At 45.8% G+C, this 72,089-nt stretch overlaps 1 protein-coding gene and 1 long non-coding RNA gene across 2 annotated transcripts; both read right to left on the reverse strand.

Annotated features, from left to right (window-relative positions):
• Positions 1–16,640: 16,640 nt before the first annotated feature.
• Positions 16,641–19,020, reverse strand: LOC134956878 (uncharacterized). The gene is made up of 9 exons (XR_010186253.1): positions 18,886–19,020; positions 18,619–18,809; positions 18,369–18,530; positions 18,102–18,292; positions 17,852–18,013; positions 17,585–17,775; positions 17,335–17,496; positions 17,068–17,258; positions 16,641–16,979 (listed from the first exon to the last, which is right to left on the reverse strand). It is a non-coding gene; the product is annotated as an uncharacterized LOC134956878 (long non-coding RNA).
• Positions 19,021–19,149: 129 nt separating this feature from the next.
• On the reverse strand, positions 19,150–21,929 carry LOC134958776 (E3 SUMO-protein ligase KIAA1586-like). The gene is made up of 2 exons (XM_063941509.1): positions 19,707–21,929; positions 19,150–19,323 (listed from the first exon to the last, which is right to left on the reverse strand). Exon 1 carries the CDS (start codon positions 21,927–21,929, stop codon positions 19,707–19,709), a length of 2,223 nt encoding a protein of 740 aa, XP_063797579.1. The 3' UTR covers positions 19,150–19,323.
• Positions 21,930–72,089: the final 50,160 nt, after the last annotated feature.

Raw genomic sequence — 72,089 nt, forward strand, 5'->3', positions numbered from 1 at the left:
TGTTTAGGCTGCGAAACCTTCAGCCGGAGCTCAATCTATATGGGTAATACGCAAACCCCCCGGGCTGCGCTTAAACCTTCGCAGTCCTTTTGTCTGCGGATACTACTTGCTCCTTTTACCTTGTATAATGTTAACGCGGGCAAGCCAGTCCCACGCCACCAAGTTTCCACTCACCTGATGTGGTCTCCGACGGGATCCAGATTTCTGGGTTCACAAAATAATACCTTTATTTCCACACTCACTCCTACTCACTCATATACACACTGATCTTTCTGTACAGAAATTCCTTTCATACAGGCAGTAGTTCAATCCCTGGGTTTTTTTGCAGTAGAAGAAGGTTCTCTTTTAACTAAGCTTTTTGGAAACTGAACAAACCTGTGCTATTATCAGGTGGCTATACTATACCGCCCCCACTAAAACAATGTTATCGTGTGATTTGAGTCTCGGTGGGCGTATCCGTACGCTCCGTTGCGTAAACACGCCACGTGCGTATGCCTTTGTGTTGCGTACGTAATCTCGCACGTTGCCCGAGACACGTATGCACAAGTCCAGATATGCCCACAGCAACGCAACTAACACGCTTCTATAAATGTAAACGATGTTCAACTGTAATCGCTTACCGTACACCACACAGTATTTGCTATGCTGTGTGCGTGTCCTTTACAATTATTCCCTTAAAAATTATCCTTTATAATCTCAACTAAATAGCACCAGATTTCCTCAGCACGTGTCTAATAATCGATTCTAATGGCAACAAGAGAGTGAGTCGCAACAATGTAGGTGTGTGCGTGCGTGTGTGTGTGCGTACGCAAAACAGAAATAAACAGTTTTAAAAGATAATAGCGTTTTGTTCTTACCTTCCGGTTTCGGATTCCACCCCAGCACTCCTACAGCGTAGCGTAACAGACGCTTATCTAGTCAGCACCACTGTATCCCTCACCACCAATACGGATACGAAGGGATACTGCGTTCCCGCCCTTTGCTGACAGATAAAGTCTGTGTTCGCTAGTGCGGATATGTGGAGGACGGACGAGGCCCCAATTGATAAAGCTGATTGTATACCTTAGAACACAAGCTATTTTACTAATATCGTGAAGCCGTAATGGCCGCTGTCCCTCGTGCACGTGCTACGCTCTTCGTACGCTATTTGCGTACAAAGACCTCGCACGTGGTACGCAAGTTACGTACACACGCTGCGCTGTGAGTATGGAATACACACAGCGAGCGTACACACAGATAATAACCTTTTAAACCTTACACAGAGTATGCTTATACTGTAAATCTTGGTGTTGAGATACTGCAATGATATAACACTGTTTAACCTTGGTCTGTAAGCTAGCTGTTTGAGCGATTAAGATGCTCAGCAACCCTTAATAACAAATGGTGAGACACACTCCTTGCTAAGGTTCCAACACCTTTACTAACAATATTTAACTAAGCAAAAGGGAAAAAAAACAGTTAACAGTTCATACACTACAGGCTAACATTAAAATCTAACACAATAACTAAACAGAAATATACACAATAGCGAACGATCGCAAACACAAATACATCGACTAAGAATGAATGGCTAACATTAAAACGGGTAACAAAGTGGCCACAGAGAAACATACCATACGGGGAACACTCGCTAGCGCAACCGGATCCAGTCCTCCAATTATCAGAGATAAATGTTGAAGAGAGAGAGTACTGGCCGGTCTGGGGACTGTGACCCTTATATACACAACATACAGTGTACTACAAAGGGCCCTACAATCTTATTGTTCATTGGACACAGGAATGTCCCTCCGCATTATAACAAAAGGTCATAGGTTAGTTTGAACAGGTGGGCTGTGACTATATCAAACTGCTCAGGTGGGAGGGAATCTCAGAATTCCCGCCGCATGGATAATGAACCGCAAATATAGTAAATGTCCAGAAACTACTAATAGACATAACTATACGCAGGAGCGATTCATCTTTACCTAACCAGCACCGGATTGTTCCTAATAAAATGTTCTTTAGTTAGGTACCAAACACCACTGCTCAAACCCTGTCTGACCCTTCGTATCATGCAAAGAGGAATTTCTCTGTCCAGCGACCAGTTACATTAAACAAACTTACAGTTATTATTAAGGGGAACGTTATCTATAAAACATACTATTTGGTTTTATTACTTAACGATTGAGTCGCCCGCTAGACGCACACAAACTCTACCGTAAATGCACATACCACGCGCTCGAGCGCATGGCCGAGGAGGCGCCATCACGCAGCTGCGAGTATCCGCACGCACGGGAGAGAATGTGCACGTGCAGCGGGCAAGCGCATGAGGTGAATATATGGCAACGTGTAGCATGATATTTTTCCGACTTTGACAGTTGAGTGGACAGTGAGCGTGGCTGTGCCCTGTGGCACCACGTGGCACCATTGTACCGACAGCCGGACTGCTGAGAACGGAACTTGGAGGCTACATAACTTTTTTGTTCTCATTTCATCTCATGACACTCCACCCAAAGCTACTCTTCTGGTTATCCTATTAACTAGGACAACAATGAAGGTGACTCCATAACATTTCTTCCATTGTTTTTCCATGTTACAGAAACATTGCATGTGTGTTACAGGTGACCATCCTAATCCTCTCTCCTTCAATTCACAGTAATGTCATTGTTAGTGATACATTATTTGGATCAAGCATCAAAAGGAAACTTAGGTATAAGAGTCTGGCCGGCATATAACTTTTCTCTTACGTCCTAGAGGATGCTGTGGTCCACATTAGTACCATGGGTATAGACGTGTCCACTCGGAGCCATTGGCACTTTAAGAGTTTGAGAGTGTGGGCTGGCTCCTCCCTCTATGCCCCTCCTACCAGACTCAGTTTAGAAAATGTGCCCGGAGGAGACGGTCACAGCTAGGGGAGCTCCTAGAGCTTCTTTAGTTTTATTTTTTTATAAGAGTTAGTATAGGCACAGGGAGGCTGCTGGCAACAGCCTTCCTGCTTCATGGGACTTAGGAGGGGAGTAGTGTCCACCCTGCGGGGTTTGAGCCACTATCTCCGCTGACAGGACACTGAGCTTCTGAGGGTGATGATCGTTATCCGCCCCAGGCGACCACTCACTCCCGCAGCACTGCCGCCACCCCCTTACAGAGCCAGAAGATCCCGGTGGCGAGTGAGTCACCGGCCCCCCTGGCAAGCGGGGAGCCAGTGTGAAGATGGCGGCAACAGGGTGGGAGCGCAGTATTAACTGTGCTCTGGAGGCTCGGCAGTACATAGTGCGGCACTGTGAGGGGCGCCCTGAGCCAGCGCCTATACCCTGCACTGGCACCAAGGCTGTCATGGACCTCGGTAACGCTGCCAGCACAATTCCTCAGGCCAGTATAAAGAAGTTAAGAGCAAGAAGCAGTGCCATGTTCAGGGGGCGGAGCTTCTCCTCAGAGCGGACCCAGCAGCATTCAGCACCATTTTCCTGCCTGCAGATACTATACAGTGATGCTAACAGGGAGAGCTGTCCCTCCAAGCAACTCCAGCTATCCTGTGCAGTACCAGGGGGTTGTAGAAGGAGGGGGCTGTGTAAATACTGTGTAGTCTATTAAGGTACACAGTAAGCGCCAGGTAGTTGCATTATATCTACCTTGGGAAGCGCTGTGTGTGGGTTGGCTCCAATCTCTGTGTTTCTCTGTGGCATTCTTGTGGGGAAACTGTGTCTGAAATTTTCCTGTGTGTGTGTGGGTGTTGTTGTCTCACATAGCCATGTCTAAGGACTATGGGGGTAATTCCAAGTTGATCGCAGCAGGAATTTTGTTAGCAGTTGGGCAAAACCATGTGCACTGCAGGGGAGGCAGATATAACATGTGCAGAGAGAGTTAGATTTGGGTGTGGTTTGTTCAATCTGCAATCTAATTTGCAGTGTAAAAATAAAGCAGCCAGTATTTACCCTGCACAGAAATAAAATAACCCACCCAAATCTAACTCTTTCTGCACATGTTATATCTGCCTTCCCTGCAGTGCACATGGTTTTGTCCAACTGCTAAAAAATTTCCTGCTGCGATCAACTTGGAATTACCCACTTTGTGTCTTATGCTGCAGAGGATATTTCCTCTCAGGAGGAATCCATTCCATGTACACAGAAATGTAATGTATCGTCTCAGATCCCTATTGCTGAGCTTGAGTGGTTGACCTCTATTAAGGGAATGATCTCTCAGATCTCTACTAGGGTAGCTCATACTGAGACTGAAACTCAGGTTTTAAAGAAGTCTATGGCAGTTTGGTCAGGTTCTGTTTCTATTCCTTCAAAATCACCTAGCATATACCCACAGAAACATGCACTTGCCCAGATTATGCAAAATGACACGGATACTGACTCTGACACGGCAGATGGTGATGGGGATGTACTGAGGGGGGCGGCATCCCTTGCAAAGGGGGTGCAGCTCATGATTGAGGCTATTAGAGATGTGTTAAATATTACTGACACAACACCTGAGCAGGTTGAGGAGGCTTACTTCACAGATAATAAGAAAGCCTCACTAACCTTCCCTGCGTCTAAAGAATGAAACACTTTATTTGAAATATCCTGGGAAAACCCGGAGAAAAAAATTCCAGATTCCTAAAAGGATTCTGGTTGCCTTACCCTACCCTGAGGAAAATAGGAAAAAATGGGAAAACCCACCCATAGTTGACGCATCTGTTTCTACACTGTCGCAAAAGGTGGTTTTACCTTTCCCTGGGTCTACCGCGTTAAAATAACCGGCTGATCGTAAGATTAACACTACGCTCAAATCCACATACACTGCTTCAGGGGTGGCGCTGAGGCCTACTAATGCCTGCGCATGGATCTCAAAAGCTATAGTAAAGTGGTCAGGCACGTTACTTGAGGATTTGGATTCAATGGATAGAAGTGACATTGAATTATTTTTACGTAACATACAGAATTCTGCGGGGTTCATGGTGGAATCCATGAAGGACCTGGGTACGCTGACTGCAAGAATATCTTCCATGTCTGTATCAGCTCTCAGGGGACTCTGGCTACACCAATGGTCTGCAGATGCGGAATCCAGGAGAAGTGTGGAGAACCTACCATACACTGGTCAGGCTCTATTTGGGGAAGCGTTGGATGCGTGGATTTCCACGGCTACCGCGGGTAAGTCACCTTTTCTTCCCTCAGCTACGCCTTCTACGAAGAAACCCTTTTCTTCACCTGCATCACAGTCCTTTCGGACCGCTAAGTCAAAAAAAAAAGTCCAAGCCTCCTACCACCTTCTTTAGAGGTGGGCGGGCAAAATCCAAAAAGCCTGCACCCGCAGGCTCTCAGGACCAGAAACCTGTCTCTGGTTCCTCCAGCATGACGATGGACCACACAGCCTGGAGGACGGGCTGGTGGGGGCGAGACTCAGGCATTTCAGCAACGTCTGGGTGTCATCCAGCCTGGATCCCTGGGTACAGTATATTGTGTCCCAGGGGTACAGACTGGAGTTTCAAGAAACCCCACCTCACCAATTCTTCATTTCAGGCTTACCGACTTTAATGTTAGACAGAACTGTCCTACAGGAAGCTATCCAAAAATTGGAAAAGGCAGAGGTCATTGTTACAGTTCCACCTCATATGAACAGCGAGGGTTACTATTCAAACCTATTTGTGGTACTGAAACTGGATGGTTCGGTCAGACCAATTTTGAACTTGAAATTGCTAAACCCTTATCTAAGGGAGTTCAAATTCAAAATGGAGTCTCTGAGAGCGGTGATCTCAGGTCTGGAGGAGGGGGAGTTTCTGGTATCCCTGGATATCAAGGATGCGTATCTCCACATTCCGATTTGGCTTCCGCACCAGGCTTATCTCAGATTTGCACTGTTAGACAGTCACTATCAGTTTCAGGCACTGCCATTCAGTCTCTCAACGGCACCGAGGGTGTTCACCAAGTTGATGGCAGAGATGATGGTTTTACTCCACAGGCAGGGATTGAACATAATTCCATACCTGAACGATCTGCTGATAAAGGCGTCGTCCAGGGACAAGCTATTGCTGTCCATTGCTCTCACGACTCATCTGCTCAGGGTCCATGGTTGGATCCTGAACCTTCCAAAGTCACATTTGGAGCCGACATGGAGATTGTCTTTCCTGGGCATGATCCTCGATACGGAAGTGCAGAGGGTGTTTCTACTGGAGGAGAAAGTGTTGGTGATACAATCAATGGTCCGGGATGTCCTGAAGCCAGCTCGGGTTTCCGTTCATCAGTGCATTCGCCTTCTGGGGAAGATAGTTGCCTCCTACGAGGCTCTACAGTATGGAAGATTTCATGCTCGATCCTTCCAATTGGATCTCCTAGACAAGTGGTCGGTTTCTCATCTACATATGCACCTTAGGATACGTCTGTCGCCGAAAGCAAGGAGTTCACTCCTCTGGTGGCTACAAATGCCTCACCTTCTGGAGGGCTGCAGGTTCGGGATTCAGGACTGGATCCTTCTTACCATGGATGCAAGTCTCCGAGGCTGGGGCGCAGTCACTCAAGGGGAAACCTTCCAAGGAAGGTGGTCAAGTCTGGAATCCAGTCTTCCAATAAACATTCTGGAACTAAGAGCCGTATACAATGGTCTTCTCCAAGCGACTCACCTTCTGCGAGATCGACTCATTCAAGTGCAGTCGGACAATGTAAGGTGGCCTACATAAACCGACAAGGCGGAACAAAGAGCAGAGCTGCAAAGTCAGAGGTGACAAGAATCATCCTCTGGTCGAGAAAGCACGCGTTAGCACTGTCAGCAATTTTCATTCCGGGTGTGGACAACTGGGAGGCGGACTTCCTCAGCAGACACGATCTCTATCCAGGAGAGTGGGGCCTCCATCCAGAGGTGTTCACGGAGGTGACAAATCTTTGGGGAGTTCCTCAAATAGACATGATGGCCTCCCGCCTCAACAAAAAACTTTGGAGGTATTGCTCAAGGTCAAGAGACGAACAAGCAGTGGCGGTGGATGCCCTGGTAACTGCGTGGGTGTTCCAGTCAGTGTACATGTTTCCTCCACTTCCACTAATTCCAAGGGTTCTAAAGCTCATAAGGAGAACAAGAGTTCAGGCAATCCTCGTTGCTCCAGACTGGCCAAGAAGGGCTTGGTACGTGGATCTTCTGCATCTACTGCTGGAAGAGCCAAGGCCTCTTCCTCTTCTGGAGGACCTGCTGCAGCAGGGGTTGTTCACTTATCAAGACTTACCGCGGCTACGTTTGACGGCATGGAGGTTGAACGCCAGATCTTAGCTCAGGGGGGCATTCAGAACAAGGTTATTCCTACCCTGATACAGGCTAGGAAGGGAGTAACATCTAAACATTACCATTGCATTTGGAAAAAATATGTATCTTGGTGTGAGTCCAAGAAGTTTCCTACAGTGGAGTTTCAACTGGGACGGTTTCTCCTCTTCCTGCAAGCAGGTGTGGATATGGGCCTGAGGTTGGGATCCGTAAAGGTCCAGATTTCGGCCCGATCCATTTTCTTCCAGAAGCAATTGGCTTCCCACCCTGAGGTTCACACTTTCCTGAAAAGGGTTCTGCACATCCAGCCTCCCTTTGTGCCGCCTACGGCCTTTGGGATCTTAACTAGAGATGAGCTAATTCGGATTTAACGCCAGAATTAACACCAGTTCGGTTTTATCCGGATTTTTTCTATTGGCTATCCAAAACACGTGACACCCGTGAGCCAATAAGATGCCGTTTTGAGAACCGAGTAAATACGAGTAAAACCGAACCCGCTCATCTCTAATCTTAACGTGGTGCTACAGTTCCTCCAATCCGATTGGTTCGAACCTCTACCGGAGGTTGAGGTCAAGTTTGTCACTTGGAAGGCTGTCACTTTGTTGGCCTTAGCTTCTGCTAGACATGTGTCGGAGTTGGGGGCTTTGTCTTGTAAGAGCCCCTACTTGATCTTCCATGAAGACAGAGCTGAGCTCCGGACACGTCAGCAGTTCCTTCCGAAGGTTATGTCGGCGTTTCATATTAACCAACCTATTGTGGTGCCAGTTGCTACCGACTCCTCAATTTCATCTAAGTCCTTGGATGTTGTAAGGGCTCTGAAAATTTATGTGAAAAGGACTGCTCATCACAGAAAATCGGACTCTCTGTCCTGTATGATCCCAAGAAACTTGGGTGTCCTGCTTCTAAGCAGACTATCTCTCGCTGGATCAGGTTCACTATCCAGCATGCGTATTCTACAGCAGGATTGCCATGTCCTACATCTCTTAAGGCCCACTCTACTTGTAAGGAGGGTTCTTCCTGGGTGGCTGCCCGGGGTGTCTCGGCTTTACAGCTTTGCCGAGCGGCTACTTGGTCTGGGTCGAACACGTTTGCAAAGTTCTACAAGTTCGATACTTTGGCCTCTGAGGACCTGAAGTTTGGTCAATCAGTTCTGCAGGAGCCTCCGCACTCTCCCTCCCGTTCTGGGAGCTTCGGTACATCCCCATGGTACTAATGTGGACCCCAGCATCCTTTAGGACGTAAGAGAAAATAGGATTTTAATTACCTACCGGTAAATCCCTTTCTCGTAGTCCATAGAGGATGCTGGGCGCCCGCCCAGTGCTTCGTGATCCTGCATTGGTTACTTAGTTCAGTACTGCTTAGTTCTTAGTTAAGTACTGTTTTGTTACTTGGTTAAGTAATCTTGTTCAGCCGTTGCGAGTTTTCAAGCTGGCTAGCTATCTGTGTAAAATCCTTCTCTCGAAGTTGTCCGTCTCCTCGGGCATAGTTTATATACTGAGTCTTGTAGGAGGGACATAGAGGGAGGAGCCAGCCCACACTCTCAAACTCTTAAAGTGCCAGTGGCTCCTAGTGGACCTGTCTATACCCATGGTACTAATGTGGACCCCAGCATCCTCTACGGACTACGAGAAAAGGAATTACCGGTAGGTAATTAAAATCCTATTATTGCATGATGACCTTGTGCCTGCGCTGTACTGTATGTAGACGGAGCATTTGGGTTTGCTAATGACTTACATAGACTCCATAAGAGGGCATGCCGACATAGCATAGTGTTGAATGTTAACATGTGTGATCTTAAACTCCATTTATAAATGTTCTGTTGCGAGACTTCCAATATGCTCAGAATATTGCTACTGTGACAGATGATTTAGTATATACTAGCTGGAGTAGCCGGAGTTGCCCCGGATTTTAAGAATGTCTGTTTACAAAAATAAATGTCAATATTAAACACACAGTATAAATAACATTGTAGATAGCTGAATACCCGTGCTTTGGTACAGGAAGAGGATGGTAAATTAGAATGATAATTTGTTAATTTATGTTTATTGGAGATCTAGTATATAGGCATATCTTGCTTCCCTGATGCACTTTGTGTAGTGGCCGCACCCCTTTTTGGTCCCCCAATGCAGAGCCGGCCATAGGCATAGGCAAACTAGGCAATTGCCTAGGGCATTTGATATGCCTAGGGGCATCATCAGCTTCTGCTGATTAAAATGATATGCGACATGCCTATATTCTGTATGTAGCATTTCATATGCAGATACAGCCACAGTCTCACACAGTATATTGGCATGCTGCATATCAGTTTAATCAGCAGAAGCTGCTTGTGCATCCTAGCCACATAGCAATGCAAATAAGATGCATTTTCATAAAAAAAAGTGCCCAACGTTAGCATTGATGCAAGATTTGTGAGGACACATCTGTATCCAAGCAGAGGCAGAGGTCACAGTGTTAGTGGAAGTGTGAGTGCTGTGTGCATGTGAGAGGGTTGGTTGTGCAGTAGTGTTCAGAATATGTGTAAGGAGCATTATGTGTGTCATTTAAAAATGCATTAATAATGTGCAACATATGTGTAAAGGGCCACTATGTGTGTCATTAAGTGTATAAGGGCATTAATAATGTGCAGGATATGTGTAACAGGGTACTAAAGTATGTGTGTCAATATGTGTATAGGGGCACTAATAATGTGCAGCAAATGTGTAGGGGGCACTATGTGTGTCATTATGTGTATAAGGGCATTAATAATGGCCCTCATTCCGAGTTGATCGGTCGCAAGGCGAATTTAGCAGAGTTACACACGCTAAGCCGCCGCCTACTGGGAGTGAATCTTAGCTTCTTAAAATTGCGACCGATGTATTCGCAATATTGCGATTACTAACTACTTAGCAGTTTCTGAGTAGCTCCAGACTTACTCTGCCTGTGCGATCATTTCAGTGCTTGTCATTCCTGGTTGACGTCACAAACACACCCAGCGTTCGCCCAGGCACTCCCACCGTTTCTCCGGCCACTCCTGCGTTTTTTCCGGAAACGGTAGCGTTTTCAGCCACACGCCCCTGAAACGCCGTGTTTCCGCCCAGTAACACCCATTTCCTGTCAATCACATTACGATCGCCGGAGCGAAGAAAAAGCCGTGAGTAAAAATACTTTCTTCATAGTAAAGTTACTTGGCGCAGTCGCAGTGTGAACTTTGCGCATGCGTACTAAGCGGATTTTCACTGCGATGCGATGAAAAAGAACAAGCGAACAACTCGGAATGAGGGCCCATGTGCGGCATATGTGTAAGGGACATTATGTGTAAAAGGGCATTAATAAAGGTTGTCATAATGTGTATGGTGCATTATGTTTATAAGGACATTAATGTGTCTCATATGTGTAAGGGGCATTACTGTGTGGAATTGTGTATAAATGCATTACTAATGTGTGGCATTATGTGTATAAGGTGCTCTACTATGTGGCGTTGCAAATAGAAAGGGCACTACTGTGTCGTCTAATGTGAATAAAGAGCAATAAGGTGTGGTGTAATGTGAATAAGGAGCAATTCAGTGTGATGTAATATGAATAAGGGGCTCTACTGTGAGGAGTAACGTTTATAAGGTAAAGTGATACTACTGTGGGATGTAATATGAATTATGGACACTATCGCAAGATAAAATGTGAATAAAGTTGCAGTACTGTGTGGCGTAATTGGAATTGGGGTTACTATTGTGTGGCCATGTCCCTTCCCAGCAAGAAGATGCCCCTTTTTGGGCTGTGCGTCAAATGTGCGAACTGTTCCTATTTAAAATATAGGGGGTACAAGGACTGCTATGGGTGAGGGGTAATGGTGCTGGGAAAGATGTGCAAGGTCAGAGGCAGAACCAGCGGTGGTGCTAGGGGGCACCAGCCAAAATCTTGCCTAGGGCATCATATTGGTTAGGGCCGGCTCTGCCCCAATGGACCCTGCTCTTCCCACTATACAACTCTCAGTCTGTGGCTTCCTGCTGCCTCCATCCCCCTCCTCACATCATGTCACTGGCCCTGTCACATGCAGCCCTGTCATCACTGAGATATCATGCATGTCCTAATATAGTGTGTGCTGCTGGCCCACCCTTAGGGGTGCTAGTGGTGTGTTACCCTCACAGTGTTTGTTCCCAGAGTGTAAGTCATATGTGTAGCAAGTTTGGTGTAAATTGCGCCAGGAATTCCAGAGCTATGCTGACTGCTGATAACCTCTGTGCTGCTGCCTCAGCCCTAGGGGTGCTAGGGGTGTCTTTCCCCCACAGTGTTTGTTCCCAGCTTGCAAGTCATATGTGAACCAAGTTTGTTGTAAATTGGTCCAGGCATTCGGGAGTTATGTGGTCTCCTGACATACTCTGTGCTGCTGTCCCACCCCTTGGGGTGTCTAACCCTCACAGAGTTTGTTTGCAGATTGTAAGTCAGATGTGTACCAAGTTTGGTGTAAATTGCTCCAGGCCTTCCACAGTTATGCTGTCTGCTGACATACTCTGTGCTGCTGTCCCACCCCTAGGGGTGCTAGGGGTGTCTGACCCCCACAGTGTTTGTTTCCACAGTGAAAGTCATATGTGTACCTAGTTTGTTGTAAATTGCTGCAGGCATTCCAGAGTTATGCTGTCTGCTGAAATACTCAGTGCTGCTGCCTCACCCCTAGGGATGTCTTCCTCCCACAGTGTTTGTTCCCAGATTGTAAGGCATATGTGTACCAAGTTTTGAGTACATTGCTCCAGCAATTCAGGAGTTATGCTGTCTCCTGATATACTCTGTGCTGCTGTCTGCCCCCTAGGGGTGTTAGGGATTTCTAATTGTTTTAGTTGCCTCCGCCGTGTTTTAATACGCTCGTATGTAAAATTTCACGATCGTCGCTTGTAAACTGTGGATTTGTGTAGAAAGACAGAATGACGGATTTTCGCTTTTATATAGTAGATACACTTAGAGCAGTGATCTCCAACCCATAGCTCGCGAGCTACCGGTAGCTCGCCGTAGTATTTTCGGTAGCTCACAGAGCGCACAGGCTTGGGCAGTCACCGGCACTCCTCCTCCCTTCATTTTTAATATGGTGCTGGCCGTCAGCCAATCAGAGCTCGTGGACCGGCAGTGGCGGCACCTGATTGGCTGCCGGGCCGCGAGTTTTGATTGGCTCACTTACCAGCACCATATTTTAAATGCCCGCCACCGGAGACTCTGTCACCCTCACAGAAGCCGCTCTCCGGACTTCACAGGAGAGGCGCGCACTGCGATCTCCTCCCCTTCCGTCCCTCATACAGGAGGAGCAGCATCGGCGGCAGTATAAGAAGCCACCAAGGGTTAGCACTGTATCGGACACTGCGGGGGAGGGGGGGCATTATTTGTGTATCTGGCACTGCTGGGGCATTATTTGAATATTTAGCACTGCTGAGGGGCATTATTTGTGTATCTGGCACTGCTGATGGACATTATTTCTGTATCTGGCACTACGCAGGGGGGCATTACTTGTAGTTGTGAGGCCACACACACTTTTGTGAGGCCACACCCACTTACGCAGGAATGCACGCGCATTGGGGGGAAGGGGTAGCTCCTTCAGAGATTTTATTTTCCGAAAGTAGCTCACACCCCAATTAAGGTTGGAGACCACTGACTTAGAGTTACTTTGATATGTGACTGTCATACTTGGCAACATTTTATAACAAGTTCCAGGGATGCTTGGTAGCTGAGCCCAGTGCATGGTGGAATGTCATGTGCGGATCTGTCTAGGAGGTCCTTGGTGCACTTCAACTCCCATCGTGTCATGTTTACTGGACTTCATTATTATGTGATGATTTATTTTTAATTCATGTTAATTACTCATGTTCCATACATTTTAATTTATACCACTTAATGTGCACATAACACAGTGTTTATGTGCTCATTAGGGCCTAATTCAGACCTGATCACTTGCTAGCGTTTTTTGCAGCGCTGCCATCAGGCCAGAACTGCACATGCGTATGCACCGCAATGTGCAGACACGTCGCACAGGTACAAAGCGGTTTGTTGTTCTGCAATGGGTTTGTGCAAAGAATCCATTCGCATGGGCGATCGCAAGGAGATTGACAGGAAGAAGGCATTTGTGGGTGTCAACTGACCGTTTTCTGGGAGTGGCTGGAAAAACGCAGGCATTCCCAAGCGTCTGCAGGGCGGATGTCTGGCGTGAATTCCTGTCCCGGACAGGCTGAAGTGATCGCAGCGGCTAAGTAAGTCCTGGGCTACTCAGAAACTGCACAAAATCTTTTTGTACCGCTCGGCTGCACATGCGATCGCACACTTGCACAGCTAAAATACACTCCCCGGTGGGCGGCGACTATGTGAACGCAGGACTGCAAAAAACAGCTAGTGAGCATTCAGGTCTGAATGGGCCCCATAGATCCTCCAGAAACCCCATGGGGCTGTTTTACTGGTCCATGTCAGGTTTGGCCATCCATGTGTGAGGTCAAATTGATCAATAATCCTGGGCCAGTGGCGGATCTAGACTTAACTTTTAGGGGGGGGGCGGTTTAAGAATGATGACTCCTCCCCTTAATCATAGCCCCTCCCACTTAGTAATGCCCTTCCCGTTCGCTTCTAAAATTTCCTATTGTTGCCATTACTAATAAAATGTTGCCAGTTAGTGGAGAGAACCCTGCGCACTGGTGATACAGACTGGCAAATCACCATTCCTTCCATCAGGGGTGGTAGAGGATAAGACAGTATGGCAATTTAAACATGCATGGCATAGACATAAGGATCTCCTGACAAAGAAATAAGGATCAAATAAGGTTAGAGATAAAAATAATGTAAAAAAAAAAGGGGCAGACTAGATGGGCCAAGTGGTTCTTATCTGCCGACAAATTCTATGTTTCTATAGCACACAGAATGAGCCGAAATTCACATTATAGCACACTGAATGAGCCGAAATTCACATTATAGCACACTGTATGAGCCGAAATTCACATTATAGCACACTGTATGAGCTGAAATTCACATTGTAGCACACTGAATGAGCTGAAATTCACATTGTAGCACACTGAATGAGCCAAAATTCACATTATAGCACACTGTATGAGCTGAAATTCACATTGTAGCACACTGAATGAGCCGAAATTCACATTATAGCACACCGAATGAGCCGAAATTCACATTAGAGCACACTGAATGAGCTGAAGTTCACATTGTAGCACACTGAATGAGCTGAAATTCACATTGTAGCACACTGAATGAGCCAAAATTCACATTATAGCACACTGAATGAGCCGAAATTCACATTATAGCACACTGTATGAGCCGAAATTCACATTATAGCACGCAGAATGAGCCGAAATTCACATTATAGCACACTGTATGAGCCAAAATTCACATTACAGCACGCAGAATGAGCCGAAATTCACATTACAGTACACTGAATGAGCCGAAATTCACATTACAGCATGCAGAATGAGCCGAAATTCACATTACAGTACACTGAATGAGCTAAAATAATGCAGGCACTGGGGGCAAGGGGAATCCTACCCCCTTATTAACTTACACTGGGGCAGCGAGGAAAAAAAACACAGGGGGGAGGGAGGGAGACGTGGCACACACACACTTTAGCTAGGAGGGGGGACATATCATACACTTTAGTTAGGAGAAGAGGGGGGAGAAATGGCACACAGACACTTTAGTTAGGAGGGGAGACATGGCACACACACTTTAGCTAGGAGAAGGGGGGGTGGAAGATATGACACACACACATACACACACACACACACACTTTAGCTTGGAGGGTAGGAGACATGGCATACATTGACACCTACTCGTATTTTGGAGTCCGACTCCGCAGCAGCATGAGGAGTCGGGATGGAGGCCGGGTCCCGCCGCGGTGTTGGGAACAGGGTGGAGAGCGGTACAGCGCGGCGGGGGAAGGGGAGAGAGAGCGTCCTGACGCGCGTACAGGGAGGAGGGGGCGTGGTCAGAACAGAGGCCGGCGGGGACAGGCTACAGTGATTGTGTACACTGCTGCCTCTGCCGTCCCTTCTCTGTCTCCTCAGAGAACGGACGGCAGAGGCAGCAGTGTAGACAATCACTGTAGCCTGTCCCCGGCGGCCTCTGCTCTGACCACGCCCCCTCCTCCCTGTACCCGCGTCAGGACGCTCTCTCTCTCCCCTTCCCCGCCGCGCTGCACCGCTCTCCACCCCGTTCCCAACACCGCGGCGTGACCCGGTCTCCATCCCGGTCATGCCCCCCGCTAAATCTGCCACTGTCCTGGGCCGAAGCTCCAGAGGCGGGATGGGGCTGCGTGTGGCCAGCTGTACAGTGGAGACATCGGATAACAGCCCATGTCCTCTCATGCTTTACAGTGGCTAGTTGCAAAATTGGTGGTGGTGGTAGTTGTTTGGTAGGCTAAAGCACTGGGGCTCGTTACAAATACTGGAGTCTATTTACTAAGCCTTGGAGAGAGATATAGTTGACGGAGATAAGTACCAGCCAATCAGCTGCTAACTGTCATATTATAGGCTGGGTTTGAAAAATGACAGGAGCTGATTGGCTGGTACTTTATCTCCATCCAATTTATCTCTCTCCAAGGCATAGTACATAGACCCCATTGTATGCAGTGGATGTGGGGGTGATGAAATGGTTAAAAAATAAGATTTTACTCACCGGTAAATCTATTTCTCGTAGTCCGTAGTGGATGCTGGGACTCCGTAAGGACCATGGGGAATAGCGGCTCCGCAGGAGACTGGGCACAACTAAAGAAAGCTTTAGGACTACCTGGTGTGCACTGGCTCCTCCCCCTATGACCCTCCTCCAAGCCTCAGTTAGGATACTGTGCCCGGAAGAGCTGACACAATAAGGAAGGATTTTGAATCCCGGGTAAGACTCATACCAGCCACACCAATCACACCGTATAACTCGTGATACTATACCCAGTTAACAGTATGAATAATAACTGAGCCTCTCAATAGATGGCTCAACAATAACCCTTTAGTTAAACAATAACTATATACAAGTATTGCAGACAATCCGCACTTGGGATGGGCGCCCAGCATCCACTACGGACTACGAGAAATAGATTTACCGGTGAGTAAAATCTTATTTTCTCTGACGTCCTAAGTGGATGCTGGGACTCCGTAAGCAGTGCTTAAAGTGGTCCTAGAGAGGTGGTGGAACTCACCCCCCCTTGTCCTATCCTTGGTTGCCACACCCCCGACCCCTCCCACCTGGCAGATACCACACACCCCCAACTCCTCCCACCTGTCAGATGCCACACACCCCTGCCCCTCCCCTTCAAGTATATCCATTGTTTTTGCATTTGATGTTGGACTTTAAATTATAAAGCCATACAGTATATGTTAATCAGCTGTTCTTTTATTTTTTAATTTTACAAATCACAAGATTTTTTTATCCTTAAAAGATATAATATAGAAAATCATTGTAATTTCACAAAATTTGTATTTACAAACACACCCATTGCAGCGTTACTAGAACATTTTTCTCATCAGTACATTTGATCCTGTGCTAAACAGGATCTTATGAACTTTTAATAGGTCACATTCTGGTGTTAGTGTATTTTTAATGTAATGATATAAAATAAAGGTTTAATGCAAATCACAATTAGTCTAATTACCAGGTGACAGAGTCCTCTTATGGTGGTCGTTGCCATTGCCAGTTGACAAAATCTTTTGATGGTGGTCGTTGCCATTGCCAGGTGATGGAGTCTTAATACAGTGGTCGTCTTTGGAAAGTTCACCCCGCAGAGGAAGTAGGGGATGAGTGGTCAGGCTGTTATGTTGGCACTGTGGATGGAGCTGAACATGAAGAGAATACTGTGTTTTATTTAAACTTTTAAGGCTTGGTGGGGGAAGTTACACACAGAACACCACTAGTGATACTTACCACATTGAGTCTGTGATTCCCTGGTGACGAAGTCTTTTGATGGTGGTCATTGCCATTCCCAGGTGACTGAATCCTAACAAGGTGGTGGTCTTTGGAAGGTTCATCCCGCAGAGGAAGTAGGAGATGAGGGGTCAATTTGTTAAGTCTGGATTTTCCACAATTCTACGTAAGGAGTTTCAAAACCTTATGAGCTGAAAATGGAGAATATGGTATTTTAGAAAAACTTTTAAAGGAAGTTACACACAGAACACCACTAGTGATACTTACCACATTGAGTCTTTGATTCCCTGGAGACGAAGTCTTTTGATGGTGGTCGTTGCCATTGCCAGGTGACGGAGTCTTAATACAGTGGTCGTCTTTGGAAAGTTCACCCCACAGAGGAAGTAGGAGATGAGTGGTCAGGCTGTTATGTTGGCACTGTGGATGGAGCTGAACATGAAGAGAATAGTGTGTTTTATATAAACTTTTAAAGCTCGGTGGGGGAAGTTACACACAGAACACCACTAGTGATACTTACCACATTGAGTCTGTGATTCCCTGGTGACGAAGTCTTTTGATGGTGGTCATTGCCATTCCCAGGTGACTGAATCCTAACAAGGTGGTGGTCTTTGGAAGGTTCATCCCGCAGAGGAAGTAGGAGATGAGGGGTCAATTTGTTAAGTCTGGATTTTCCACAATTCTACGTAAGGAGTTTCAAAACCTTATGAGCTGAAAATGGAGAATATGGTATTTTAGAAAAACTTTTAAAGGAAGTTACGCACAGAACACCACTAGTGATACTTACCACATTGAGTCTTTGATTCCCTGGAGACGAAGTCTTTTGATGGTGGTCGTTGCCATTGCCAGGTGACGGAGTCTTAATACAGTGGTCGTCTTTGGAAAGTTCACCCCACAGAGGAAGTAGGAGATGAGTGGTCAGGCTGTTATGTTGGCACTGTGGATGGAGCTGAACATGAAGAGAATAGTGTGTTTTATATAAACTTTTAAAGCTTGGTGGGGGAAGTTACACACAGAACACCACTAGTGATACTTACCACATTGAGTCTGTGATTCCCTGGTGACGAAGTCTTTTGATGGTGGTCATTGCCATTCCCAGGTGACTGAATCCTAACAAGGTGGTGGTCTTTGGAAGGTTCATCCCGCAGAGGAAGTAGGAGATGAGGGGTCAATTTGTTAAGTCTGGATTTTCCACAATTCTACGTAAGGAGTTTCAAAACCTTATGAGCTGAAAATGGAGAATATGGTATTTTAGAAAAACTTTTAAAGGAAGTTACGCACAGAACACCACTAGTGATACTTACCACATTGAGTCTTTGATTCCCTGGAGACGAAGTCTTTTGATGGTGGTCGTTGCCATTGCCAGGTGACGGAGTCTTAATACAGTGGTCGTCTTTGGAAAGTTCACCCCGCAGAGGAAGTAGGAGATGAGTGGTCAGGCTGTTATGTTGGCACTGTGGATGGAGCTGAACATGAAGAGAATAGTGTGTTTTATATAAACTTTTAAAGCTTGGTGGGGGAAGTTACACACAGAACACCACTAGTGATACTTACCACATTGAGTCTGTGATTCCCTGGTGACGAAGTCTTTTGATGGTGGTCATTGCCATTCCCAGGTGACTGAATCCTAACAAGGTGGTGGTCTTTGGAAGGTTCATCCCGCAGAGGAAGTAGGAGATGAGGGGTCAATTTGTTAAGTCTGGATTTTCCACAATTCTACGTAAGGAGTTTCAAAACCTTATGAGCTGAAAATGGAGAATATGGTATTTTAGAAAAACTTTTAAAGGAAGTTACGCACAGAACACCACTAGTGATACTTACCACATTGAGTCTTTGATTCCCTGGAGACGAAGTCTTTTGATGGTGGTCGTTGCCATTGCCAGGTGACGGAGTCTTAATACAGTGGTCGTCTTTGGAAAGTTCACCCCACAGAGAAAGTAGGAGATGAGTGGTCAGGCTGTTATGTTGGCACTGTGGATGGAGCTGAACATGAAGAGAATAGTGTGTTTTATATAAACTTTTAAAGCTTGGTGGGGGAAGTTACACACAGAACACCACTAGTGATACTTACCACATTGAGTCTGTGATTCCCTGGTGACGAAGTCTTTTGATGGTGGTCATTGCCATTCCCAGGTGACTGAGTCCTAACAAGGTGGTGGTCTTTGGAAGGTTCATCCCGCAGAGGAAGTAGGAGATGAGGTGTCAATTCGGGTTGCAGGGATTTGCCTGCCCCAGTGCTTTTATAACATTGTCCTGTTCCTAAAGGAGAGTAAACATTAGGGAGGATTGTACATGTCATACAATTACATATTATTTGAAAATTAATAAAACCATGGCATCAGATCTACCCACAGAACCCTAAAATATTAATCTGATTCCCCTCATTAAATGCCCCTTAAATATGTATGGTATAAGAAAGGTGCCTTAGCCTCTTCTCTTAAACTGAGCAACCTGAAGACCAAGCCATTCTATATGAAGATACTGTATGGCAGCTATTGGTCCAGTCATTACACTGCCTAACCCTAATGGAAACAACCGCATTCAGGGGACCCTATAGCATGTAAAAGATGCACTTTAGTGAGTGAGATCAATGTATATAATGAATAGGACAAAGCAAGAATTAGCAATAATGTTTGACTCACCTATAACAAACGCCACAAGTGCTGGAAACTGGAGCTATCCTCTTTTCTCCGTCGTGTTAGGCAGACATCTTGAAGAGCACTTCGTCTGCCTTTTGCTAACCAAGATTTCACATAAGGCACTGGATTCCATAAGTGAAGTGGAGGACCACATATGCTAATCATCATAAGTTCTGCTAGGTGAGGAATGGAAAGAGAACTCCTTATCTTGGTAGCTATTATGTTCATCACACTGAAACCTCTTTCACATTCTGCATTGCTAACTGGCACCGTTTGTATGCAGTGGAGAAGTGGCAACAAATCTGATGGTACACTTTTGCCTCCGTTGTGTTTGAAGTCTCGGAAAGCCATCTTTGTTTTTCCAAAATTAATTTGGAAACGGTCACATAAGGTTTTCAACTCTTTTTCACCAAACTCCATTGGCAAGACATCAGGCCAGAAGTCTTTGTAAATAACTTTAACAACTTCGTAAAACTTTTTGTCTTCTGATGACAGACAGCGATTTTCAATATTAGATTTTAGGCTAGCATAAAACTGTCCACGTCTGATGGTTTTTACTTTCGAATTTTTAATAAGTTCTACTCCTTTGAAATGTCCTGTCGAGATAGATTCAGAAGCCTCATTTGAGAACATTCCTGTTACATTGTCAATGCGTGACTCAAAAACATGAACCTGCCTCACTAATAGCCTTTGAGCTTTTACTAAGTGAATATTTCGGTCTTGTAAAGCTAATGAAAGGTCACGAAGTTCTGACAGAGCATCACACATTAAGGCTAAATTCATAAGGAACTCCTCACTTTGCAATTGCCTACTCAATGAGTAAAACTTTGTGCTTTCTTTACCTTTGCATTGCACCTGTTCTTGAAAATGCTTGAACAACACAGGATATGAACGCCATATAGCATATACTGTTCTGAAACTTGAGGCAACCCATCTGGTATCAAGTACACGACCTATACTTAAAACAATGTCATGGAGTTCTGCTGAACACTTCTGTAACTCTCTCAAATTCTTTGGACAACGGCTGTATAGTGTATACAGACTATCTACAAAAGACTGAAAGTGAAATATCTCTGTGAGATCCTTCACTGTATCTGAAACAGCTAGCTCTAGGCGGTGGTTTAGGCAGTGCCAACTGATGAGGTTTGGAAACTCCTTACGTAGAATTGTGGCAACTCCAGACTTAGAACCAAGCATTACTGCTGCTCCGTCACTTCCAAAACCAATTAGAATTTCTGACAAAAGACTTTTTGATAAGCCATGTTTGCTCAGAGTGGCTAGTATGGAATCATAAATGCCCTGGGCTGTTGTACTTTCAAGCTCAACTAAATCAAGAAAAAAAGTTGTGGGTTGGCAATCTTCAGAACTTTCACCTGCCATTGCCACCATAATTGCTCGCACATATAAGATCAGTGTGGTTTTTTTAGAGACACTTGTGCTTTCATCAACTTGAATGCTGACTTTTGGTTTTAAGGTTACTATATTCTGAATGAGTCGCTTTCTCATTTCTGATGAAATATGAGTAACTATATCTGTGCATACAACGTTGCTCTGCAATATTTTTCCTAGATCACATCCATTGGCTTCCTGTAGGTCAATTAACTGTGGATGATCTGTGAATGGACGGTTATTTTTAGCAACATGGTAAGCAGTTCTGAAAACTCTTACAGTTGTTTGAATATGTTCGTTGTATTGTTGGGCAACTAACTGTGGTAAAACATTATTGTTTTTTTCCTGTAACATCTTAACTGCTGCCTCATGTGCTTTTGAATAACGGTGGTCATGAATTTTTTTACGCAGCGATAATTGCTGCTTTGATTTTGTGTCACCATACGGACCTACATTGCTTGTTGCCCATTCTACGGATAATGTTTTACTACATCCACGTAATGTTTCAGCCCCAGATCCTAGTGTCTGAACTCTAGCACAAATATCACACCCAATTTTTCCTTTGGATATTTTTAGCCAGGCATATTTATCTTTAAACTGGGATGCCTGTTCATCTGTCCAGCAGTCGGGTATGGAACTCTCATTTTCATCTCGTACTCTTTTCTTACGCTGTTCACAATCTGCATTTATCTGTTCAACACTTGGGTCTATGGTACTCCCACTCGCATCCTCTGAAGCACCACGATGGGACTCGTCACTGTCACTAATTTCAACACTTTCTATTTCGATGACTTCCTTATTTTTTGGCTTGAAATAACTTAGCAAATTTCTTTTCATTATGTATCTGTGAATTAGCTTGCGATTACTTATTATTCCAAAGACTGTCTTTATTGTACACAGGTCCTAGCCTGGGACAAAAATATATAGTTTTATTACCACTTTGTATATTACAATTACTTTAAAAAAAAACAAAAAAAAAAAAAACATTTCTTCAGGAGTGTGACTTACTGTGCTTCCATCCATAAACGGCAAGCAAATGGGCAGCGAGTTCCACTGTATGGAGATGCAAAGATCGGCAGGTGTGATGTCCTTTCTGTACACGGGTCCTATGAAAAAGAATAGACATTTTTACTACCACCTTGTACACTAATTGCACATTTAAAAAAAACAAAAAACAAAAAGGATCTTTAGGAGAGTGATTTACCGTGCTTCAGTCTGTGAACGGCAGGCAAATGGGTAGCGAGTTCCACTCTACGGTGACGCAAAGATCTGCTTCCATCCAACGGCAGGCAAATGGGCAGCGAGTTCCACTGTATGGAGATGCAAAGATCGGCAGGTGTGATGTCCTTTCTGTACACGGGTCCTATGAAAAAGAATAGACATTTTTACTACCACCTTGTACACTAATTGCACATTTAAAAAAAACAAAAAACAAAAAGGATCTTTAGGAGAGTGATTTACCGTGCTTCAGTCTGTGAACGGCAGGCAAATGGGTAGCGAGTTCCACTCTACGGTGACGCAAAGATCTGCTTCCATCCAACGGCAGGCAAATGGGCAGCGAGTTCCACTGTATGGAGATGCAAAGATCGGCAGGTGTGATGTCCTTTCTGTACACGGGTCCTATGAAAAAGAATAGACATTTTTACTACCACCTTGTACACTAATTGCACATTTAAAAAAAACAAAAAACAAAAAGGATCTTTAGGAGAGTGATTTACCGTGCTTCAGTCTGTGAACGGCAGGCAAATGGGTAGCGAGTTCCACTCTACGGTGACGCAAAGATCTGCTTCCATCCAACGGCAGGCAAATGGGCAGCGAGTTCCACTGTATGGAGATGCAAAGATCGGCAGGTGTGATGTCCTTTCTGTACACGGGTCCTATGAAAAAGAATAGACATTTTTACTACCACCTTGTACACTAATTACACATTTAAAAAAAAACAAAAAAAGGATCTTTAGGAGTGACTTACCGTGCTTAAGTCTGAACGGCAGGCAAATGGGTAGCGAGTTCCACTCTACGGTGACGCAAAGATCTGCTTCCATCCAACGGCAGGCAAATGGGCAGTCAGTTCCACTGTATGGAGAAGCAGAGATCACCTGGTGTGATGTTTTTTATGGAAAAACTTACCTTTGTTATCTCTTTCTTCGAGGTCCATAAATATACAGTTTTATTACCACTTTGTACACTATAATTACAGATTTTAAAAAAATATCGAAGAGTGACATAAATCAAGAGTAAACAATTTGCTCATAGAAAAAACTAAGCCATAAGCACAAGAAAATATAGAGAAAATTGCATTTGCAATTCAGTGATAGTTAAATATAAAAAGCAGATATAAAATGAAAAAATAGAAAGTGGTCAATAATGCAAATTTGCTAAAGCAAATCTGCATTTTTTAATACATTGCAAAAATGCGTGCACCTAAAAACTGCAAGCTATTAGAATACATGTTTTGTGACACTGGCTGAGTACACATGACTTTTCTTCAATACACGACATAGAAGTGTATGAGAAAGTGGGTAAATTATACTGAACCCCTAAGAAGAAGCAATTGAGATACTGTTGCAGGACCATATGGTAGTATGTTAGTGGCCATAAAGAAAGTACTGGAGGTTATTAAAATGGTATTAAAAATGGTATTAAAAATATATTTTTTAATGTTGGAAAATGACAACTAGAAAGTTTTTTATCAAGCAAATTAATAACCTTTTCAGCAATTTGCAGTACAGAAAAATGTTACTAAAGTGATTTTTCAGTGATTGCAGATTAATTCCATATCCCTTACACCAGGCATGCCCAAACTGCGGCTCTCCAGCTGTTGTGAAACTACATATCCCAGCATGCCCTGACACAGTTTTGCTGTCAGAGAATACTAAAGCTGTGTCAGGGCATGCTGGGATGTGTAGTTTCTTAACAGCTGGAGGGCCGCAGTTTGGACATGCCTGCCTTACACTATCCACGCTAGTATAAAATTCACCCCACATGCGCCTTAAACAAGACAAATGGAGGTGAGACAAGAGCTCTCTCTACCAGCAGGCAGCCTAAGCTTACACACACACACACACACACACACACACACACACACACACACACACACACACACACACACGGGTAAATTTACTAAGATGGAAGTTCTATTTAAGATGTGATGTTGCTCATAGCAACCAATCCGATTCTACTTCTCATTTATCTAGCACCTTCTAGAAGATAATATCTGAAATCTGATTGGTTGCTATGGGCAACATGCCATCTTAAATAGAACTCCCATCTTAGTAAATTTACCACATGCTCTGTTCCTGTGACCTCTCTACCAGCAGACAGCCCAATGCTTCTTTCACTCAGTGCCAGAAAGCCCCATTTATCAAACAATATTTATTTTTATTATTATCTTTTATTTACATGGCACAACAGGGGATCTGCAGCGCCCATTACAGGGTACATAAATGAGTAAAACAAGAAAAAAGCACTTTCAGTTTGAGACAATATAGGAAAACTACAAGGTATATACAGAAAACCAGATGTTTGGTGCACTCAAAGGCAGTACTGAGTAAAAGATACTGTAGTGTATGGAAGAGAAGGAAAGGCACATGAGGGGAGAAGGCCCTGTTCTTATGAGCTTACAATCTAAAAAATATTTGCAGCTAAGCCCCCCAAAACACCCATTTTTGGGGATTAGCCGTAAATTTTAAGTATCCTCCGTATGTCAGACAGAGGAATTGCAGCAGGTATATCAGATCCCTGCTGCAATCTAATTTCCTGCCGGCATCCGCATCCCCCATAGGTTTCTATTGGAGATACGATGCTGCCAGATGTATAGATAACAGGAATGAGAAGCATTCCTGTTATTGATCTCTGCTGCTACTACAATCTTCAGACTGTGGTAGTCCATTGTAGCTTATGGCCTACACTTAGGGCATGTAGTTCCAGCAGGATTCCCCGATTACCACACATGCAGTAACCCCAGCAGCACACTCAGCACATTGCTGGCTCCCTTCGGAGCCCCTGTATCTGTGGGGGTCAATCAGAGTTGATCGCTAGCTGCTTTGGTTCGCTGCGCAGCGATCAGGCAAAAAAACGGCACTTTTGCGCATGCGGCGCAATGCACACGCGCATCTTACTATTACAACGAACTATGTAGTTTCACACAAGGTCTAGCGAAGCATTTCAGTCGCACTGCTGACCGCAGAGTGATTGACAGGAAGAGGGCGTTTCTGGGTGTCAACTGACCGTTTTCAGGGAGTGTTCGTAAAAACACAGGGCGTGTTTGTGACATCAAAACAGGAACTGAACAGTCTGAAGTGATTGCAAGCGCCGAGTAGGTCTGAAGCTACTCTGAACCTGCACAAAAATATTTTGTATCCGCTCTGTGATCCTTTCATTCGCACTTCTGCTAAGCTAAAATACACTCCCATAGGGCGGCGGCATAGCGTTTGCACAGCTGCTAAAAACTGCTAGCGAGTGAACAACTCAGAATGACCCCCTGTATGCATTGGATGATACATTTGACCGATGTGATAGCATTCCACAGTGCGATCCTGGGTGCTATTGTCACACCCAGATTGCATTGAAAATGCAAACAGTGGTAAATGGGCCCCCCTTGAGCCATTTAACATTTATGTCCCCGTGAGCTCTCGAAGGTGGTCATTCCGAGTTGATCGCTCGTTGACGTTTTTCGCAGCGCATCGATTAGGTAAAAAAATCGGCATTTATGCGCATGGTACGCAGCGCGCATGCGCTAAGTACTTTCACACAAAAGTTTGTATTTTTACCCAAGCTCGAGCGATGTTTTTCAGTCGCTCAAGTGTATGATTGACAGGAAGTGGGTGTTTCTGGGCAGCAACACGGCGTTTTCAGGGAGTGTGCTGAAAAACGCAGGCTTGCCAGGGAAAAACGCAGGAGCGGCTGGAGAAACGGGGGAGTGTCTGGCCGAACGCAGGGCGTGTTTGTGACGTCAAACCAGGAACTAAACTGACTGCAGTGATCGCAAGGAAGGAGTAGGTCTGGAACGTTCACATTCACTAACTGGATACAGAGTGTACTGTCTGTCCACAATTCCCCTTATATACAAGTGGACACAGAGGCAGTGCAGCTGTTACAAGGAGTTCACTTATAAGGGGACAGCCTGAGGCAACAGAAGGGGGGGGGGGGTACACTGGTAGCAGAGCAATGTAATAATATAATACTCATAGGGGACAGAGTAGACTGAGGCAGCATAAGGTGGAGGGGAGATACACTGGAAGCAGAGCAGGGTAATTTAGTATAATAATATGCAGTGGAGGTGGGAAGGGGAACGTTATAATAAATTATTATAGCACATTCCTATTTTTTTTATATTTGGACTCCATGATATAGCTGAAATAGCTAGGAAGGAGAAAGTTACTCAGTTTTAACTTTTACCAGTCTCTCTCCCAGTCAGTCTCCCTTCTATCAGCATCCGCATGGGCACTATGTCAGAGCGGTGGCTTTTCTCCCGCCTCACATCAGAAGACAAGGACACGTGAGGAGGAGGTGATGTGACGACATCACTCTTTCCCGCCGCCAGAAATGGGCGGGTTAATCTTTAGCACTGCCCACCCCCCTCTCACTACGTCCAGTGACACAGCACAGCCATAGCAGTAGAGAAGAAGCCAGTCTCAGCCTGACAGCCTGCACAAAGATAAACACTCTAAAACACTATATACAGCTAAGCTGCTGTGTCAGCCTGACACAGTGAGCTGAGTAGTCACAGTCACTCTGTCAGGGCTGCAGTGCTCACCATCACGAATGCGATTCACTGACCTGAGCCTCATTACCCAGGCGGCCGCCCCCCGTCTTACTGGCTGCCGAAGTGCCCGACTCTGCCCCCCTCCGTATTACTCCGCCCCCCATCCGCATTACTGGCTGCCGAAGTGCACGACTCTGCACCCCTCCGTATTACTCCGCCCCCCATCCGCATTACTGGCTGCTGAAGTGCACGACTCTGCCCCCCTCCGTATTACTCCGCCCCCCATCCGCATTACTGGCTGCCGAAGTGACCGACTCCGCCCCCATCTCTCTGTGCTTATGACCGAGACTCAGACTATACATCTGCGATCTGCTTATGGCTGCAGTGCTATCAGCGCCTCCAGCAACACAGTAAGCAGCGAGAGAAGGGGGCGGAGTCGAGCACGTTGTCAGCCAGTAAGACGGTGACAGGGGGCGGGTGCTAGACGCCGGGTCAGTGAATCGCTTCCGTGACTACGGTGACTTCAATGCTGTTCATTGCTCACTCTGTGTGGGCTGGGGGCGCGGCAGAACATTGACTCATTGACTGTACATGTACAGACAGACAATAGTGCTGTGCTGTAGATATCCTAACTAACAACTTGAAAAAAGTGGGCGGGACGGCGGCGGAACTGCGTTCCGCCTCCAATTGCAAGTGCCGGAACGCAGTTCCGCCCCGTTCCGGCCCACTTTAACCCCTGTCCGTAAGGACCATGGGGATTATACCAAAGCTCCCAAACGGGCGGGAGAGTGCGGATGACTCTGCAGCACCGAATGGGCAAACTCTAGGTCCTCCTCAGCCAGGGTGTCAAACTTGTAGAATTTAGCAAATGTGTTTGACCCCGACCAAGTAGCTGCTCGGCAAAGTTGTAGAGCCGAGACCCCTCGGGCAGCCGCCCAAGAAGAGCCCACCTTCCTCGTGGAATGGGCTTTCACTGATTTAGGATGCGACAGTCCAGCCGCAGAATGTGCAAGCTGAATCGTACTACAGATCCAGCGAGCAATAGTCTGCTGTGAAGCAGGAGCACCCAGCTTGTTGGGTGCATACAGGATGAACAACGAGTCAGTTTTCCTGACACTAGCTGTCCTGGAAACATAATTTCTCAGGGCCCTGACTACGTCCAACAACTTGGAAGCCTCTAAAGAGCCGCAGGCACCACGATAGGTTGGTTCAAATGAAAAGCTGATACCACCTTAGGGAGAAACTGGGGACGAGTCCTCAATTCTGCCCTATCCATATGGAGAATCAGATAAGGGCTTTTACATGACAAAGCCGCCAATTTTGACACACGCCTGGCCGAAGCCAAGGCCAACAGCATGACCACTTTCCACGTGAGATATTTTAATTCCACGGTTTTAAGTGGCTCAAATCAATGTGACTTTAGGAAATCCAACACCACGTTGATATCCCAAGGTGCCACTGGAGGCACAAAAGGAGGCTGAATATGCAGCACTCCCTTAACAAAAGTCTGAACTTCAGGTAGTGAAGCCAGTTCTCTCTGGAAGAAAATCGATAGAGCCGAAATCTGGACCTTAATGGAACCCAATTTTAGGCCCATAGTCACCCCTGACTGTAGGAAGTGCAGAAAACGGCCCAGCTGAAATTCCTCCGTTGGGGCCTTCCTGGCCTCACACCACGCAACATATTTTCGCCAAATGCGGTGATAATGGTTTGCGGTCACTTCTTTCCTAGCTTTAATCAGCGTAGGAATGACTTCCTCCGGAATGCCCTTTTCCTTCAGGATCCGGTGTTCAACCGCCCTGCCGTCAAAGCAGCCGCAGTAAGTCTTGGAACAGACAGGGCCCCTGCTGCAGCAGGTCCTGTCTGAGCGGCAGAGGCCATGGGTCCTCTGAGATCATTTCTTAAAGTTCCGGGTACCAAGCTCTTCTTGGCCAATCCGGAACAATGAGTATAGTTCTTACTCCTCTTTTTCTCATTATCCTCAGTACCTTGGGTATGAGAGGAAAAGGAGGGAACACATAAACCGACTGGTACACCCACGGTGTCACCAGAGCGTCCACAGCTATCGCCTGAGGGTCCCTTGACCTGGCGCAATATCTTTTTAGCTTTTTGTTGAGGCGGGACGCCCTCATGTCCACCTGTGGCCTTTCCCAATGGTGTACAATCATTTGGAAGACTTCTGGATGAAATCCCCACTCTCCCGGGTGGAAGTCGTGCCAGCTGAGAAAGTCTGCTTCCCAGTTGTCCACTCCGAAAATGAACACTGCTGACAGTGCTAACACATGATTTTCCGCCCATCGGAAAATCCTTGTGGCTTCTGCCATCGCCATCCTGCTTCTTGTGCCGCCCTGTTGGTATACATGGGCGACCGCCGTGATGTTGTCTGACTGGATCAGCACCGGCTGGTGTTGAAGCAGGGGTCTAGCCTAACTTAGGGCATTGTAAATGGCCCTTAGTTCCAGAATATTTATGTGTAGGGAAGTCTCCTGACTCGACCATAGTCCTTGGAAGTTTCTTCCCTGTGTGACTGCCCCCCAGCCTCGAAGGCTGGCATCCGTGGTCACCAGGACCCAGTCCTGTATGCCGAATCTGCGGCCCTCTAGAAGATGAGCACTCTGCAGCCACCACAACAGCGACACCCTGGCCCTTGGAGACAGGGTTATCAGCCGATGCATCTGAAAATGCGACCCGGACCACTTGTCCAATAGATCCCACTGGAAGATCCTTGCATGGAACCTGCCGAATGGAATTTCTTCGTAAGAAGCTACCATCTTACCCAGGACTCGCGTGCAGTGATGCACCGACACCTGTATTTGTTTTAGGAGGTCTCTGACTAGAGATGACAACTCCTTGGCCTTCTCCTCCGGGAGAAACACTTTTTTCTGTTCTGTGTCCAGAACCATACCCAGGAACAGTAGACGCGTCGTAGGAACCAGCTGCGACTTTGGTATATTCAGAATCCAGCCGTGCTGTTGTAGCACTTCCCGAGATAGTGCTACTCCGACCAAGAACTGCTCCCTGGACCTCGCCTTTATAAGGAGATCGTCCAAGTAGGGATAATTATAACTCCCTTTTTTTTTTAGTTTTGAAGGAGTATCATCATTACGGCCATTACCTTGGTAAATACCCTCGGTGCCGGGGACAGACCAACGGCAACGTCTGGAATTGGTAATGACAGTCCTGTACCACAATCCTGAGGTACTCCTGGTGAGGAGGGTAAATGGGGACATGCAGGTAAGCATCCTTGATGTCCAGTGATACCATGTAATCCCCTTCTTCCAGGCTTGCAATAACCGCCCTGAGCGATTCCATTTTGAACTTGAACCTTCGTATATAAGTGTTCAAGGATTTCAATTTTAGAATGGGTCTCACCGAACCGACTGGTTTCGGTACCACAAACATTGTGGAATAGTAACCCCGGCCTTGTTGAAGGAGGGGTACCTTGATTATCCCCAGCTGGAAGTACAGCTTGTGAATTGCCGCCAGTACTACCTCCCCTTTCTCCGAGGGCAGCAGGCAAGGCTGATTTGAGGTAACGGCGAAGGGGAGTCGCCTCGAACTCCAGCTTGTATCCCTGTGATACTACTTGCAGAACCCAGGGATCCACCTGTGAGCGAGCCCACTTGTCCAATAGATCCCACTGGAAGATCCTTGCATGGAACCTGCCGAATGGAATTTCTTCGTAAGAAGCTACCATCTTACCCAGGACTCGCGTGCAGTGATGCACCGACACCTGTATTTGTTTTAGGAGGTCTCTGACTAGAGATGACAACTCCTTGGCCTTCTCCTCCGGGAGAAACACTTTTTTCTGTTCTGTGTCCAGAACCATACCCAGGAACAGTAGACGCGTCGTAGGAACCAGCTGCGACTTTGGTATATTCAGAATCCAGCCGTGCTGTTGTAGCACTTCCCGAGATAGTGCTACTCCGACCAAGAACTGCTCCCTGGACCTCGCCTTTATAAGGAGATCGTCCAAGTAGGGATAATTATAACTCCCTTTTTTTTTTTAGTTTTGAAGGAGTATCATCATTACGGCCATTACCTTGGTAAATACCCTCGGTGCCGGGGACAGACCAACGGCAACGTCTGGAATTGGTAATGACAGTCCTGTACCACAATCCTGAGGTACTCCTGGTGAGGAGGGTAAATGGGGACATGCAGGTAAGCATCCTTGATGTCCAGTGATACCATGTAATCCCCTTCTTCCAGGCTTGCAATAACCGCCCTGAGCGATTCCATTTTGAACTTGAACCTTCGTATATAAGTGTTCAAGGATTTCAATTTTAGAATGGGTCTCACCGAACCGACTGGTTTCGGTACCACAAACATTGTGGAATAGTAACCCCGGCCTTGTTGAAGGAGGGGTACCTTGATTATCCCCAGCTGGAAGTACAGCTTGTGAATTGCCGCCAGTACTACCTCCCCTTTCTCCGAGGGCAGCAGGCAAGGCTGATTTGAGGTAACGGCGAAGGGGAGTCGCCTCGAACTCCAGCTTGTATCCCTGTGATACTACTTGCAGAACCCAGGGATCCACCTGTGAGCGAGCCCACTGGTCGCTGAAGTTCCCGAAACGTGCCCCCACCGCACCTGGCTCCACCTGTGGAGCCCCAGCGTCATGCGGCGGACTCAGAGGAAGCGGGGGAAGATTTTTGATCCTGGGAACTGGCTGTCTGGTGCAGCTTTTTTCCCTCTTCCCTTGACTCTGTGCAGAAAGGAAGCGCCTTTGACCCGCTTGCTTTTCTGAAGCCGAAAGGGCTGTACCTGATAATACAGTTCTTTCTTAGGCTGTGAGGAAACCTGAGGTAAAAATATTTTTTTTATTTTTTTTTTCCAGCTGTTGCTGTGGATACGAGGTCCCAGAGACCATCCCCAACAATGTGCCTTTTAAAGTCAGCATCACCTGTCCACTGCCGGGTCCCTAATACCCTCCTGGCAGAATGGACATTGCATTAATTCTGGATGCCAGCCGGCAAATATCCCTCTGTGCATCCCTCATATATAAGACTACGTCTTTAATATGCTCTATGGTTAGCCAAATAGTATCCCTGTCCTGACAGGGTAACAGACCCCGCTGCAGCAGCACTATCCATGCTGAGGCAATTGCAGGTCTCAGTATAGTACCTGAGTGTGTATATACGAACTTCAGGATAGCCTCCTGTTTTTTATCAGCAGGCTCCTTCAAAGTGGCCGTATCCTAAGACGGCAGTGCCACCTTTTTTGACAAACGTGTGAGCGCCTTATCCACCCTAGGGGATATCTCCCAACGTGACCTATCCTCTGGCGGGAAAGGGTACACCATCAGTAACTTTTAGAAATTACCAGTTTCTTATCGGGGGAACCCTCGCCTCTTCACACACTTCATTCACTCATCTGATGGGGGAACAAAACACTGGTTGCTTTTTCTCCCCAAACATAAAACCCCTGTTTTGTGGTACTCGGGTTAATGTCAGTAATGTGTAATACATTTTTCATTGCCGAGCTCATGCAACGGATGTTCCTAGTGGATTGTGTATATGTCTCAACCTCGTCGACACTGGAGTCAGACTCCGTGTCGACATCTGTGTCTGCCATCTGAGGTAGCGGGCGTTTTTTGAGCCACTGATGGCCTTTGAGACGCCTGGGCAGGCGCGGGCTGAGAAGCCGGCTGTCCCACAGCTGTTACATCATCCAGCCTTTTATGTAAGGAGTTGACACTGTCGGTTAATACCTTCAACCTATCCATCCACTCTGGTGTCGGCCCCACAGGGGGCGACATCACATTTATCGGCATCTGCTCCGCCTTCCACGTAACCTTCCTCATCAAACATGTCGACACAGCTGTACCGACACACCGCACACACACACAGGGAATGCTCTGACTGAGGACAGGACCCCACAAAGTCCTTTGGGGAGACAGAGAGAGAGTATGCCAGCACACACCAAAGCGCTATATAATACAGGGATTCACACTTCCCACAGTGATTTTTCCCTTATAGCTGCTATAATACACAATTCTGCGCCTAAATTTAGTGCCCCCCCTCTCTTTTTAACCCTTTGAGCCTGAAAACTACAGGGGAGAGCCTGGGGAGCTGTCTTCCAGCTGCACTGTGAAGAGAAAATGGCACCAGTGTGCTGAGGGAGATAGCCCCGCCCCTTTTTCGGCTGACTTTCTCCCGCTTTTTATGGATCTCTGGCAGGGGTATTTTTCACATATATAGCCTCTAGGACTATATATTGTGATTAATTTGCCAGCCAAGGTGTTAATATTGCTGCTCAGGGCCCCCCCCCCCCAGCGCCCTGCACCCATCAGTGACCGGAGTGTGAGGTGTGCATGAGGAGCAATGGCGCACAGCTGCAGTGCTGTGCGCTACCTTGTTGAAGACCGAAGTCTTCTGCCGCCGATTTTCAGGACCATCTTCATGCTTCTGGCTCTGTAAGGGGGACGGCGGCGCGGCTCCGGGACCGAACGATCAAGGTCGGGTCCTGTGTTCGATCCCTCTGGAGCTAATGGTGTCCAGTAGCCTAAGAAACCCAAACTAGCTCCAATCAGGTAGGTTCGCTTCTTCTCCCCTTAGTCCCTCGTAGCAGTGAGTCTGTTGCCAGCAGATCTCACTGAAAATAAAAAACCTAAAATATACTTTCTTTTCTAGGAGCTCAGGAGAGCCCCTAGTGTGCATCCAGCTCAGCCGGGCACAAGATTCTAACTGAGGTCTGGAGGAGGGTCATAGGGGGAGGAGCCAGTGCACACCAGGTAGTCCTAAAGCTTTCTTTAGTTGTGCCCAGTCTCCTGTGGAGCCGCTATTCCCCATGGTCCTTACAGAGTCCCAGCATCCACTTAGGACGTCAGAGAAAATAGATACTTTTTGCTGGTGAGCTACAGGGCCCAGATATCATACACTTACCAAGTTCTTGGCTGCCAGTTGGGAGGGGTATGACGCAACCATGTGGGCAGTGCAGGGGCATGACAGCAGAATCGCATCATCAAGGCACAGTGTATAAAGCCACGATTACATCATTGTAAAGCAGGGGAAAGGGCCATGATGATGGGATTCAGCAGGAATAGTGTCATCAGCTCGCCTGGACTGGTCACTTCACACGGGAAGTGGGCATCGGTGGGTGGAACTGAGGCATTACTGAAGATATGCCTACACCTTGGGGCCTGCTATCCTGGAGTCTACAAGACATTGCGGGAGAATAGGCAAGTACCATATGCTCTATCATGCGTTGGGATCGTGTAACCGGTGGTTGGGATCCCAGCGGTCAGCATCCTGATGCCAGGATCATGGCCGCCAGATTGCCGGTAAGGGTACGAGTGCAACAGAGCCCCATGCAGGCTCGCCAAGGGCGTAGCTACCACAGGTGAAGGGAGAGCAGCTGCTATGGAGCCCAGAGCTGAGAGGGGCCACCTTCCGTGTCACAGTTACATGTGTTATATACAGGGTGTAGCTACCATAGGTGCAGGGAGTGCAGATGCTATGGGACCCAGAGCTGAGAGAGGCCACCTTCCCTGTCACAGTTACATGTGTTATATACAGGGTGTAGCTACCACAGATGCAGGGAGTGCCACTGCTAAGGGGCCCAGTGCTGAGAGGTGCCACCTTCCCTGTCACAGTTACACCTGTTATATACAGGGTGTAGCTACCATAGTTGCAGGGAGTGCAGATTCTTTGGGACTCAGAGCTGAAAGAGGCCACCTTCCCTGTCACAGTTACATGTGTTATATACAGGGTGTAGCTACTAGAGATGAGCGGGTTCGGTTCCTCGGAATCCGAACCCCCCCCGAACTTCACGCTTTTTACACGGGTCCGAGGCAGACTCGGATCTTCCCGCCTTGCTCGGCTAACCCGAGCGCGCCCGTACGTCATCATCCCGCTGTCGGATTCTCGCGAGGCTCGTATTCTATCGCAAGACTCGGATTCTATATAAGGAGCCGCGCGTCGCCGCCATTTTCACACGTGCATTGAGATTGATAGGGAGAGGACGTGGCTGGCGTCCTCTCCGTTTAGATAGAGAGTGAGACACTTGATTTACTGGAGCATTAGGAGTACTCAGAGAGTGCAGAGTTTTGCTGATAGTTATACTAGTGGTGACCACCAGTATTATTTATTATTTAATATAATCCGTTCTCTGCCTGAAAAAAAACGATACACAGTCACATACCATATCTGTGCTCAGCCTCAGTGTGCTGCATGATAATATCATCTATGTATATCTGACTGTGCTGAGTAGTGCTCACTGCTCACACAGCTTAATTGTGGGTGAGACTGGGGAGCAGTTATAGCAGGAGTACATATTTAACAGTGCACACTTTTGCTGCCAGAGTGCCAGTGTGACTGACCAGCAGTGACCACCAGTATATTGTCTGCCTGAAAAAGTTAAACACTCGTGTGGTGTTTTTTTTTTTATTCTATATATAAACGCATTCTGCTGACAGTGTCCAGCAGGTCCGTCATTCATTATATTTCTATCTTCTTCATACTAGTAGTTTAGGAGTCTGCAGTGCTGACAGTGTCCAGCAGGTCCGTCATTATACAATATATACCTGTCCTGCAGTAGTGATATATATATATTTTTTATATCATTATCATCCAGTCTATACTAGCAGACGCAGTACGGTAGTCCACGGCTGTAGCTACCTCTGTGTCGGCAGTCGCTCGTCCATAATTGTATACCTACCTGTGGTGTTTTTTTTTTTCTATCTTCTTCATACTAGTAGTTTAGGAGTCTGCAGTGCTGACAGTGTCCAGCAGGTCCGTCATTATACAATATATACCTGTCCTGCAGTAGTGATATATATATATTTTTTATATCATTATCATCCAGTCTATACTAGCAGACGCAGTACGGTAGTCCACGGCTGTAGCTACCTCTGTGTCGGCAGTCGCTCGTCATCCATAAGTATACTAGTATCCATCCATCTCCATTGTTTACCTGAGGTGCCTTTTAGTTGTGCCTATTAAAATATGGAGAACAAAAATGTTGAGGTTCCAAAAATAGGGAAAGATCAAGATCCACTTCCACCTCGTGCTGAAGCTGCTGCCACTAGTCATGGCCGAGACGATGAAATGCCATCAACGTCGTCTGCCAAGGCCGATGCCCAATGTCATAGTACAGAGCATGTAAAATCCAAAACACAAAATATCAGTAAAAAAAGGACTCAAAAATATAAAATAAAATCGTCGGAGGAGAAGCGTAAACTTGCCAATATGCCATTTACCACACGGAGTGGCAAGGAACGGCTGAGGCCCTGGCCTATGTTTATGGCTAGTGTTTCAGCTTCACATGAGGATGGAAGCACTCAGCCTCTCACTAGAAAAATGAAAAGACTTAATCTGGCAAAAGCACAGCAAAGAACTGTGCGTTCTTCGAAATCACAAATCCACAAGGAGAGTCCAATTGTGTCGGTTGCGATGCCTGACCTTCCCAACACTGGACGCGAAGAGCATGCGCCTACCACCATTTGCACGCCCCCTGCAAGTGCTGGAAGGAGCACCCGCAGTCCAGTTCCTGATAGTCAGATTGAAGATGTCAGTGTTGAAGTACACCAGGATGAGGAGGATATGGGTGTTGCTGGCGCTGGGGAGGAAATTGACCAGGAGGATTCTGATGGTGAGGTGGTTTGTTTAAGTCAGGCACCCGGGGAGACACCTGTTGTCCGTGGGAGGAATATGGCCATTGACATGCCTGGTGAAAATACCAAAAAAATCAGCTCTTCAGTGTGGAAGTATTTCAACAGAAATGCGGACAACATTTGTCAAGCCGTGTGTTGCCTTTGTCAAGCTGTAATAAGTAGGGGTAAGGACGTTAACCACCTCGGAACATCCTCCCTTATACGTCACCTGCAGCGCATTCATCATAAGTCAGTGACAAGTTCAAAAACTTTGGGCGACAGCGGAAGCAGTCCACTGACCAGTAAATCCCTTCCTCTTGTAACCAAGCTCACGCAAACCACCCCACCAACTCCCTCAGTGTCAATTTCCTCCTTCCCCAGGAATGCCAATAGTCCTGCAGGCCATGTCACTGGCAATTCTGACGAGTCCTCTCCTGCCTGGGATTCCTCCGATGCATCCTTGCGTGTAACGCCTACTGCTGCTGGCGCTGCTGTTGTTGCTGCTGGGAGTCGATGGTCATCCCAGAGGGGAAGTCGTAAGACCACTTTTACTACTTCTACCAAGCAATTGACTGTCCAACAGTCCTTTGCGAGGAAGATGAAATATCACAGCAGTCATCCTGCTGCAAAGCGGATAACTGAGGCCTTGGCATCCTGGGCGGTGAGAACCGTGGTTCCGGTATCCATCATTACTGCAGAGCCAACTATAGACTTGTTTGAGGTACTGTGTCCCCGGTACCAAATACCATCTAGGTTCCATTTCTCTAGGCAGGCGATACCGAAAATGTACACAGACCTCAGAAAAAGACTCACCAGTGTCCTAAAAAATGCAGTTGTACCCAATGTCCACTTAACCACGGACATGTGGACAAGTGGAGCAGGGCAGACTCAGGACTATATGACTGTGACAGCCCACTGGGTAGATGTATGGACTCCCGCCGCAAGAACAGCAGCGGCGGCACCAGTAGCAGCATCTCGCAAACGCCAACTCTTTCCTAGGCAGGCTACGCTTTGTATCACCGCTTTCCAGAATACGCACACAGCTAAAAACCTCTTACGGCAACTGAGGAAGATCATCGCAGAATGGCTTACCCCAATTGGACTCTCCTGTGGATTTGTGGCATCGGACAACGCCAGCAATATTGTGTGTGCATTAAATATGGGCAAATTCCATCACGTCCCATGTTTTGCACATACCTTGAATTTGGTGGTGCAGAATTATTTAAAAAACGAGAGGGGCGTGCAAGAGATGCTGTCGGTGGCCAGAAGAATTGCGGGACACTTTCGGCGTACAGGCACCACGTACAGAAGACTGGAGCAACACCAAAAACGCCTGAACCTGCCCTGCCATCATCTGAAGCAAGAAGTGGTAACGAGGTGGAATTCAACCCTCTATATGCTTCAGAGGTTGGAGGAGCAGCAAAAGGCCATTCAAGCCTATACAACTGAGCACGATATAGGAGGTGGAATGCACCTGTCTCAAGCGCAGTGGAAAATTATTTCAACGTTGTGCAAGGTTCTGCAACCTTTTGAACTTGCCACACGTGAAGTCAGTTCAGACACTGCCAGCCTGAGTCAGGTCATTCCTCTCATCAGGCTTTTGCAGAAGAAGCTGGAGACATTGAAGGAGGAGCTAACACAGAGCGATTCCGCTAGGCATGTGGGACTTGTGGATGGAGCCCTTAATTCGCTTAACAAGATTCACGGGTGGTCAATCTGTTGAAATCAGAGCACTACATTTTGGCCACCGTGCTCGATCCTAGATTTAAAACCTACGTTGTATCTCTCTTTCCGGCAGACACAAGTCTGCAGGGGTTCAAAGAACTGCTGGTGAGAAAATTGTCAAGTCAAGCGGAACGCGACCTGTCAACATCTCCTCCTTCACATTCTCCCGCAACTGGGGGTGCGAGGAAAAGGCTCAGAATTCCGAGCCCACCCGCTGGCGGTGATGCAGGGCAGTCTGGAGCGACTGCTGATGCTGACATCTGGTCCGGACTGAAGGACCTGCCAACGATTACGGACATGTCGTCTACTGTCACTGCATATGATTCTCTCCCCATTGAAAGAATGGTGGAGGATTATATGAGTGACCGCATCCAAGTAGGCACGTCAGACAGTCCGTACGTATACTGGCAGGAAAAAGAGGCAATTTGGAGGCCCTTGCAGAAACTGGCTTTATTCTACCTAAGTTGCCCTCCCACAAGTGTGTACTCCGAAAGAGTGTTTAGTGCCGCCGCTCACCTTGTCAGCAATCGGCGTACGAGGTTACTTCCAGAAAATGTGGAGAAGATGATGTTCATTAAAATGAATTATAATCAATTCCTCCATGGAGACATTCACCAGCAGCAATTGCCTCCACAAAGTACACAGGGAGCTGTGATGGTGGATTCCAGTGGGGACGAATTGATAATCTGTGAGGAGGGGGATGTACACGGTGATGAATCGGAGGATGATGATGAGGTGGACATCTTGCCTCTGTAGAGCCAGTTTGTGCAAGGAGAGATTAATTGCTTCTTTTTTGGTGGGGGTCCAAACCAACCCGTCATTTCAGTCACAGTCGTGTGGCAGACCCTGTCACTGAAATGATGGGTTGGTTAAAGTGTGCATGTCCTGTTTATACAACATAAGGGTGGGTGGGAGGGCCCAAGGACAATTCCATCTTGCACCTCTTTTTTCTTTCATTTTTCTTTGCGTCATGTGCTGTTTGGGGAGTGTTTTTTGGAAGGGCCATCCTGCGTGACACTGCAGTGCCACTCCTAGATGGGCCAGGTGTTTGTGTCGGCCACTAGGGTCGCTGAGCTTAGTCACACAGCTACCTCATTGCGCCTCTTTTTTTCTTTGCGTCATGTGCTGTTTGGGGAGTGTTTTTTGGAAGGGCCATCCTGCGTGACACTGCAGTGCCACTCCTAGATGGGCCAGGTGTTTGTGTCGGCCACTAGGGTCGCTGAGCTTAGTCACACAGCTACCTCATTGCGCCTCTTTTTTTCTTTGCATCATGTGCTGTTTGGGGAGTGTTTTTTGGAAGGGCCATCCTGCGTGACACTGCAGTGCCACTCCTAGATGGGCCAGGTGTTTGTGTCGGCCACTTGGGTCGCTGAGCTTAGTCACACAGCTACCTCATTGCGCCTCTTTTTTTCTTTGCGTCATGTGCTGTTTGGGGAGTGTTTTTTGGAAGGGCCATCCTGCGTGACACTGCAGTGCCACTCCTAGATGGGCCAGGTGTTTGTGTCGGCCACTTGGGTCGCTGAGCTTAGTCATCCAGCGACCTCGGTGCAAATTTTAGGACTAAAAATAATATTGTGAGGTGTGAGGTGTTCAGAATAGACTGAAAATGAGTGGAAATTATGGTTATTGAGGTTAATAATACTTTGGGATCAAAATGACCCCCAAATTCTATGATTTAAGCTGTTTTTTAGGGTTTTTTGAAAAAAACACCCGAATCCAAAACACACCCGAATCCGACAAAAAAAATTCGGTGAGGTTTTGCCAAAACGCGTTCGAACCCAAAACACGGCCGCGGAACCGAACCCAAAACCAAAACACAAAACCCGAAAAATTTCCGGTGCACATCTCTAGTAGCTACCATAGATGCAGGGAGTGCAACTGCTAAGGGGCCCAGTGCTGAGAGGGGCCACCTTCCCTTTACACGTGTTATATACAAGGGTGTCGCTACCATAGGTGCGAGGAGTGCAGCTGCTATGGGGCCCAGTGCTGAGAGGGGCCACCATCCCTGTCACAGTTACATGTGTTATATACAAGGACGTAGCTACCATAGGTGCAGGGAGTGCAGCTAGTCATACCCAATTGCTTAGCAGACAAATCTAGGAAATTGGTATGCAACTTTATAACCTGGGTCCAGGATCCACTAAGCCTCTGGGCCCCATAATAATGACACTCCTTGCACCCACTATAGTTATTATGCCTATGAACTCAGCCATTGCCAGTGCTTGAAGTGACATAAGGATCAGACATACTGTAGATTTACAGTGACCCACTCATACAATATCCCCCTAGTGGCCTAATGTCCATGTAAACAGAATGCATACTTGTAATAAATTCTTCAGCTGGAGGAGGAATCATTGGGGTATATTTACTAAAATTTGTATTAGTACCGATTTGGAGGGAGATTCATCACGAATGACATCGAATGTGTGAATTTGCAACTTTTTGAAAAATTTACGCCTCATTTACTAAGCTGTCGTATTTGTATTTTTCTTGTTTTCCGATGTCGATGTCATTCGTGGTTTTGTAAGGTAGAATGCGGCCGATTTAGTGGTTTTGCGGCCGTGTTATGAGGTTTTTTTTACGACTGCGTCACATTTCTGTTACGGCAGTGTTTATCCGTTCCCGGCCGCGTTTTTTTTCTAAGTTTCGTTTTTGTCACTCGTCCGTGATTGGTTTGATTCGTGATGGAGGAGTGTCTGTGCACATTACTATAAAAACGCCCCAAACCGTCCGAACCTCGTGGGTTTAGCTAGTGGAGAGGTGAGAGGAAGGTGTGTTAGGAGTTGGTGAGTTTTTTGGAATTTGAGGTTATTTTCGATTGTTGAGTGCTGTACTGTGTGTGTAAGTAGTCTTGTCATACTTGTTGTGTAGTTATTTAAAAGTCTGTCTAGTTTTTTGTCATTGTTTTTTTTTTAACGTCTATTGTCATTGTTTGTGAGTGAGTGTGTGTGTGTTTGGTGTGTGGTGTGTAGTGGTAGTGGTAGTGGAGGAGTGTGTTTACTGTTTTTTTTTCTCAGTGTTATTTGTTGTTTGTCCTGATTATGTCCCAGTCAGAGGTGAGTGTGGTGGAGGAGGTGAGTGAGAGGGAGGAGGTGAGTGAGGTGGAGGAGGTGAGTGAGGTGGAGGAGGCTAGTGAGGTGGAGGAGGTTAGTGAGGAGGAGGGGGAGGTTGCTGCTGTGGCCTCCAGTAATAGTGATAGTGATGGTGCTGTGGCTCCGCAGCCACGCACCACTACAAAGACGGGCCACAATGTTAAATTCAGCTACGCTGAGAATATGGCTTTGGTGCGGGAGCTGATGAGGCATCATCGGCAGTTGTTTGGCCATGATGCTGCAAAGGTGTCGTCACGCAGGAAGACTGTTCTGTGGAGGAAGGTCGTTGCGGCTGTTAATAGTGAGGGTGTGGTGAGGCGGACCGAGGACACGGGTCCTAAGCGTTTTTACGACATAAAGCGCCGTGTCAAGGCGAAGATGACCAAGGAGGCTAAATCAGCCCGCCAAATTGGGGGTGGACACCCCTTCCGAGCGTCTTATCGGGATTGGGAGGAGCCTGTGCGTACTCTCATTCCGCCAGAAGTGGTTGGTGCGACTCATGTCCGGGATTCGGATCGGCCAAGGCAGGATGGTGAGTTATTTGTCTTGTTGTTTAAAATTTAAACATCTGTGTTTTGTCCTTAGTTGTCTAAAATGTCTTCTAGCTAATTGTGATTGTAAGTTGGTTCATTCTTCTAATGTGTTGGTGATGTAGTGCAGGCCTGGCCAACCTGTGGCTCTCCAGCTGTTGTAAAACTACAAGTCCCATCATGCCTTGCCACAGTTTTGCTATTAGGGAATGCTAAAACTGTGGCAGGGCATGCTGGGATGTGTAGTTTCACTACATCTGGAGAGCCACAGGTTGGCCAGGCCTGATTGTAGTGTTATTCTCAATTATGTATGCTTTTTTCCTTTGTATATTTTTTTTTCTGCTTGCCTTGGCCTTTTTCTGGTGTTTTATGTCAAAAGTAAATATTTGTAGGTGTATTTTAAAGAAGTGTGATGAATCTGTTTTATGCAAAAAAAAAATTTACACAGTTTGATAGGATTTATGTTTATTGTGTGTTATTCTGGGTTGTCCTTTGTGTGCTTGATGTGATTTTTCATGCATCTTTGGTTTTGATGTTTACAATTTTTTGCAGATATTTGTTGCTAGTGTTTTCTTGTTAGCATCAAAAATTGGTACCTTAGCGTGCAATATTGTGGTTTTGTCAAGCTACGGTGTTTGGGTTTTAAGTAGTATAATATTGTGCATTATGCGCCTTTGTGTATGGATTTTTTGGTGAAATTGTTTCTTATTTAAAGTATACACATCCAATGAAGTCAGACAGAAAAGAATAAGCATTGTTTAGTTTACTTCTCATCAGGTTCCACATATGTTTACATCACAATAAGGAATTTGCATAAACATATCAACAAAATAGTATGTTCATAAGGACATTCTTCATATTTCTACAGTACGAAAGAGAAGCAGCACAGCCAGGCCACCTCCCACACTGCCAAGAGATGCAGATGGTGGCAATGCAGGTAAGATTTTACTGTAAACACGTATTCTGCAAACACATAGAAATACAAAATGTTAATGTTTATCTTATCACATAGGTTCTTCTTTTGCAAACCCCCCTCCACTAAGGCGCCCATCACAGGGCTCGGTTACTGTGGCTAGTAGGCCAACCAAGAGACGCCGGCTTGAGGCTGAATCTCCAGCACCAGCATCAACACCCCAACGGCGCATCTCCGCAGTGTTGGCCCTGCCACCACTAGCTCTTTTGGCCAGCCCACAAAGTGAGGATCCACAATCACCTCAGTTGTCTGGTGAGTAAACATAACAATTACCTGTAAATAAGTTAAAAAAACAGTGGGGTAGATTTATTAACCTGGAGAAGGTATAAGGAAGTGAAAAAGCAGCGATATGTGCAAGGTGATAAAGGCAGCAGCACAAAATAAACACAACTGTTAATTTACATATTGGAGCTGTTTGCCTTGTGCCTTTATCACCTAGCACATATCACTGGTTTTTCACTTCCTTATGCCTTCTCCATGTTTATACATCTGCACCACTGTTTGTGCACAGCAAAAAAAACAAAAACAAATGTCATCCTTGTAATAATCACCAACAAGCACATGGTGGTAAGGTTTTTTTTTAGATGGTTAATTGACAGATGTGATGTTGGCCATATCAACAAATATTTATAGTTTTAATTTTTGCTAAAAACACCTACATAAATGTTCAGTCTCATCCAATTGTTTTGCATGGCCAACATCACCAATTCGAAACATAGGGCACCTTAATACTTTTTCACCCATTGTTAATGTTTACATTTTAGACCACTATATTTGTTAACGTTTTGGGCAGACCACTGACTGCCTTGAACAATGTATGAGTGTATTGGTCAACACATTTATTGTATTGTGTGTGTTGTTCCAAAGGAAGCTTCATACCCAATATGTAAATGTAGTAATTTGTATTTGTTAGAGTTCTTTGTGTTCGCACATTAATTATAGCTCAGAGTCCAACAATTCCCTCAAACTTATTACAACTGAGTAGTGAACGTTAGAAGCCACATATTTATACAAAAAGGTGAACAACATAGTTAAGTTTAGGACACAATGTATTTATCAATTCCTACATGAATATTAAGAAGTAATGCATGTTGACGTAAAGCTATAGTAAGACCAATGCTAAATAATTACTAAATAGTGGCTGTCTTCAACCCCATACAGAACCAGCCATCATGACCGAGGATGCCCAGCAGGAAAGTGACCAGCAGGAAACCTACACACTACACCTGCAGCCCATCGATCCTACCCAGCCAACCATGCCGCAGGACATACCCCAACCACCCCAAACATCCCACATCCCCCAATTGAGCACAACACCACCCCAGACACAAATAGGCCCTGAGTTTTGGAGCTGTTGGGCCTCACAACAGGACCAAAACTATGCGTGCCTCAACACCCACAGCCAATACCTGGCAAGTCTGCCCCATCATCTGCCTAGACTGAGTCGAAACTCAGGCAGACTTATAGTTCAAGTGGGCAGAATTGCCAATTCTATGGAGCAGATGAGGGCAGACAACTCCCAAATGCATGTGATATACAAATTATATACAAAAATGCGCTATGACACTGGGTACAATGAAAGTAATTTCAAATGAAAATTCGAAAGTCCTCACAGTCTTGGTCAAATACTTCAAGGAGTTTTCTCCAGTCCAAAGGTACATAAAACGGGGAAAGAAAATGGAAAAAGAAAATTTCCAATGTGTAGTAGTTCTTTAAAACATATGCCCAGCAGGTTAAAAAGTTAAAAAGATACCTTTATGTGTGTCCATTCATCTGCCTAGATAAATACTACACATTGGATTTGTTCTTTTGTGTAATTCTTTCTACATGTTCTGGAGAGCAATCACAGATATCAAGGATTCTACTAAGAGCGAAGCAAGATCCTTAGAAGCCCTAAAAGATACCTTTATAGGAGTCTACACACATTTGTCGAAGTAAGCAAGAAGTGAGCATTTGTTTCAACTTTGACCGATACACTTTCCGGGTGGCCCCAGAATATTCCATACAGACACGGAGGAGGGGAAAATTTACATCCTACATTCCCGTAGTATAACTCCCAATATGTTTTAAAGAACTACTACACATTGGAAATTTTCTTTTTCCATTTTCTTTCCCCGTTTTATGTACCTTTGGACTGGAGAAAACTCCTTGAAGTATTTTACCAAGACTGTGAGGACTTTCGAATTTTCATTTGAAATTACTTTCATTGTACCCAGTGTCATAGCGCATTTTTGTATATAATTTGTATATCACATGTCTATTCTTCTTTCCGGTCGATAACTCCGGAGCATATACTTATTTGCAGCAGTGACATTTTCCAGCGCAGGGAGGTATTACCTTTTCTTTTGCAACTCCCAAATGCAAGCCAATCTCCAACGCATCATGGATGAACAACAGCGGCAGCACCAATCCCTAATTCAGCTAATCCAACACAACCAAATTGTAAACGACAACCTGTCCAGAATAATAGCAAGCAACACTGCCGCTAATACGCAACTGACTGCAAGCCTCAATATACTCAGTCAAAGCCTTAATGTGTTGGCATCACACCAAGTCAGCTCTAGCTCGGGGACAACTACACCAAGCCAGACCCCAGTTCAATCCCCAGTTAGACGCTCCAGTAGAACCCGGACCAACGAGCCAGCCCAATCCTTGGCACCCAGCACACACACAAAAAAAAAAAATAATCATGCCTGCTGATAATAGTTTGTACATTAAAAAATAATGTTTATTTGTTTGAACAAAAATGCCTGTGTTCAACTTAATAAATTGTTAACACGGAATATGTGTATTGTTTAATTAGCTACACAAACCACCTGCACATTAGTGTCTTGGGCCAGATGTCTATTGGTATAAATATATTGCCTGCCCCTAGGTGGCCTCAGCTCAACGTGTGTGTAATCTATGGCACCCAGCACATTGGGCATGGCCGCAAAATCAGATAAAGCTACCCTGACTGCATGCCACTGCGACTCCTGGGTAGGGAAGCAGAGAGAGGCATCTATGTGGCCATCCAAGACATCCAAAACCTGAGTGGACATTCCTAAATTAAAGGTGAGTGTCATGACCTGTAATCAATACAATACTGTGTTATATTACATTACAGAAGCAACACTTAGACATAGACGTGTATGTATGTTTTAACTCACCTGAATTAAATATTTAGAAAAGGTGGCCTGTGAGATACTAATGACATCGCCAGTAGCCATAAAGTGCAACACAGTCAGGAGTTTGTGCAGGCCTGAGACAGAGCGAGAGCGTGCTGTCTCAGGGTCTAGGTTCAGCTTGGCAAGGTCATACAGACAGAAAATGTTATTTACATTTAGTCGGACCATCTGTATAACATGGTCATCAGCCAATTTGTTATCGTTTAAACGCCCACTAAAAAAACAAGCCATGTCCAGCCTACGCGGAACCTGTACAACCTGCTGACCATGTTGATTTTCCTGGCCTGGGTTTATTGTAGCCTCATGGAGCAGTCAGGTATCCCCCAGCAAACAATACAGCAGTACTACACACAGTAGCAGCCATTTCAGAGTGAGAGAGGAGAAAAATGTGTTGGGGCCGCTTTTAAAGGTCCAAAAAGTCAGGTGTGAGTAATGTAGAATTGGCAACACATGTAAACACGCTTCTCAAAAGCAGGTCTATTTTTCTTTAGGCTTTTTGTACGATTAGTATTTTTTCACGGTCGCACATGCATTTTCACGGTAGAGATTTCAAATACGAATGGTTAGTAAATGACCGTGTTCAATACCTAAACAGCCGCGTTTGACCGATGGTGTATTCATTCGTAATTTTAATACACAGCCGTAATAAAAATACGAATGCCCTCATCACTGCCGAGATTTTAGTTTAGTAAATTACCGAGATGACACTTTGAAGAAATAACACCATCTCGGTCAAAATCGGGAGCTTAGTAAATATTAGAGATGAGCGCCTGAAATTTTTCGGGTTTTGTGTTTTGGTTTTGGGTTCGGTTCCGCGGCCGTGTTTTGGGTTCGACCGCGTTTTGGCAAAACCTCACCGAATTTTTTTTGTCGGATTCGGGTGTGTTTTGGATTCGGGTGTTTTTTTTCAAAAAACCCTAAAAAACAGCTTAAATCATAGAATTTGGGGGTCATTTTGATCCCATATTATTATTAACCTCAAAAACCATAATTTCCACTCATTTTCAGTCTATTCTGAATACCTCACACCTCACAATATTATTTTTAGTCCTAAAATTTGCACCGAGGTCGCTGGATGACTAAGCTAAGCGACCCTAGTGGCCGAAACAAACACCTGGCCCATCTAGGAGTGGCACTGCAGTGTCACGCAGGATGGCCCTTCCAAAAAACACTCCCCAAACAGCACATGACGCAAAGAAAAAAAGAGGTGCAATGAGGTAGCTGTGTGACTAAGCTCAGCGACCCAAGTGCCCGACACAAACACCTGGCCCATCTAGGAGTGGCACTGCAGTGTCACGCAGGATGTCCCTTCCAAAAAACCCTCCCCAAACAGCACATGACGCAAAGAAAAAAAGAGGCGCAATGAGGTAGCTGTGTGAGTAAGATTAGCGATCCTAGTGGCCAACACAAACACCGGGCCCATCTAGGAGTGGCACTGCAGTGTCACGCAGGATGTCCCTTCCAAAAAACCCTCCCCAAACAGCACATGACGCAAAGAAAAATAAAAGAAAAAAGAGGTGCAAGATGGAATTGTCCTTGGGCCCTCCCACCTACCCTTATGTTGTATAAACAGGACATGCACACTTTAACCAACCCATCATTTCAGTGACAGGGTCTGCCACACGACTGTGACTGATATGACGGGTTGGTTTGGACCCCCACCAAAAAAGAAGCAATTAATCTCTCCTTGCACAAACTGGCTCTACAGAGGCAAGATGTCCACCTCATCATCATCCTCCGATATATCACCGTGTACATCCCCCTCCTCACAGATTATCAATTCGTCCCCACTGGAATCCACCATCTCAGCTCCCTGTGTACTTTGTGGAGGCAATTGCTGCTGGTCAATGTCTCCGCGGAGGAATTGATTATAATTCATTTTAATGAACATCATCTTCTCCACATTTTCTGGATGTAACCTCGTACGCCGATTGCTGACAAGGTGAGCGGCGGCACTAAACACTCTTTCGGAGTACACATTTGTGGGAGGGCAACTTAGGTAGAATAAAGCCAGTTTGTGCAAGGGCCTCCAAATTGCCTCTTTTTCCTGCCAGTATAAGTACGGACTGTGTGACGTGCCTACTTGGATGCGGTCACTCATATAATCCTCCACCATTCTTTCAATGTTGAGAGAATCATATGCAGTGACAGTAGACGACATGTCCGTAATCGTTGTCAGGTCCTTCAGTCCGGACCAGATGTCAGCATCAGCAGTCGCTCCAGACTGCCCTGCATCACCGCCAGCGGGTGGGCTCGGAATTCTCAGCCTTTTCCTCGCACCCCCAGTTGCGGGAGAATGTGAAGGAGGAGATGTTGACAGGTCGCGTTCCGCTTGACTTGACAATTTTGTCACCAGCAGGTCTTTGCACCCCAGCAGACTTGTGTCTGCCGGAAAGAGAGATCCAAGGTAGGTTTTAAATCTAGGATCGAGCACGGTGGCCAAAATGTGGTGCTCTGATTTCAACAGATTGACCACCCGTGAATCCTTGTTAAGCGAATTAAGGGCTGCATCCACAAGTCCCACATGCCTAGCGGAATCGCTCCCTTTTAGCTCCTTCTTCAATGCCTCCAGCTTCTTCTGCAAAAGCCTGATGAGGGGAATGACCTGACTCAGGCTGGCAGTGTCTGAACTGACTTCACGTGTGGCAAGTTCAAAGGGCATCAGAACCTTGCACAACGTTGAAATCATTCTCCACTGCACTTGAGACAGGTGCATTCCACCTCCTATATCGTGCTCAATTGTATAGGCTTGAATGGCCTTTTGCTGCTCCTCCAACCTCTGAAGCATATAGAGGGTTGAATTCCACCTCGTTACCACTTCTTGCTTCAGATGATGGCAGGGCAGGTTCAGTAGTTTTTGGTGGTGCTCCAGTCTTCTGTACGTGGTGCCTGTACGCCGAAAGTGTCCCGCAATTCTTCTGGCCACCGACAGCATCTCTTGCACGCCCCTGTCGTTTTTTAAAAAATTCTGCACCACCAAATTCAAGGTATGTGCAAAACATGGGAAGTGCTGGAATTTGCCCATATTTAATGCACACACAATATTGCTGGCGTTGTCCGATGCCACAAATCCACAGGAGAGTCCAATTGGGGTAAGCCATTCTGCGATGATCTTCCTCAGTTGCCGTAAGAGGTTTTCAGCTGTGTGCGTATTCTGGAAAGCGGTGATACAAAGCGTAGCCTGCCTAGGAAAGAGTTGGCGTTTGCGAGATGCTGCTACTGGTGCCGCCGCTGCTGTTCTTGCGGCGGGAGTCCATACATCTACCCAGTGGGCTGTCACAGTCATATAGTCCTGACCCTGCCCTGCTCCACTTGTCCACATGTCCGTGGTTAAGTGGACATTGGGTACAACTGCATTTTTTAGGACACTGGTGAGTCTTTTTCTGACGTCCGTGTACATTCTCGGTATCGCCTGCCTACAGAAGTGGAACCTAGATGGTATTTGGTAACGGGGGCACACTGCCTCAATAAATTGTCTAGTTCCCTGTGAACTAACGGCGGATACCGGACGCACGTCTAACACCAACATAGTTGTCAAGGACTCAGTTATCCGCTTTGCAACAGGATGACTGCTGTGATATTTCATCTTCCTCGCAAAGGACTGTTGGACAGTCAATTGCTTACTGGAAGTAGTACAAGTGGGCTTACGACTTCCCCTCTGGGATGACCATCGACTCCCAGCAGCAACAACAGCAGCGCCAGCAGCAGTAGGCGTTACACGCAAGGATGCATCGGAGGAATCCCAGGCAGGAGAGGACTCGTCAGAATTGCCAGTGACATGGCCTGCAGGACTATTGGCATTCCTGGGGAAGGAGGAAATTGACACTGAGGGAGTTGGTGGGGTGGTTTGCGTGAGCTTGGTTACAAGAGGAAGGGATTTACTGGTCAGTGGACTGCTTCCGCTGTCGGCCCAAGTTTTTGAACTTGTCACTGACTTATTATGAATGCGCTGCAGGTGACGTATAAGGGAGGATGTTCCGAGGTGGTTAACGTCCTTACCCCTACTTATTACAGCTTGACAAAGGGAACACACGGCTTGACACCTGTTGTCCGCATTTCTGGTGAAATACTTCCACACCGAAGAGCTGATTTTTTTGGTATTTTCACCAGGCATGTCAACGGCCCTATTCCTCCCACGGACAACAGGTGTCTCCCCGGGTGCCTGACTTAAACAAACCACCTCACCATCAGAATCCTCCTGGTCAATTTCCTCCCCAGCGCCAGCAACACCCATATCCTCCTCATCCTGGTGTACTTCAACACTGACATCTTCAATCTGACTATCAGGAACTGGACTGCGGGTGCTCCTTCCAGCACTTGCAGGGGGCGTGCAAATGGTGGAAGGCGCATGCTCTTCACGTCCAGTGTTGGGAAGGTCAGGCATCGCAACCGACACAATTGGACTCTCCTTGTGGATTTGGGATTTCGAAGAACGCATAGTTCTTTGCGGTGCTACTGCTTTTGCCAGCTTGAGTCTTTTCATTTTTCTAGCGAGAGGCTGAGTGCCTCCATCCTCATGTGAAGCTGAACCACTAGCCATGAACATAGGCCAGGGCCTCAGCCGTTCCTTGCCACTCCGTGTGGTAAATGGCATATTGGCAAGTTTACGCTTCTCCTCCGACAATTTTATTTTAGGTTTTGGAGTCCTTTTTTTACTGATATTTGGTGTTTTGGATTTGACATGCTCTGTACTATGACATTGGGCATCGGCCTTGGCAGACGACGTTGCTGGCATTTCATCGTCTTGGCCATGACTAGTGGCAGCAGCTTCAGCACGAGGTGGAAGTGGATCTTGATCTTTCCCTAATTTTGGAACCTCAACATTTTTGTTCTCCATATTTTAATAGGCACAACTAAAAGGCACCTCAGGTAAACAATGGAGATGGATGGATACTAGTATACAATTATGGATGGACTGCCGAGTGCCGACACAGAGGTAGCTACAGCCGTGGACTACCGTACTGTACTGTGTCTGCTGCTAATATAGACTGGTTGATAAAGAGATGTAGTAGTAGTATGTATGTATAAAGAAGTAAGAAAAAAAAACCACGGGTAGGTGGTATACAATTATGGACGGACTGCCGAGTGCCGACACAGAGGTAGCTACAGCCGTGGACTACCGTACTGTACTGTGTCTGCTGCTAATATAGACTGGTTGATAAAGAGATGTAGTAGTAGTATGTATGTATAAAGAAGAAAGAAAAAAAAACCACGGGTAGGTGGTATACAATTATGGACGGACTGCCCAGTGCCGACACAGAGGTAGCTACAGCCGTGGACTACCGTACTGTACTGTGTCTGCTGCTAATATAGACTGGTTGATAAAGAGATGTAGTAGTAGTATGTATGTATAAAGAAGAAAGAAAAAAAAACCACGGGTAGGTGGTATACAATTATGGACGGACTGCCGAGTGCCGACACAGAGGTAGCTACAGCCGTGGACTACCGTACTGTACTGTGTCTGCTGCTAATATAGACTGGTTGATAAAGAGATGTAGTAGTAGTATGTATGTATAAAGAAGAAAGAAAAAAAAAACACGGGTAGGTGGTATACAATTATGGACGGACTGCCCAGTGCCGACACAGAGGTAGCTACAGCCGTGGACTACCGTACTGTACTGTGTCTGCTGCTAATATAGACTGGTTGATAAAGAGATGTAGTAGTAGTATGTATGTATAAAGAAGAAAGAAAAAAAAACCACGGGTAGGTGGTATACAATTATGGACGGACTGCCCAGTGCCGACACAGAGGTAGCTACAGCCGTGGACTACCGTACTGTACTGTGTCTGCTGCTAATATAGACTGGTTGATAAAGAGATGTAGTAGTAGTAGTATGTATGTATGTATAAAGAAGAAAGAAAAAAAAACCACGGGTAGGTGGTATACAATTATGGACGGACTGCCCAGTGCCGACACAGAGGTAGCTACAGCCGTGGACTACCGTACTGTACTGTGTCTGCTGCTAATATAGACTGGTTGATAAAGAGATGTAGTAGTAGTATGTATGTATAAAGAAGAAAGAAAAAAAAAACACGGGTAGGTGGTATACAATTATGGACGGACTGCCCAGTGCCGACACAGAGGTAGCTACAGCCGTGGACTACCGTACTGTACTGTGTCTGCTGCTAATATAGACTGGTTGATAAAGAGATGTAGTAGTAGTAGTATGTATGTATAAAGAAGAAAGAAAAAAAAACCACGGGTAGGTGGTATACAATTATGGACGGACTGCCGAGTGCCGACACAGAGGTAGCTACAGCCGTGGACTACCGTACTGTACTGTGTCTGCTGCTAATATAGACTGGTTGATAAAGAGATGTAGTAGTAGTATGTATGTATAAAGAAGAAAGAAAAAAAAACCACGGGTAGGTGGTATACAATTATGGACGGACTGCCGAGTGCCGACACAGAGGTAGCTACAGCCGTGAACTACCGTACTGTGTCTGCTGCGACTGGATGATAAATAATGATATAAAAAATATATATATATCACTACTGCAGCCGGACAGGTATATATTATATAATGACGGACCTGCTGGACACTGTCTGTCAGCAGAATGAGTTTTTTATAGTATAAAAAAAAAAACACCACACAAGTGAAGTCACACGACGAGTGTTTAACTTTTTCAGGCAATCACAATATAGTATACTATACTACTAACTATACTGGTGGTCAGTGTGGTCAGGTGGTCACTGGTCAGTCACACTGGCAGTGGCACTCCTGCAGCAAAAGTGTGCACTGTTTAATTTTAATAATAATATGTACTCCTGGCTCCTGCTATAACCTATAACTGGCACTGCAGTGCTCCCCAGTCTCCCCCACAATTATAAGATGTGTGAGCTGAGCACAGTCAGATACAAGTGTTTAACTTTTTCAGGCAATCACAATATAGTATACTATACTACTAACTATACTGGTGGTCAGTGTGGTCAGGTCACTGGTCAGTCACACTGGCAGTGGCACTCCTGCAGCAAAAGTGTGCACTGTTTAATTTTAATAATAATATGTACTCCTGGCTCCTGCTATAACCTATAACTGGCACTGCAGTGCTCCCCAGTCTCCCCCACAATTATAAGATGTGTGAGCTGAGCACAGTCAGATATATACATAGATGATGCAGCACACTGGGCTGAGCAGTGCACACAGATATGGTATGTGACTGAGTCACTGTGTATCGTTTTTTTCAGGCAGAGAACGGATATATTAAATAAAACTGCACTGTCTGGTGGTCACTGTGGTCAGTCACTAGTAAACTCTGCACTCTCTACAGTTCTACAGTACTCCTAAGCTCCAGTAAATCAGGTCAATCTCTCTCTCTCTCTCTTCTAATCTAAATGGAGAGGACGCCAGCCACGTCCTCTCCCTATCAATCTCAATGCACGTGTGAAAATGGCGGCGACGCGCGGCTCCTTATATAGAATCCGAGTCTCGCGAGAATCCGACAGCGTCATGATGACGTTCGGGCGCGCTCGGGTTATCCGAGCAAGGCGGGAAGATCCGAGTCGCTCGGACCCGTAAAAAAAAACATGAAGTTCGTGTGGGTTCGGATTCAGAGAAACCGAACCCGCTCATCTCTAGTAAATATACCCCATTGTTTCATTCAGCAAAACATGTTGTTCTGTTTTAAAATACATTTTACTACATCAGTCTTGTAAAGTGAGAGTGATGACACAAGGCACATATAAGACACCTGTCACTGGGTCCTGCTGCTAGTAATGTACAGTGGGTAAACACGCCACTTTATCTTGTATTCTGCTGTAATGCTATTAAAAATCCTACTGACTGAAATGGCATTTTTATCTTCCAGCTGCAGAATCTGACAGAAGAAGATTGCCTTAACACAGATCTGATCCAGATGTTGTTTTTGGAAGATGAAACTTTAAAAGCACCTTTTATAATGACACAGGCTCCATTACAGCATTGAACGCTGAAGTGCAGAAAATGCTATCTGGCAATTTCTGCACTTCTGCGCATGTGCGCACACTGCTGCATGTATGCACGAGGACAGATTGCGATCACAATCTGAGTCCCAGCGGGGGGGTGGTGAGGCCGCATGTTGATGATGGCGTTGTAATGTTGGGGGGGGGGGGCGTGGTCCGGACAACGCAGGCGTGTGACTGCCTTTGCAGCTAAGCTGCGGAGGCAGAGGGCTACCCTTCAGATGTAAGCTCATCGCTGTTTAGCGATGCGCTCGCTTTACAGCGGGGGGTGCTTCCTTGCCCTGTCCTGGGCGGCCCCCCTCATGCTAGAGAAATGAGTTGTAGTTTTGCGATTTCTCTCAAAACGACAACTCATTCTGAATTAGGAAAAGAAGGGCATGTTTAACTATCCACTCAACTAGAGGAAATCTGGCAGTTTCTAAAACTACCCATGTTTGAGGTACATACAGTAGATCTTGGAGCAGTGCAAGGGGTGATTTGACATTGCCGGACTCTAATACAAGCTGCACCACGTGGCAGGAGTTCTACCACTGCACCTGAAAGTGCTGTATCAGTCAGACGTTAATACACATATAATTTCCACAAAGCTGCTATTCTCCTCTGTGACGATCATACTTTCCCATATACTTTATTTGTTGTTTTGTTTAAAAAAAATGGAACAAATCTAATATTTGCACAAGAAATGTCTGTGTTTTTGTTTTATTATTGTGAGCCTGTAAATATATTAATCAATCAATATTGTGTATCTAATCTACAGTACAAAGGAATATGCTGGCTCTTTATTAATAGGTCCCATTATAACATATATAATGTAACTCCCCCACACAAAGGGCATTATTCAGAGCTGATCATTATGGCTGTGATCCTTCTGACGGCTGAGGTTTTCCTGTCTGCGCACGTGCAGCAGATACAGTGCACGTGCGCAGACTATCATGATGCCAGAAGGATGCAATCATGTCATGAATGACAGGCAATGGGATGCCCGGGGGGGGGGGGGGGGGGGGGGGGGAGGGTGGCGATGCACCGTTGGGGGGAGGAGAGCAAGAAACGCAGGCATGTCATGGCTGTTTTTGGGGCAGCCCAATGACATCTACTGCATTGAGTGGAAACATGGCGCTTGACCGCCTGCATATCCAACCATGCTGCATATACAGTGGTCTATCTCTATTCGATGCGGTCGCAATTGAATTACAATTGCATCAAGGAACAGAGCTAGACATGCTTGGTGGCCTTGCCCTGTGCTGGGTGGCCCCAGCATGTGATTTTAGTGGTCGCTAATTTTGATGCGATAGCAAAATCTGCAACCAACTCTGAATAAACCCCAAACACGACTCCCATAAATCCCCTGACAGCCTGTCCTTCTCTCCTGAGGTTGTGCCATCTCCCTTGAAGTGAGAGCTGTTATGGCTCACACATTGTGGTCAATTCAATTAAGCGCAATATGAATAGCGCCAGGAAGGAGGTATCGGAGCTGTTCAATTGATCATGCTGTTATGCTGGAAAATGTCTCACACCTTAAACCGGATGTTTAGTCGCGAGAAAGGGCATTCTCTGAATTAAGTGTCTGCCGCGATGCAGCTTGCACAGCGCTAAAGGCATAAAACAGCATTGTGGCACTAGTTTAGTCGGATTTCTGCTCGCATCCCAGGAGGGGTGCGAGAAGAAATCCTCTGGTCGGGCATAGAAGTGCACTCAATTGAAGGGACCTCCTTCACGGCGCTGTTCATATAGTGCTGAAATGAATTGACCCCATTGAGGTTATATGACTGCCTTACACAATTATTATGTAGTGTAATATATATATATATATATATATACACACACACACATATACATATACAGTATACAGTATATGTTATATGAACAATAATCAAAAGGGCGCTGACCTGAATTCTTTCAGTGATTACTTTCTATTTAGATATTTAAAAATAATTTTAGTTGAAACAACTACATTGCATACCTCACAGAATAACCAAAGTTATTATATTTTATACATTTATTAAAATCCACATGACAAACATAAAAACCAAAACACAAGTTGTATTACAAAATATGGTACACAATGATGAGTTTATTCGAGATCGAGTGTCACTTATTCTGTAAAGATGGAACAAAAACCTTTACTGGTACTGTCCTGGAACGAACTTGTACTCTTTGGGGTTCTAACCAGAATGGTGCATACTGCTCTCAAATTTCCAACGCGTTTCGTCCTTTAGGACTTCATCAGGGGACAACTATAATAAGAAATTGGCGTTTCCCATAAAATATATATAATGGTAATACAATTGTTTCCGTCAAAGAACCTTGGGGTTTATTTACTAATATTCGTGTTTTGACCATTTTGAAGGGTGTTTGAACTCGAATGGTATCGGGTGCATTTTACGGCAACTTTTTGAATCCTGATACGGTCATTCACTAAGCTGCCGAGTTTTGCACAATCGTTTTTCCCGATGTCGATGTGATTCGTAATTTCAGGCAGTGTTTTACGGGAGTGATGAGTAAAACGCTGCCTGAAAAAACACAAGGAAACCCGGCCGGATCTGTGAGATCCGTGCAGGGCTTCATTGTGTACCTTAAAAAGTTCATTAAAGTCTTTAAAATTCTTGAAAAAATTGCGTGGGGTCCCCTCTCCTAAGCATAACCAGCCTCGGGCTCTTTGAGCCGGTCCTGGTTGTAAAAATAGGGGGGGGGAAATGACAGGGGTTCCCCCATATTTCATCAACCAGCACCGGGCTCTGCACCTGGTCCCGGTTCCAAAAATACGGGGGACAAAAAGCGTAGGGGTCCCCCGTATTTTTGAAACCAGCACCGGGCTCCACTAGCCAGGTACATAATGCCACAGCCGGGGGACACTTTTATCCTAGTCCCTGCGGCCCTGGCATTACATACCCAACTAGTCACCCCTGGCCGGGGTACCCTGGAGGAGTGGGAACCCCTTAAATCAAGGGGTCCCCCCCTCCATCCACCCAAGGGCCAGGGGTGAAGCCCGAGGCTGTCCCCCCCCATCCAAGGGCGGCGGATGGGGGGCTGATAGCCTTTTTGTTAAAATGTGAATATTGTTTTTAGTAGCAGTACTACAAGTCCCAGCAAGCCTCCCCCGCAAGCTGGTACTTGGAGAACCACAAGTACCAGCATGCGGTGGAAAACCGGGCCCGCTGGTACCTGTAGTACTACTACTAAGAAAATACCCCAATAAAAACAGGAGACACACACCTTGAAAGTATAAGTTTATTCCATACATGCACACCTCCAAACACACATACTTACCTATGTTCCCACGAGGGTTGGTCCTCTTCTCCATGTAGAATCCGTGGGGTACCTGTGGGAACAATTATACTCACATAATCCAGTGTAGATCGGTCTTCTTTTTTTTTTGGTAATCCACGTACTTTGCAAAATAAAAAAACGGACACCCGACCACGCACTGAAAGGGGCCCCATGTTTTCACATGGGACCCCTTTCCCCGACTGCCAGGAACTCCCCGACTTCTGTCTAAGAGGGTTCCTTCAGCCAATCAGGGTGCGCCACGTCGTGGCACCCTCCTGATTGGCTGTGTGCTCCTGTAGTGTCTGTCAGGTAGCACACGGCAGTGATACAATGTAGCGCCTATGCGCTCCATTGTAACCAATGGTGGGAACTTTGTGGTCAGCGGTGAGGTTACTTTCGGTCAACTGATTGGCTGAAGGAACCCTCTTAGACAGAAGGCAGTCGGGGAAAGGGGTCCCATGTGAAAACATGGGGCCCCTTTCAGTGCGTGGTCGGGTGTCCGTTTTTTTATTTTGCAAAGTACGTGGATTACCAAAAAAAAAAAGAAGAGGACCGATCTACACTGGATTATGTGAGTATAATTGTTCCCACAGGTACCCCATGGATTCTACATGGAGAAGAGGACCGACCCTCGTGTGAACATAGGTAAGTATGTATGTTTGGAGGTGTGCATGTATGGAATAAACGTATACTTTCAAGGTGTGTCTCCTGTTTTTATTGGGGTATTTTTTTAGTAGTAGTACTACAGGTACCAGCGGGCCCGGTTTTTCACCGCATGCTGGTACTTGTGGTTCTCCAAGTACCAGCTTGCGGGGGAGGCTTGCTGGGACTTGTAGTACTGCTACTGAAAAACAATATTCACATTTTAACAAAAAGGCTATCAGCCCCCCATCCGCCGCCCTTGGATGGGGGGACAGCCTCGGGCTTCACCCCTGGCCCTTGGGTGGATGGAGGGGGGGACCCCTTGATTTAAGGGGTTCCCACTCCTCCAGGGTACCCCGGCCAGGGGTGACTAGTTGGGTATGTAATGCCAGGGCCGCAGGGACCAGGATAAAAGTGTCCCCGGCTGTGACATTATGTACCTGGCTAGTGGAGCCCGGTGCTGGTTTCAAAAATACGGGGGACCCCTACGCTTTTTGTCCACCGTATTTTTGGAACCAGGACCAGGCGCAGAGCCCGGTGCTGGTTGATGAAATATGGGGGAACCCCTGTCATTTCCCCCCCCCATATTTTTACAACCAGGACCGGCTCAAAGAGCCCGAGGCTGGTTATGCTTAGGAGGGGGGACCCCACGCAATTTTTTTTTCTGATTTTACACTAAACAGACCCTTTCCCATAGATAACCATGCACAGATCTCACTGAGCCGTGCATGGTTATCCAAACTCAACTGGAAAAAGCAGGTCTATTTTTTTGCTGCTTTTTTTAACGAATCGAAAAAAAACAGACCCGCACTTGAGCACTCAGAAACTAACACCCAAATACGAATGAATAGTGAATGGCCGTATTCTATGAAATAACAGCCGCGTTTGACCGATGGTCTATTCATTCGTATTTCGGAAGGCTGTCATTCAAATCATTACGAATAGACCAGACACTGCCGAGATTGGTGCTTAGTAAATTTCCGGATTGGGACTTAGAAAAAAAAAACACAAATCGGCCAAACTCGGATTTTTAGTAAATACTGGCCCTTGTGTCTTTTTTCTACCTCTTGACAGTGAAGAGTACATCCACTTCGAATTTTTGTACACAAACCTTCAGATTATATTCAATTATCATCTCATATAAAGTGACCATGTGCTCTGTTCTGGTGCAGACTCCATATTCATACAATGTGGCATAATATGTTTCAGGGGCAATACAATATGGCATAATGTGTATCTGGGGCACTGCAATGTGGCATAATGTGTATCAGGGGACACTACAATGCAGCATAATATGTTTCAGGGGCACTACAATATGGCATGTGTATCGGTGGGCACTGCATTGTGGCATAATATGCATTGGGGTCAATACTAAAAAAAAACTGATTGTGATCATTTTAGCATCTTAAGTGTGCCAGAAGTTGAAAACCTATGGTGTAATAAAAAGCGAAATGTAGTTTTGGTGGGGGTAGAATGGCTGTATGTGCATAGATTTGGTGATTTCATTTATGCTTTGGATATAAATAGAAAAGGAATCATGGATGTCTTAACTCCCAGCCAGGGCCATCCAATTGTCACCCCTAACTGTCCTCTGTACTGCAACTAATACCCCTTTTCCACTAGCATTTTTAAACACGGGTAAATGCGCGGGGGCGCGCATTTACTCGTGTTTTTCCCTAGTGGAAACGGGTTCCCCGGCAAATTCCCGGATCAAGTGATCCGGGAATCCTACCCTGGTAGCTAGCTGGGTTGAACACGTATTCAACTTGGTAAGCTGTCTAGTGTGAACGGGAGCCGTGTTGAGGCGACACGGCTCCCGTTCACAGTGCATAGGGAGGGCGGCGCTGGGAGAACATGTGATCTCCCAGAGCCGCCCCTGCCGCGTCACTAGCGTGTCACCAACCCGGCAATTGCCGGGTTGGTGAGCGCTGTCTGCAGAGGGCTGTAGCACGGGTCGCAGCCGTGTCGCTGGAAAAGGGGTATTAGATGCATGCAGTCTGTGTGTATGATTTACTGCTACCCTTATGTCCTAAACTACACTGCAAATATCTTTATGGTCAAAGCTCCTGAATGTTTGTATACAATTAAGTGCACTGATTAAATAAAGCCTATGCATTGTGCTCTACAGAAACACTGGTTAGACTATTGTTTCATTATTTCTCTCAAACTGTTTTACATTATTATGGGACCTTGAAACCATGAGGAAGAACCACAAATTTTATAAATTATGGGTCCCCAGGAGTTACAGTACGTACTGTACTGTCATTTTCGTGTCAGAGTGATCACTGTATGTATGTATGTATGTATTGATGGATAGATAGAGACAGGTGTGAGTGTGTGCATGTATTTATATATATATATATATATATATATATTTATTTATATTTACAAGAATTACCCAGTTGCGCTAGAATAGAACTGCAGCAGCACCTCCTGTTAGCCGAGATTCACAAATAACAACAACCACACAGATCTAAGGGCGCTAATTTTAGTGTCCTTAGTGTTTAAACCATCCAGAGTTCGATTATTAACACAGCGGATATATTCATAAATAAAACATAACCAATACATTTATTCACAATAAAATTGTTAAAATTCACAGTAATACATAGGCAACATCTTGTAAGGTATCACAGAAAAGTACTCTGTATTTATCCAGTTTGTATTCAGTATAACAGATTTCTTTGTCGATATTCAGAATGTAATAAAGAAATCGAGTAGACAATAAATACCACGCATTTCATCCCAAATGACTTCCTCAGGGGTACAGTATCTGGATGTCAAATGAAACAGCTTAGTATTTTGAATGATAGCAATCTCCATTAACAATACAATGGATATTTGGAGTACATACTGACAGCTTGAAATAAATATGATACAAACGAATACACCACTGGTTGTGCCAGCTTGGGTGAATCTAAAAACGAACACATAAAATACATTACTTGGTCATTGAAATTAACGTAAAAGGGAAATGAGGGGTAGGTAGAAGTAGTTATACATACCAGACTATAGGCAGGATGTACTAACCTCCGCCGCCACGTTAATTGCCGTTTTCACTGCGATCTGAGTCACCGATCCGCTGCCCACCGCTACCCCTTAGCTCACCGTCTGCTTTCTCTTCTCCCCCCTCATCACCGCCGCGGACACTACAGAGTTTTCCTATCACCGTTGGGCTCGGTCTGCACTGCACTGCGCTCCCCCTGGCCATTTGCGCATGCGCACTTTGACACAGCTTTACGGGCATGCACAGAAAGCTGCTACAAAGTGCACATGCGCAGACGGCTAGGGGGAGCGCAGTGCAGCACAGACCGAGCACAACGGCGATAGGAGAACTCTGTGGCCGCGGCAGTGATGAGGAGGGAGAAGAGAAAGCAGATGGGGAGCAAAGGGGTAGCGGCGGGCAGCAGAGTGGTGACTCAGATCGAAGTGAAAACGGCAATTAACACGGCGGCGGAGGTTAGTACATCCCGCCCTATGGGGTCTATTTACTGAGCCTTGAATGGAGATAAAGTCGCTGGAGATAAAGTACCAGCCAGTCGGCTCCTGTCATTTTTTAAACACAGCCTGTGACATGCAAGTTAGGAGCCAATTGGCTGGTACTTTATCTCCATCAACTTTATCTCCATCCAGCACTTAAGTAGAATACACAAAGTGTGTGGGGGGTTTTAAAGAAAGAGAAAGGCGGATTTACGGTGGGCGGACCATCTAGCATGGCTGCTTTTTAGATCGTCTCCCCTTGGCTTTAGGAGACTCCTCATACATTCTCCTTTTCTTCTAAAGTTATTGGCCTCTTCAACTGAACTCTCCTGCATCTAAGGAGCCTGGAGATACCTTCTCTGCCTGGGAGCTTACCTGTTCCCTTCTTCAGTTTACCCCGACCCAGTGTCTCCCCTCAGTTACCTGCACCTGGCTTCTGCGATCTGGTGGTGGTGCGGGAAGACTGAGCTCACACTGCTGGAGCTTTGCCGTGTGTGCGGGTGGTGGAGCCCCCCTTGCCCCCACTGACTACTACCAGGGGCGTAGCAAGGGCGGCAAAAGTGGAGCATATGCTCCAGGCGCCTGTCTGTGGCAAGGGCGCCGTAGTCCCACCGGTCAGTAGCTACATACTGCGCATGTCACTAAGCCACGGCGGCTGCACTGCGGGGCGGGAAGGATGACTGAACGCGTTCCCCGGCGACCCCAGTAGTGATCCAGGAAGAGGTCAGGTAAGCGTAGCTACGGGAGAGACACAGAGGGGGGAGAAAGCCATGCGGGTGCTCAGGGGGGGCAGCCATGTGGAGACACGGTGGGGAAGGGGAGCAGCCATGCGGAAACACAGGGAAGGCAGCCTTGGGAATGCACATGGGGAGGCAGCCTTGGGAATACACAGGGGGGAGGCAGCCTTGGGGACATTAAGTGGGGGAGGCAGCCATGAAGATACACAGGGGGAAGGCAGACATGGGCATACACAGGGGGGAGACAGCCTTGGGGTCCTTAAGGGGGGGGGGGGGAGGCAGCCATGGGGAGACAGGGGGGAAGCAACCATGGGGAGACAGCCTTGGGGACATAAAGGGGGGGAGGCAGCCATGGGGATACACGGGGGGGTGGCAGTCTTGGGGTGATACAGGGGGGGGCAGTCTTGGGGAGATACATGGGTGGCAGTCTTGGGGAGATACAGGGGGAGCAGCCATGGGAAGACAACCCTTTAATTTAACCCCACATGCACACTTGGGGGGGGGGGGGCATAGCACGCATATGCTCTGGGCGCCGTGGCTACACGGCACGCTACACCTCTGACTGCTACATGTCTGTGCGGCTTGCCCGGAACCTCTGCCAGCCATGATCGAGAGCCCCAGTGCTGGTGGTTCCCTGAACTGTGACTGGGTGGTCTGGCTGTATGTGATGCCGACCTCTGCACCCTGCTCCCTGCCACAGCCCCGCTTCACTGACTTGCGGGACTGATTTGAAGATCCCTGGCCCAATCGCTTGATGCCTTTCTTCTCCTCCCGGCTCCCTTTCGTGACCACCGTGCTGTTTACGGGACTAAGGGCTGTAACACACACTCTGGTTTTTCCCGGATGGCAAAAAGCCGAACAAACTTTGTCCGGCTTTTTGCCATCCGGGAGAAACCGGCAGAGTCTGTCACACAGGACGGCTTTGAGCCGTGTGTGATGTTGTGCGCATGCGCAGCAACAGACACGGCTTGAGAAAAAACGTTGTGTGCGAAAGCTCCCCTTCACACACACGGTTTACTGGCTGCAAAGACGGCCCGGCGCCGGCCCGGCAGCCGGACCTTCCAGTGGTGAAAGCCAGCTGCAACCCGGCAGCCGGGCCGGGACCTTGCCGTGTGTAAGGACACATTGCACTGCATGTGTCTTTACATCACGGCAGCGGTTTAAAGCCGGCCGGGTGTTTCAGCCCAAACTGTTCTCCTGCCGGCCATCACAGGACTCTGTTGGCAGCTGCGTCCCTGCATCAGACCCTACCAGCGGTACATCCCGGCCGCGGGTGACACTGCTCCCTGAAGTGGTTCATCTGCCCTCTCACTGTTCCTGCCTGCACCCTCTGCTGTCAGCGGTTGTAAGGTTTGGAGGTTTGTGCTGCCGTTATTCTGCCCTCCTGCACAAGTTGTTCCAATACGATGCACGTGGAGACAGCTGCGGGGTTCTGAGCCCCGGGTTCATGGAAGCAGCTGGAGGCCCTCCATTTGCGGTACTAAAACAGTGTGATTGGGAACCCCTTTCCTCTATTACTAATACCCCTCTATTTCTTTTCTCTCTCCCCCCTGGTGCCCTCCTTCCTTGTGTATTCCCCCCTCCCTATCATATCCACTGAAATACCTCTTTTTCATCCCCAGTCTCTTACCCTCCCCACATTAAATCCCCCTTTCCATCTATTTTACTTGCCCCTGAACTCTCCTTATGGGAACTGAGTGCTGGAGCTGCCAGAGTGCTTGGATTGCCTGCAAGACTGCACTTATAATAAAATATCTGACCTACCTCTCTGAATATCCCTCACTGAGGCCCTCATTCCGAGTTGATCGCACGGTAGCAGTTTTTTGCAGCCGTGCGATCAGATAGTCGCCGCCTATGGGGGAGTGTATTTTAGCATAGCAAGTGTGCGATCGCTTGTGCAGGGGAGCTGTGCAAAAAGTTTTTGTGCAGTTTCTGAGTAGCTCTGAACTTAACTCAGCCACTGCGATCACTTCAGCCTGTCAGGTCCGGAATTGACGTCAGACACCCGCCCTGCAAATGCCTGGGCACGCCTGAGTTTTTCACGGCACTCCCAGAAAAGGTCAGTTGCCACCCAGAAACACCTTCTTGCTGTCAATCACCTTGCGATCGCCGCTGCGATCACGTTCTTTGTAAGGTCTCACGCTGCCCGGCGTTTCCTGACGCCGGGCAGCGACATGCCTGCGCATTGCGGTCACGGCGCATGCGCAGTTCAGACCTGATTGCACCACTGCAAACAACTGCAGCGTGCGATTGGGTCGATATGACCCCCTGAGTCCTCACTAATTACTACACCTGTGGTAATGCACATTTCTGCAGCGGGGTACATTGGTTTCCACAGGGAAACATCGGGGTGTAGAGATGTATCTTGATCCAGGCACCAACAGGCTAAAGCTTTAGACTGTCCCAGGATACATTGGGGCCTCCTCTATAACCCTGCCTCCAGGCACTGTTAGCTCAGTTTCGCGTTGGTGCCCTGCAGAGCAGGTCACCTAACAGGGGGGCTGCACTGGGCAGCCCTGAAAAAGCTTTATTAGAAGACTTCAAGGGCCGCAGCACTTTTATGTCAGGGTGACATTCTGCGCTGCAGCTCCACATCACCTCCCCAGCGGCGGCACATGCTCCCGCTGGCTCAGTTCCCGGGTACTTGCAGCGGAGACCCTCCGGCATTGGGCACACGGTCGCAGCGCTCTCCTGGTTCGCATGGCTATAACGAAGGGAGGAGGTAAGAGGGACCCCCAGGTGGGACCCGTCATGAAATCGCGTTCCGATCGCAGCCCCACTATATCCACCAGGGCATAGGAGTACAGGTCGGGTGTACTACTAATGCCCACTTTAATAAGACTCCATAGTACCAGGTGGTGAGAACCAGTATAGGGGAGACGGCGCTTGACCTGTTGCCCCTCCGCCGGCCCAGGGCGCCATCTACTGCTGGTGTTCCCACCCTGAAGCTGCCTCACACTCTCCCTCACTCCCTGACTGAGATGCTGGGTGCCATCTTCTAAGCATAGCTGCGACTGGTCTCCAGGACTGCAGGGCAAGGTCTCCCCTGTGAATCCGCCTGTACATCAGCGCTGTGATTTTACAGACACTTAAGTATTCTACATGTCAATATTAAGACAGCGTTAGATAAGAACAAGTGTACCTGTGCCAGAATATATTGTACGAGTATTCTGATATATACATCCGGTCTTAGACCGTGCATTGTTATATATAATATACATATACTAGTCCAGTAATTTTATTGTCTTACTAAAATAATTATCTGCATTGTCACTGTGACTGTGTGTGCCTGTATCTGATGTGTGGATTTCACTTTCAGTGTATCCCAGCTTTATCTATTACTGTATTCTGTACCCTAAGGGACTAGGTGCGTCTGGGTCACATATATAGGGGTTCACAGTATTTACCGTTAAGTGTATTCTACTGTGTACTCAGTCACATAATACTGGATTCATTCGCTGGTGTTGTGTACTGTGTATGCAGTCACATAGTACCGGATTTATTTGCTGGTGTTGTGTACTGTGTATACTGTCACATACTAGGGGATTTATTCGCAGGTATTGTACTCTGTCTGGCTGTATCGTACTAATATGCTCTGCTGTTGCATCTCTGAAAATGTCTAACAAAAAGGGCAACAAATCCGGGGACGCTCCTGCATCATGCAGCGCATGCGTCAAGTATTTGCCTGAGGGTGAAGTTTTGTATGACGGTCTGTGTACTACGTGCCATACATCTCCCAGTCAGTCCGCAGCTCCTGTAACCAATCAGGAGCCAACTTGGGCGGCGTTCTCATCTATGCTAAATACGCTTGTGACATGCCTTGCGCCCCTTATGGGACCTCCAGTGCCATTACAGTCACATATTGTCCCTATGGTAAATCGTCCTTGGGTGGATAATTTGTCTACCCAGTTGCAGCAATTGAATCATTCCTTGGTAAGACATAAGACTACCCCAAGTCCCTCTCATGTCACGGGGTCATCTAATCGGGCTTCTTCCTCCTCACAATCCACTAATCTCTCAGAAGATTCTTCTGCTGACGATGGGGAGCATACTGTCCCATCAGATACTGACACAGCTGCTTCTGACGAGGAATCTACAACACAGGTTGATGTCCCTGACCTAGTGGTTGCTATTAAGCAGATCCTGCAAATATCAGATGATGATGAGGATTCCACTACATTGTCTAAAAAACATAGTAACATAGTAATTGAGGTTGAATCGTGTTCAACCTGTATTCTGTATTAAGTTGAGTTTACTATAATGTACCTGCTGAAGTAATGTTTTATGACTAGTTAATAACTATAAATCATGTTACACCCGGATTATCAACTTCAATATTTTAAATGTTATAACCTTGGATATCCTTTTCAATCAGAAATTTATCCAATCCTTTTTTAAATGCATTTACAGAGTCCACCATTACCACCTTCACAGGCAGGGAATTCCAAATCCTTATTGCCCTAACAGTGAAGAACCTTTTCCTCCGTTGCGTACGGAATTTTCTCTCCTCCAGCCTCAGCGAGTGCCCACGTGTCACAGAGTTCTTTTAATAAATAATTCCTCTGATAACTCTTTGTAATGTCCCTTTGAAATATTTGAAGATATTAATAATGTCTCCTCTTAGACTCCTCTTTTCCAGTGTATACATATTCAACCTAGTAAGCCTTTCCTCGTAATCCAGTCCCTCTAGCCCTTTAATCAATTTAGTAGCTCGCCTTTGAACCCTTTCGAGTTCACCGATATCATTTTTATACAGAGGTGCCCAAAACTGAACACAATATTCCAGGTGCGAACGTACCAATGATTTGTACAGCGGCAGGATTACATCCTCGTCCCTTGTCTCAATTCCCTGTTTAATGCACGCTAGCACCTTACTTGCCTTCTTTACTGCGCTTTGACATTGTATACGGTTATTAAGCCTATTATCAATGAGTACCCCCAAATCTTTTTACTAAACTGTTACTCCTAGTCTTTCCCCATTTAATATGTAGGATGCAAGTTTATTTTTAGTCAAGAAATGCATAACCTTGCATTTTTCTATATTGAACTTCAGTCTCCATTTAGACGCCCAGATTTCAAGTTTAGATAAGTCATTCTGCAGAGACTCCACATCTAGTTCTGAATTAATTACCCTACACAGTTTAGTATCATCTGCAAAGATTGACACTGTGCTTTCCAGGCCTATTTCTAGTTCATTGATAAATATGTTGAACATTAGTGGTCCGAGTACAGACCCTTGTGGTATTCCGCTGACTACTGGTGTCCAGCTTGAGGACTTTCCGTTGACCACTACTCGCTGTACCCTGTTATCCAGCCAGTTACTTTTCCATGTACAAACAGTTTTTCCTAGGCCAAGCTCCTTTAATTTGATGATCAGTCTCCTGTGAGGCACTGTATTGAAGGCTTTTGCAAAATCTAAGTAGACCACATCCACTGCTTTTCCCTGGCCAAAATTGTCACTCACTTCCTCATAGAAACTAACTAAGTTAGTTTGACATGATCTGTCCCTCATAAACCCATGCTGGTTCTTGCTAATAATCTCAGCAGTCTGCAGATACTCCTGTATGCTATCCTTTAGAATTCCTTCCAATCTTTTCCCCACTATAGATGTCAAACTAATCGGTCTGTAGTTACCCGGATGATTTTTTGATCCCTTTTTACATAATGGCACTACCTCAGGTATACGCCAATCCTTCAGTACCATGACTGATCGTATTGAACTATTGAAAATCAAGTATAGGGGTCTTGCTAGTTGTGACCTAAGCTCCATAAGAACCCTCGGATGAAGCCCTCCGGGCCAGGTGATTTATTAATCTTTATTTTGCTTAGTCTCTCCCGGACTACTTCTTCACTTAAACAAGTATCTAACCACGAATCATTACTGTCACTATCGCTATTCACTACTCCCACCGTCAGTTCTTTGGTGAACACTGATGAAAAAAAATTGTTCAGTAATCCCGCTTTAATTTCGTCATCATTTATCAATACTCCCAAATCATCTTTTATTGGACCTATGTTCTCCTTTTTTAACCTTTTACTGCTTACATATTAAAATAACTTTTTAGGATTGGTTTTACCCTCTATAGCGATTTGCTTTTCGTTTTCAATTTTAGCTGCTCTTATTGCTTTTTTGCATCTTTTATTGCATTCCTTGTAGTACTGGAATGACTCCTCCTTTCCATTAGATTTAAATGCTTTGAAAACACGCTTCTTTTTATCCATTTCTGCCTTGACCTTCTTGTTAAGCCACATTGGTTTGAGTTTGGTACTCCTGCGTTTACTGCCCATGGGAATAAATTTATGAATATTGCTATCTAGCAACCCTTTTTAAAGCATCCCACATTTCTGAAGTCTTCTTACTATGAAACAAAACTTCCCACTTAATATTGTTTAGTGCACATCTCAGCATACTGAAATTGGCCTTCCTAAAGTTACATTTTTGGTTGAACCCTTATAGCTATGTTTTCTGAAACTGATGTCGAATGTGATCATATAGTGACCACTGTTACCCAAAGTCTCCCCAACTTTATTGTTTGATATAATGTCCACATTATTAGAAATTACTAGATCCAGAGTAGTTTTACCCCTAGTTGGGTCCTCGACTAATTGAGACAAGTAGTGATCCTTTAACATATTTAAGAACCTGTTGCCCCTAGCTTTAACACATGAATCGTTACTCCAATTTATATCAGGATAATTAAAATCCCCAATCACTAGGATGTCCGTCAATCCCGCAGCCCTTTCATTTGCTGCAAGAGTTGTTCTTCCTCATGTATGCTAATATCCAGCTGCTTGTAGCATGTGCCTATAACTAGTTTTTTTGCATCAATTCTTGCCCAAGAAATAATGTCTAAATAATAGACAATATGCGTAGTGGAAGGGAGGGGGTATATTCTCCTTCAAGTGGTCCTCAATTTTTCATCGGCTCCTAAAGGATCCGTTTAGCATCCGATCTTGCCCTCAACCAAAGAAATAAGGTGCAAATAGTGTAATATTGTTAACCTCAAGATAAATGGTTTGTGTATAAAGGTATATCCCGTACCATATATTAATGTCTAATTAATAGACAATATGCGTGGTGGGAAAGAGAGGATGGAGTTTCCTTCAGGCAATCCCCAATTTTTCATCCGTATAACATTCCATTCAGAGTGTTTCCATAAAAAACATAAAAGTAATCATAGTGTAATACTGCTTTAATATCAATTAAAAATTGCAAGATGGATGGCTGGATTCTCACCATAAGACAGAGTTAACAAGGCAGATAGAAAATCACACCAGGCGTCCCCAGCACCTCGCCAGTCCTCCTATGGATCCTTTCCAGACTCCAACTGACCACCAGCCAACGCGTTTCAATACTTGACAGTATCTTTCTCAAGGCACATGTTGTTCCCTTCCCAAAGGATATCCTATTTATACCCCTTTAATGATGACATCATCCCCTATGACAAAAAGCCTATTTCCAGACATGGATCAATCTTTCCTCTAAACATCCTATATGTAACATTGTTGATCCCACGTTCCCTTTATCCAATTCCGGTTCTTTGTGCATCCCTTCCCCGGCGCCAAATATTGTGACACACCGGAAGTTAGTTTGTGAGTTCCCGGCTCTCTGGAACACATCATTTCCGCCGGGTGACCCGCACACGTGTTTCCGTGTTCAGCCGCTATTCCCGGAAATGACGCTATCCCGTACATGTCACTTCCGGCCGTGGTAGATTTTGCGTTCCACCGCTCCTTCCGTGCTTATCTTTCTTTTGTTGAAGAGCAGCTCTGCAGTACTTCTTTTTCAATGTCCCACGGTCATTGTGTGCAACAGAACATTTTAATCATCGGGATGTTTGTTTCTCAGTGGATAAATTAATCACGGTGGATAAATTCCGACTCCATAAAGGAATATAAAAGACAGATAACACTCAATTAGACACTTACCACTATTTAAAACCTTATAAAACCATTATTCATTTTATAAAAACCATTTTATAAAAACCATTTTAATTCGAAGTCCTTATTTATGCCATTGGGGGCTAAAGTGCTAAAATTAAATATCATGGTCATTTCGCTTTTAGCTAACTTGACTGCAATATCCCCCCCTCTAGCATCACAAGAGACTTTTTTTAATACAAAAAAATTAATAATATGTTTAATATCACAATTATGAATTTCTTTAAAATGTTTAGAAAGTGCATGCGTGTCTAGACCTTTTCGAATGTTTCTTAGATGTTCCCCCAATCTAACCTTGAATGCCCTACCCGTCCTACCTATATAAAATTTCCCACATGAGCACTCAATTGCATAAATTACGTTAAAAGAATGACATGTTAAAAAATGATCTATTTTGAACTTCTTTTTATTTATCTCGACATCAACTAATTTATTCCCAAATGTGTTAGGTATTTGTTTACATCCCACACAACTCCCACAACGAAAGAAACCTTTTGTTAATACATTACCCTGTTTAGGGGGGGTGGGCATAAGCTCTTTACTAATTTATTTCTTAAATTGGGAGCTCTTTTAAAGATACAATTAGGATTCTCCGGTAATTCTTTCCCTATAACTGGATCCTTTTGAAGTATTTTCCAATGTTTTCTTATAACCCTTTTCACTTGATGGTGTTGGGAAGTGTAATTGGTAATAAAAGACCATTTAAACTTATCATTATCTGTGTCGTCTTTCTTTCTTTCTGCCTTCTTCAGTAGATCCTCCCTATCTGTAGCGTCAACTTTCTCTAAAGAGTTAAGGATGTCTTGGTCTTTATATCCACTACTCATAAAATTGGTAGACATTTCTTTTGCTTGAGTCAAATACACATCTCTATCTGTACAATTTCTTTTTAATCTCTTAAATTGACTAATTGGTATAGTGTCCAACCACCTCTTGTGGTGGCAACTATCCATGTCAATATATGTACTAGAGTCCGTGGGTTTCACAAAATTTTTTGTCTTCACTACCCCTTGTTCAATATAAATGGTCAAATCTAGGAAGTTCACTGAAGATTGACTTTTCTCAAAGGTTAAAGAGATGTTGGAATCATTATTATTTAAATACATGCAAAAATTATCTAGCTCTTCCATACTACCTCCCCATATAAAAATTATATCATCTATATATCTCTGCCATGACACCAGGTTCGCCCCGAATGGGTTGTTATTCCATATTTTATCTTCTTCCCATGCACCCATAAAAACATTTGCGTAACTCGGGGCGAACCTTGTGCCCATGGTGGTCCCTCGTTTCTGAATAAAAAAGTCCCCTTTAAAAGTAAAATAATTATTATACAAAATGAATTCAATGCCCTCAATTAAAAATTCCTGTAGTCCTGGTTCTACGGCTGAAAGTGCTAGTGCTTTTTTAGCAGCCTCAATCCCTTGACTATGATCAATAATTGTATACAGCGAACTAACGTCAGCTGTTACAATAATATATTCTTCTTTCCACATAATAGTTTCCAAGAATTGGAGGGCTTCAAGTGTATCTCTCAAATGTGATCGATTCTTACTCACCAGGGGCTGAAGATAAAAATCAATGAACTGGGAAAGATTGGAGGACAGTGACTCCACCCCTGAGACGATTGGTCTTCCGGGGGGGTTTTCGGGGTTTTTGTGCACCTTAGGGAGAATGTATATAGTGGGAATTTTTGGGTCCTCCACACAGATGAAATGTGACTCCTTTTCTGTTAATATACCCTTCTTTTTATAAGATTCAACAATACCCTTAAGGCTTAGAGTCATTTTTTTAGTTGGATCCCCTCTAGCCTTTCTATAAGTATCCTTATCCTCCAATAGTGATAGAACTATTGCTTCGTAATCGGGTTTGTCAAATAAAACGATCCCTCCCCCCTTATCTGCGGGTTTAATTACTAAATCCTCTTTTGCTGTTAAATTCATCAATGCTCTCTTCTCTATATAAGTGATGTTGTTCTTAATTTTCCCTGTCTTTAATTTTTGTAGGTCCTCCAGGACCAGGGAACCGAATGATTCTATAAAACACCCTTTCAGATGTGAAGGGAAAAATGTAGATTTGGGTCTAAAGGGGGTGGTATCAATTTGTTCCTGAACTGTTTGTTCTCCTGCCTTCATGCTGAAATTTTTTTTCAAAGTGAGTTTTCTGAGGAATTTTTGTACATCCACAAAAATATCAAATTGATTAACC

This window comes from Pseudophryne corroboree, chromosome 9, assembly GCF_028390025.1.
Source record: "Pseudophryne corroboree isolate aPseCor3 chromosome 9, aPseCor3.hap2, whole genome shotgun sequence".
Classification (NCBI taxonomy): domain Eukaryota; kingdom Metazoa; phylum Chordata; class Amphibia; order Anura; family Myobatrachidae; genus Pseudophryne; species Pseudophryne corroboree.

Bases quoted from the DNA above. Each gene is read 5' to 3' on its own strand.
- LOC134958776 (XM_063941509.1), bottom strand. From the start codon at position 21,929: ATGAAAAGAAATTTGCTAAGTTATTTCAAGCCAAAAAATAAGGAAGTC.